Source organism: Ammospiza caudacuta, chromosome 7, assembly GCF_027887145.1.
Source record: "Ammospiza caudacuta isolate bAmmCau1 chromosome 7, bAmmCau1.pri, whole genome shotgun sequence".
Taxonomy (NCBI): Eukaryota; Metazoa; Chordata; class Aves; order Passeriformes; family Passerellidae; genus Ammospiza; species Ammospiza caudacuta.
The window spans coordinates 20,242,285-20,310,301 of record NC_080599.1 but is presented as its reverse complement, the minus strand read 5'-3'; the positions used below and the strand labels follow the sequence as shown (position 1 = coordinate 20,310,301).

At 47.4% G+C, this 68,017-nt stretch overlaps 6 protein-coding genes across 7 annotated transcripts in view; 3 read left to right on the top strand and 3 right to left on the bottom strand.

Annotated features, from left to right (window-relative positions):
* The window catches only part of UCK2 (uridine-cytidine kinase 2), a 21,635-nt gene extending 16,420 nt beyond the window's left edge, over positions 1–5,215 (bottom strand). The window contains exon 1 of the mRNA XM_058808647.1: positions 4,986–5,215. Within this exon, the coding sequence (XP_058664630.1) occupies positions 4,986–5,084 (99 nt within the window). The 5' untranslated portion in view covers positions 5,085–5,215. The remainder of the gene's footprint in view (positions 1–4,985) is intronic.
* Positions 5,216–10,353: 5,138 nt separating this feature from the next.
* TMCO1 (transmembrane and coiled-coil domains 1) lies at positions 10,354–28,986 on the top strand. Its single transcript, XM_058808158.1, has 7 exons — positions 10,354–10,486; positions 11,214–11,291; positions 14,698–14,757; positions 18,163–18,209; positions 18,808–18,875; positions 22,338–22,482; positions 28,670–28,986. The coding sequence occupies exons 1-7, from the start codon at positions 10,417–10,419 to the stop codon at positions 28,766–28,768; spliced, it is 567 nt and encodes a 188-aa protein (XP_058664141.1). The 5' UTR covers positions 10,354–10,416; the 3' UTR covers positions 28,769–28,986.
* ALDH9A1 (aldehyde dehydrogenase 9 family member A1) lies at positions 28,967–37,117 on the top strand. The gene is made up of 11 exons (XM_058808157.1): positions 28,967–29,346; positions 29,986–30,131; positions 31,198–31,327; positions 31,600–31,734; positions 32,190–32,386; positions 33,145–33,285; positions 33,942–34,130; positions 35,050–35,137; positions 35,447–35,588; positions 36,067–36,179; positions 36,280–37,117. Exons 1-11 carry the CDS (start codon positions 29,154–29,156, stop codon positions 36,372–36,374), a joined length of 1,569 nt encoding a protein of 522 aa, XP_058664140.1. The 5' UTR covers positions 28,967–29,153; the 3' UTR covers positions 36,375–37,117.
* A 218-nt stretch (positions 37,118–37,335) lies between these two features.
* On the bottom strand, positions 37,336–42,339 carry MGST3 (microsomal glutathione S-transferase 3). 2 transcript variants are annotated; one of them, XM_058808896.1, is made up of 6 exons: positions 42,277–42,339; positions 40,103–40,223; positions 39,252–39,325; positions 38,574–38,631; positions 37,831–37,903; positions 37,336–37,536 (listed from the first exon to the last, which is right to left on the bottom strand). In XM_058808896.1, the coding sequence occupies exons 2-6, from the start codon at positions 40,217–40,219 to the stop codon at positions 37,421–37,423; spliced, it is 438 nt and encodes a 145-aa protein (XP_058664879.1). In that variant the 5' UTR covers positions 40,220–40,223; positions 42,277–42,339; the 3' UTR covers positions 37,336–37,420. The 2 variants fall into 2 exon arrangements, with proteins under 2 accessions (XP_058664879.1, XP_058664878.1); XM_058808895.1 differs by having other exon boundaries at positions 40,103–40,226; positions 42,277–42,328.
* Positions 42,340–44,124: 1,785 nt separating this feature from the next.
* Positions 44,125–46,922, bottom strand: LRRC52 (leucine rich repeat containing 52). Its single transcript, XM_058808067.1, has 2 exons — positions 46,304–46,922; positions 44,125–44,387 (listed from the first exon to the last, which is right to left on the bottom strand). The coding sequence occupies exons 1-2, from the start codon at positions 46,920–46,922 to the stop codon at positions 44,125–44,127; spliced, it is 882 nt and encodes a 293-aa protein (XP_058664050.1).
* A 1,887-nt stretch (positions 46,923–48,809) lies between these two features.
* NUF2 (NUF2 component of NDC80 kinetochore complex) lies at positions 48,810–60,352 on the top strand. The gene is made up of 13 exons (XM_058808750.1): positions 48,810–48,986; positions 49,967–50,041; positions 50,772–50,848; positions 51,001–51,062; positions 51,882–51,979; positions 52,741–52,814; positions 54,028–54,124; positions 55,028–55,090; positions 55,752–55,889; positions 56,742–56,882; positions 57,651–57,826; positions 59,211–59,346; positions 59,547–60,352. The coding sequence occupies exons 1-13, from the start codon at positions 48,864–48,866 to the stop codon at positions 59,694–59,696; spliced, it is 1,410 nt and encodes a 469-aa protein (XP_058664733.1). The 5' UTR covers positions 48,810–48,863; the 3' UTR covers positions 59,697–60,352.
* The last annotated feature ends 7,665 nt before the right edge of the window (positions 60,353–68,017 follow it).

Genomic DNA, 68,017 nt, shown 5'->3' with positions numbered 1-68,017 from the left:
ATGAGACACCCAGCAAAAGTGACTTAGCCAGATCAAGTGATTCCAGCCCTAAAGAAACACTGGAGCTGCCAGATCCCTCAGGAGGAAGAAAAGGGTTGTGTCAAAAGTGTGGAAAGCAATGCACAGCCTCCTGCCACCACTGCAGGCTGCTGCTCATGAGGACAGTCCTCCCCAACAGAGCAATGCCCTTGGCCCAGAGCACAACCAGGAGACAGGACAGACTGCAGCAGTCCCATCCCAGCAGGGAGAGGTTATCTCCAGGGATATCAGTGCCATAACGCCCTTCCTGCAGGATCTGATTGGGAGCTGGCTTGGCAGGAGCTGGCCATGGCTCTGCAGCTGCAGCAGCCTGCTTGGGGTGTCCTCATCACACCTCTGTGGATAAAACAGTCTCCAGTTTTGCGCTCTGACAGGATTTTCCCTCAGATCAAACATAAGGAACCATTGTCATTATTTGTTTAATTTCTCTGCTGTCCTCTGTAGCATGCTGCCCTTATCTCCTGCAGCACACGAGTTACAGATGTTGGTCTCTTCCTGAAGGTTATGGTGATTATAAACTACCAGGAAGCGTTTGGACTGGGATGACACACAGAACAGACAGCAAACTGGGAAGGGTCCCAGAGCATCCATCAAATGCCTGTGACTGCAGACAGCCAGCTCATGACCCACTCCATCCTTTCCAGCCCTAATGGGAGCATGCACATGTGGCAACACCAGGACTGGAAACTTAGTATTATTCCTGAACCAAAAGCCTGTCCCTCCACCCAGAGCACTCCCAGGCAGGTTCACCACCCTGCCTTTCCCTTTGTGAGGCACAGGCCAAGCAGAGCAGGAGGGGAATAGCCAGGTTTCTATTCACTCACCCTGGGACACTGTGCATGTGATCAGCAATCCAGGGCTGGAGCATAAACAGGCACACACAGAGGCTCTAAACACAGATTACGTGCAGGGAGGAAAACAAGCCCTCTAACACAATCCCTCCCAATCCTCTGGTTTTAGGCACAGGATATTTTTCTCGAGCCCCTGCTGCAAACTCCATAGCCCAGAGCTGGCTGAGCCCACGGGACTGTGGTAAGCAGGCTCCATAATGAGCACATATTCCATCAGTAACAGGAAAGGGCTGACCCATCAAAACGCCCTGTGGATCAGTCTGATCAGGGCTGGCACACAACAACGTTCTGCTAGAAAGTTTGATGAGTCTCTAGCACACGTTGACACCAGTGTTTAACTAGTCAGACCTTGTGATGCAGGGCTCCTGCCAGCCACAAACCAACGTCACCAGGAAATGGTGCTGAACCGGCACAGGGCTGCTGCAATTCCTGTTAGTCCCCCTCCCGTGGGGGAGCCATTCCCGGATCTCCCCTGGCCTTCTGTGGCAGCCATCCGGGTGGTGACATTGTGCCAGTGACCCCAGGCTGTGTGGGGGACCTCTGCCCTTGGTGGGCTGAGTTGTCACAGAAGAGGCTCCACGAGGGATGGAGCTGCCCCTTGCAGCTCTGAGCACGCCTTCCCTGGGGGCCAACACTGCTGTGCCACCCTGGCAGGGCAATGCCAGCCTCCTGGCTGGCTCACTCCTGCAGCCTGAGCCAGCCCTGCCAGTGTGGTGGAGTCAGTGAAGAGCACACCTGGCTGATCACAAGGCTGTAATCTTGGTGCTCTGCAGGCTGGAAACTCTGAGGCTGCATGTTCAAACAGACATTGGGAACTTGACGTGCTAACTCAAGACCCAAATGATGTAACTACCTCCAAGGTGCAGTGGCACCCATGCTCAGCCCTCACTGCCATCTGAGCAATGAGCAGCCAACCAAAGCAATCTGTCATTTCTCACAAGCTCCTGTTGGAAGGCAGCAATCAGCACCTCACTTCACGTGGGGACAATTAATGCTTCAGCCTGAGCTCCAAGAGCTCTCCCCACCCCTGCAGCCACCCCAGCACCAGATGCTGCTGCTGGGAGCAAGCTGCTCCAGGCACTGCTGGCAGAGCTGCAAGGTCCCTAAGCTGAAGTGAGGACACAAAGAGCTTTAGGGGGTATCCCAGCAGTTCCCAGCTCATCTCAGCAGCCAGTTTGCTGAACTTTCCTCCAGCCTGCAGCCTGGCTGCCTGCCTTGTGCTCTGCAGAGTCCTTGCTGGTCAGGAATGTCCTGCAGGAGCTGCTGGCACAAAGGCCATGGGTGTAAGAGGGAACAAGAACTCCAGCAGAACACTTGAGAACAGACAGGGTGAAAGAAAATGTGACAACAAGCCTTGGGAATTGCTCTGAGGGAATGAGGCAGTTGCAGTGCTCTTCATGTTTGGAAGGATGGGGGTCTTAATGGCAAGTGATCTCCACCCCAGGAAAGCACAGACTGCACAGTGCTTGGGTTTCAGGGGACACCTCTTTTTTTTTTTGTGAAGAGCCTGTCCCAGCTGAGCTGACTCAAATCAACCACTGTGGAGCTTGCACTGCCCTCACAGGGGCTGTGATATCCCAGACTGCTCAGGGCCTCTGCAGCTCCCCAGTTTTGCTCCCAGCACAGTCCAGCTTTCTTCCCAGAGGCAAAAACCAGGTTCTACCCTTATTTGAGCGGGCAAAGTTGCTCAAGCCACTTTTACTCACTAGGGAAAGAGCACTCAGCCTTTGAATTTGAGTTCTCACAGATTTAAGGAACACTATCCAAACAATCCCAGCTTTTTGGGAAGGATGGTTGTTTCCAACACCAACTTCCCCAGGGTACCACGGCACACAAGTCATGGCCAGCTACAAACACATCCCATCCTTGCACAGCCTGACCCTGCTGCTGCACCAAGAGGGATGGAGGGGACTGTGGAGCCTATTGTCCCGATGTCAAACCCAAAAGCAGCAGTGGGAGGAGCTGCAGGGGGCCTTGGAAGGCAAATTCCCTCCGTTATCTTCGGGCTGGTGTGCTGCCAAAGGGGTGTGTTGGGACAACAACCCGCAATTGGTGTCGAGGCCAGTCGGATGGATCTGTCACTTTCCCACTGGGAAAGGTGCCTGCTTCACTCCTGCTAGCACTCACTTTTCACCCACAGCCAGCACATCAGCACGGCAGCCCCTGGGCTGGATTTTGGCTGCAGGCAAGCCCTTAGCTAAGCAAACCTCATCAGCCCCATTGCTGCTTTCCCAGAGCGTGCTGCAGCACCCGGCACAGGCCACTGTCACCAGGCAGGTGAGGGACAGCCCCCACATCCCTGCGTTGCAGCCACACCAAATGTGAATCTGAGGAGCTGCGGGCACAAGTCATTTTTTTCCTGTTTCTTGGAGTTTTTTGCCAGTACATTTCTTGTGGCCTTTTCCCACCAACTTTGTAGCGATCTGCTGGACTCCCTTCAACAGGCAACACTGCACAGAGATTTTCAGCAGTCACTGGAGGGGGGGAAATCAAAGCTGAGAGACAGGAAAAGCCAGTTAGTACATCTCCCTTGCTAGAAAAGGACCATTTCCCTATTTTTTTCCTAAGGCAGCCTGCTGCTCTTGAGCATTTTCACTTTAAAGTCGAGCACCACTGTGGTGCATTGTACTGTAATCACTGCTTTTACCTTGTGGGCCTGAGACACCGTGTTCAGAGACATAACAGTTCAGCAGCGCCAGACGCGATGTTATTGGGACAACTACAGAGAGGCAGACCCACGCATCAGAGAACAGACAAACCCAGCGTGTTTGAGTCACCAGAGCTGTGCTGCAAGAACAATCCAGCTTTCCTTCCCACCGGAGGAGATTGCATCCTCTCTCTCACCATCCCTCCCCTGTTACAGCTGGATTTTTCCCCCTTGCAGCAGCAACAGCAGTCCAAAAATCAATAGGGAACTCGGAGACACATGCTTAAAACACTGGGCTGAGATACAACAGTTGGGTTGTGCCTTCAAGAGAAGGAGGGATGCCCCGGAGATCAGCCCGCAGATCCCAGGCTCATCCTTCTGAATATGCCAGCCCACATACAGTTTCCTCAGCAATAAATATTTCACAGGTATAGAGCTACTTCCAAATCTATTCATCCTTTCCTAAATACAGCTAGAACGTGCTGCCCTGCATACGAGTGCTGATGAGCTGCGGAGCTGCTTTTACCGCTCTTAAATAAGAAGGAAAAAAAAAAAAAAAGGTATTTTCTTTTCCTATTAAGAAAGAAAGTGACCTAGCGAGGTAGCGAGGTTAAACAAATTCAGACGGGCACACTGCATGAAACAAGGAAAATAAAACGCTGAAAAGCTGCAAGGCTGCCGTGCACTGCAGTTTGGGTGTAGCAGCCTGCCGGCAACACCCGCATTGCCCCGGCGGGCGATGCCCCGGTCCGTGCCCGCAGCCCTCGGCCCGCTCCGCTCCCACCTGCCGCTGCCAAGGGCCAGCCCCTCCCGGCACGGCAGCCAGGAGGTCCTGCTGCCGCTGTGAGTCAGCATTTGCTGCAGAATCCCCGCTCCTGCCACCCTAAACTTGGGCAGAGAAGGGCACCCCCATGCACGACCGGCGGGGGTGGAAATTAAAGAATTGCATCGGCCCCGAGGTGCCCTGCGGGGCGGGCAGCGCCTGGGGTCGGTACGGGTGATGGGGAACGGGGGAAGCGCTGACTACAGGACCACAGAAGAGATTCTGAAGGGGAGGGAGATGCCGCCGCTGCCCCGGCCGAGCTGGGGCCACCCTTGCTCCGCACAGCGGCCCCCGGCTCTGCCCGCTGCCACAGAGGGACACAAGGTCCCAGCCGCAAAGAAGGAGCGAGTAAATCCCGCACCCACCCCGCACCCCCTCCACGTGTCCGCGGGGCTCCGTCCGCCGGCCGGGCAGAGGCCTCGGCGGCCGCGCTCCTTCCCCCGGACCGTCCTTCTCCGGGCAGCCGGCTCCATCCGCAGCCGCGGCCCCGGCTCCTCCATCAGCCCCAAGCCCGCGGCCGGGCCGCGGAGCAGCGCACGTGGCGGGGCGGCCGCTCGGAGCCGCCGCCGCTGCCATGTGGCCGCCGGCCCGGCCTGGCGGGCAGCTCCCCCGCCGACCCCCGCACCTTGCCGCTGGCCGTGCCGCCGCTGACCCCGATGAGGAAGGGCTCGCCGCCGCTGGGCTGCCCCTGCTCCTCCAGCCGCTGCTCGCTGTCCCCCGCCATCCTCCCCGGCTCACCGCCGCGCCTCCTCCGCCTTCGCTCAGCCGTGCGGGGCTGGATTTATCTGATGAGTCAAGGGCCTTCCTCCCCGCCTGGTTCACATCCCCGGCGCTGCGGCTCCTTGCCAGGTGCTGCCGCAGCTGCACATGCTCCGGCCCAGCCCGCCGGCGGGCGGCACTGCGGCCACATGGGCCCGCACCGCGCCGCCGCCCTCAGCCCGCCCGCCCGGCCGCGGACAAAAGCGGCGGGCCCCGCGCTGCTCCCGAACACCGTACTGCTCCTGAACCCGCTCCCTTCCTCTCTCCGGCCACTCCGCTTCACCCCACACCACGGTGGGCCCCGGCAGAACCTCCATTGTTTGTGTCCCACGCTGGCCAAGGAGGCCAAGGGCATCCTGGTTTGAATCAGCAATAGCGTGGTCACCAGGACCAGGGCAGTGACCGTGCCTCTGTGCTGGGCACTGCTGAGGTCGCATCTGGAAAACTGGATTCAGTTTTGGGCCCCTCACGACAAGAAAGAAAATGAGGGGCTGGAGTGTGTGTAGAGAAGGGAACAGAGATGGGGGAGGAAGGCCCGGGGGCTCAGCCTGGAGAAAAGGAGGCTCAGCAGGAGCTTTATTGCTCTGCACCTGAAAGGAGGTTGTGGCCAGGTGAGGGTCAGCACTTTTCCCCCGTGTAACAAGAGATAGGGCAAGAGGAAATATACTAAATTTTTTCCTAGGCTTGCGTGGGTAGGTTGGGTATTAGAAAAAATTTCTTCACCCAAAGGGTGGTCAGGCTTTGGAACAGAGTACCCAGAGAAATGGTGGAATAATCACCATTCCTGGAAATGTTCAAGAACCACACAGATGTGGCATTTGGGGACACTGTTTCATGGTGAACAATGCTGGGTCAATGGCTGGACTTGGTGATCTTGGAGGTCTTTCCCAACCATAACAACTTTCTGATTATCCCACCCCACCTGGGCCCTGGTCCTGCAAAGCATTCATAAATTATTATTATTATTAACAATTCAAATCTAGGAATAAAAGTTATGCTTATGTCTTTGGCAAATGGGATCCGTCTAGGAAGAGCCATGAGCGCTCTGGAGGCCAGGATTCAAAGTCAAAATGACCTCAACAAAATGGAAAAAGGATTGGAAATACGTAGGGTGCAAGTCCACGCAGACAAATGTGATATGATCCATGACAATGTGAGATAGGAGCCTGCTGGTTAGCCAGGCCTTTTACAGATAAAGATCTGGTGTAGAGTGGATCAAAGAATCAATTGGTGATGCCCTGTGAAGAAGGCAAACATCCCATTGGGGCATAGAAACATCCACAGGTGTCATGCTTAGAGAAAGGTGAGGCCTGGTGGGAACTCAGGAGCAGCCCAGGGTCTGGCTTTCTAGGACTGCAAAGAGAGACCTTCCCCATGTTTAGTCTGGGGAAGGTCTCTGCTGCAAACAACTATATAACTATTTAGAGCAATACAACATCTGCTGGGCTGTAAGGCTGTGTGGACATGATAACTGTTTCCAAATACATAAAAAAACTGCCACAAACAGAAAGGGAATAAGTTTCTTTTACCCTTAAGGACTAAAACAAAATGTTGCCAGCTGAACACTGCTGTTACAAGGACAATTCAGGCACATTTTCTAGGGTTGAAAATGGTTAAATCATAGAAAAGGTTGTTTAAGGAGACTAAGGACTTTAAAATCTGAGGACTAAAAAAAAATTAAAAAAGAAAAACCAGTAAACATGCTCCTGTATGGAAAGTGTTCAGTAGTGCTGATCCTGCTTTGGAGCAGGAGCAATGCCCCAAGGTTCCTCCCAGCCCTGTTCAGAGAGGATCAGAACTCTCAGTCAGGTTTCTAACTTCCCACTTCAACACAGCAAAGCAGATGTAGAGATGTTTCCAGACAGGTTCCATGTCCCCCATCCCACAGGATATGAGAGAGGATCTCCTCAGCAGCCCCATCACACAGGATGATGTCCCCCATCCCACAGGATGTGAGAGAGGATCCCCTCAGCAGCCCTGACCCCTCTGCCCACTGCTCCCCATTCCTCTCCAGCAGTGCCAGCATGGGAGACTGGCACAGCATGCAGCCCTGCCAGGGAAGGAAGTGCTATATATGGATGAGAACTTCCTGCAGGGATGAGTTCCCGTGGATTCCCATGGCCCCGGGCCAGTTTCCAAGCACTGGCCATGGGCACAGCTCCTGCACACCCCAGTGGGACCCAGGAGCTATTCACAGCTCTTCTTTCTTACCTCAACGCTGACACAGTTCTATGTGGATGGCAAAACCCCCTCAGGAGAGAGAACTCCAAGTTCTTGGGTTCTCCTCCTGCCTGCCATCACTGCTGCCCTGCTTGGGGACAGTGCTGTTTCAGACTGTGCTGCCCAGCTTGAGCTTTTCTGGAGGATGCCCATCATGGCATTTCAGCTCCAGGTGAAAATGGACTTGTCCTTCATGTGGCAGGAGCTGACACACACCTGCAGGGGAAGGAGAAGTAAATGCCTCTTGGAGGGGGTTGAGCTAAGGATACCCAAGGCTTATTTATACAGAGCACAAGGAGAACTTGAAAAGGTCAGGTTAATGGCTCTTTCAAAACCAGGCCAGGGCTGTGACCTAGAAGTGAACCAAATGCAAGTCCCAGTTAGTTTCAGATGGCACTTTTCCTCAAAACTGAGAATTTTACACACCCTTTTACTGGCTGCTGGTCACTAGCACACTGTGCAAAGCAACTGAACATTTGTTCAGTTTAAGCTTGGAGACCTCAGTATGTGAAACCTTCTGGGATTATGTGTCTCTCTAATCTGGTTTCAAGGTTGCCTCCATAAATATTACCACTTCTATATCTAGAATGTTTGTGGACTACACCAGCCCCTGACTCTTGAAACCAGAGCGATGTATTATGCAAATGCCTTTCTTTTTCTCATATCCCAGGCTGGTAGATCAAACCAGACTGCACCCAGCTCTCATCTGTCCTTTACACATTGATCAAAGCACAAGAATGCTGTTTTGAAAAGGAAATGCCATTGAGGGTAATGTGCTGTGTGTTGTCTGTAAAAAGGATCTGCTGATAAGGATCCCCGTGTGATTCAAAGTGACAGGATGAAATTACAAAGAGCCTGTTGTCACCTCTACCTCCAGTTCAAAGCATGGACCCTGCAGAGAAAAGAGGTTCATGGTTCACTGACCATCTCCTCCTGGCCTGCATCTGCCAAAAAAACCACACTCAGTATCAATAAGTGATACCATGTGAATAATTTCCCACAGCAGCATCTGAGAAACGATTTCAAAATACTGCTTTGATGCATCTCACAGCCAGGAAAGTCAGGGAGCTCTAAAGAGAGGGAGAGAGGGTAGAGGATGGCACACAGCACAGGGAACAGCATGAGGTGGCACAAAATAATATAGAATCACAGAATGCAGTGGGTTGGAAGGGGCCTTACAGCTTATCTCGTTCCAAGCCACCTTCCACTATCCCAGGGTGCTCCAAGCCCTGTCCAACCTGGCTTTGGCACTTCCAGGGATGTAGCAGCCACAGCTTCTCTGGACACCCTGTGCCAGGGCCTGCCCACCCTCACAGGGAAGAATTTCTTCTATATATCACAAATCCTTCTGCATCACCAGCTGTCAGCATTTTCCTGCTGCTCACCCCAAACAGAAACATCCACCCTCAGTTCCATCCCTGTCTCCCTGATGGCTCTGAGTCCCATTTTGCTGACATCCAGTTCTCAGGAGGTTCCCTGGACGTGGTGCTGGGACTTTTCCCACTTCCCTGTGACGTCTGACACAGCCACCTGCACACACACATGGCTCTCTGCTTTCCTTGTGTGCCTGTCCCCAGATTTGCAGAGGTTGTTTGCTGTCTGAGCTCACACCTCATTCGCTGTCTTCTCCTCTTTCTGCATGCTGTGTTTAATTTAAGGGTGGTAGATTTTTTCCTTTCCCTGTTTTTTACTCAGCTCTGCCCCTGTAATAATCTGTCACCAGCAGCAAACTCCTCTGTTACGTAAGGACAGGCACAAACCTGCCCTTCCCTGCTTGCCCTGTTTCCTTTTCTGTATTTCTGCTTTCTAGGTCTCCTCACCCCATTACAAACCCATGGGTTTGGTCTAGTTCTGCTGCTCCAGGTGTAATTGCTGGAGCCTCAATAAAAGTCAATTTGTCTGCCAAATCCTTGCTGCTGTTATTGCACTGGCCTCGTTAATGCACTGCATAGTGCCATCCCTTCCATGAATATTTTACACACACGAGCAATGGGAGATTTGAGTCCCTGTGAATCACAGAATGCTGTACTCCTCTGCTGGCTGTACAAGGGGCATGTGCGACAGCAACAGCACCTGGTAAAGGGCAGGCAGCAATATTCCTAAATATTTGATCCCAGAAAGTGCCTCCTGGTGAGATGCACTAACAGGCTGTTCACAGAATCCTAGAATGGTTTGGGTTGAAAGTGTGAAAAATGCGTATTTTATGATTGGCTTTTCTCACATATTCAAATGAATATTATATGTGTTATATTAGAAAGTGATGCTGTATTAATTTTTCAGTAGTGTGTTAAATAGAGTTTTAGGTTATAATGTTAAAATAGAAACATGCTATGTAAGATACTTTTTTTGAAGAAAGGACTCGGACTGAGATAGCAGCCACAGGACACCTGAATCTTTCAGAGAAAGAGAATTTATTGCTCCATTATCGGAAATGAACTTCTTCCTGCCTTGCTCAGCCATGATGACACCATTAGGATTCAGAGGAAGAAGCTGACACTGACCAGAGAGAATCCTGTGTTTGAGTGGAATTAATGCATCATGTATGAGGTGTATGAATATGCAACAGGCTGTTGCTTTTAAGGGTTAATCCTCTGTTAACGTGGGTCCGTTTTCGGGCTTATTTTGCCCAGAAAAAGGTACCCCAACTGTCCATAACTCTTTCTCTCTTTTGTCTCATATTGTCCTAATTCAAATTGTCCAAATTATCATTACTCTAATTATATTACTACTTTCATAACCATTTTATTACTATTAAACTTTGGAAATTTTAAAAACAATGATTGGTGTTTTTCACAATGGCATGACAACGAGCCTCCCACAGCGCCGCTGGGGGGGGGGGGGGGGCCACCGCCGCCACCGGCAGATTGACAGCCGCCTCGCCCAATCAGAGCAGCGCCCGCCGCGCATTCCCCGCCCTTCACCTTTCCCGCGGCTTCTCGCGGAGCCGGCGGCGCCAGCCGGAAGTGCAGGTGGTCGCTTCCGGGCGTTGCTAAGCAACGAGGGGCCGCAGCTTCCGGGTGGCGGGTGCACTTCCTGGTGCGCCGCGCCGTTACCGGGTCGGGGGCGGCGGCAGCACCATGAGCACCATGTTCGCCGACACCCTCCTCATCGTGTTCATCTCCGTCTGCACCGCGCTGCTGGCCGAGGGTGAGCCGGGCGGGGCAGGGCCGGCAGCTGCCGGCAGCGCGGCAAGGGGAGGGAGGCTGTGGAACGGGGCTCGGGGTCAGCCGGGGCTGGCGGGGAATGGCCCCGGTCAGCGCTGAGCTGCGGTGCGGAGCGCTGGGAGCTGGGGTTGCTCCCTGCAGGAGGGAGGGAGGGAGGGAGGCTGTTGGAAGGTGAAAAGGGACGGAATGGTTCCTCCATAGCTGTTATGGGAAGGGTGTGAGGGAATCGCCTGCCCTGGCAGTGATGGTGGCTTCAGCTGCTGGAAAAGGTTGTTTTTATGTCAGTGGCTGAAACAGGGGCAGATTTTTAGGGAAGTGCCGCGTAAGTGTCTTTTGGGGTAGTCACAAGTCCCAGGTCCCGTTTCTGGTGTTGTGCCGTATCCTTAAATTCCCCTTCTAACCCCTGTCCCTAAATTCATCCCACACCGCCAAAACAGGTTTATCAATACAAATAAAAACTCGTTTCTGTTTTACACCTACAGCTCCTTTCATGGTTTATTTCCCCATTCCATTTCACATAGCACTTGGAATGGGGATTTGAAGGGAAGGCATGGTGCAGTTTGCTGCTGCTTTGTGCTCCTTTATCTTGGTTCTGACAGCACAGGGGTTTTGTAAACATAAATTTAATTGCTGCAGGGTTTGCTCCTTGCCACCAGCGTTGCTGCAGGAGGTTTTTGCCTGCCTGGCTCCTGGCTGAGTGTTTGTTTCAGGTATAACCTGGGTGCTGGTCTATCGCACAGACAAATACAAGAGGTTAAAGGCTGAAGTGGAAAAGCAGAGCAAGAAATGTAAGTACTCACCAGGGGCTTGTTTCTGTCCTTAATTCTGGTTTGTTTTTTTTTTTTTTTTGCTGGAAGAAGCTCAGCCAAAGACCTTTTCCCTTGTGTAAATTGCCTCTCCTGTCAGTGGAGAACAGGAGGAAGTAAAAAATTGGTCCTGGTATCTTTTTTTATGCACATCAGCAGCCAGTGTCTGAAATAAATGTTTGAAATACATTCAAAATGTCTGAAATACATTCGCAATGTCTGAAATGTTCAAAAATGCAATTTCTGCCTTTCAGGGGCAAAGAGGAGAATCTGAGGTCTGTAGAAAGAAAAAAAATTAGGGTTGAATAATGAATACCATGAGGAAAAAGCATTTTATGTAAAGGTTAAAAGTGGTGATTGATGGTGGGGGATGAGTAAGGACAAAGCCATTGTAGAAAGGTCTGAGCAATCAGCTGATGGAAAACCAAATTATCCTAATGTAAACTGGAAGCAAATAGGTTAGGAAATATTAGGGAATAAGTTCATTCCACAGAGAGGAGGTAAACAAAGTGTGAGGGGAGAGGGGAGCTGAGGGTGAGCAGTCAGATCTGCATCAAATATTGAGAGAAATGGTGAATAGGAGCATGAAGTCTGTCTGTATCAGAAGCCAAGTTTCAGATTCAGAGAAATTCTGACCTTTTAGCCTCAGCTGTGTGCACCCTGCCCAAGTTGCAGCAGTGAGAGACAGCACAGGACAGCTGGGGCCAAAGCAGAGCTGGTTTTACCTTACAGATAAATCATGGTGGTGTCAGTGCTTTTAATGCTGGGAGAACAACATTATCCCACGTTGCTTTTGCAGCCCAGCTTGTTTCACATTCCCCTGGGCAGTTTGAACCCAGGAGTTGGAGTGCAGTCGTGTTTGTGTCACAGCTCCCACATTTTTGGGGGTTTTTGTCACCACAGCAGGAGCAGATGAGGATGGCATCCCTGCCTGCCTCACTTGAATCCCACTGCTCCTGTGTGTGGGATGGAATGAGCCCCAGAAGAGCAACTTAGAGAAGGAGTTGAAAGCCAGCTGCAGATTTAGTGTCCCCTTGTGTTTGTGCTGCTCAGCTCCAAAAGCAGTTAGCAGGGCTTAATCTCTGGGGTTTAATGAGTGCTGAAAGGGTTTAATGCTGTTTGCTTTTATAGCTCTCCTGGTGTCTAGGCTGTCATCTGTGAAGGGAGTGATGAAGGGTTCATGTGTCTCAATTAATTTCTGAGCTCCTTGTTTGATTCCCCACCCCCAACAACAACAACAACAACAAAAAAGATGAAGCTGAATCAGGAGTCAGTAAAAATTCAGCTTTGCTTTTTTCCCTTCCTCTCTTGTGCTGAGGACAGCTGGCTGACCTGAGGGTTTACAGCTTGCCAAGTGGACCACTTGAGCCACACCTTTCAGCTGTTATCTAACACATCTGAAACAGGAAAAAACACATTTGAGACCTTTAAGCTCTCCCGTGAGAGCCCTAGCAGATCCTTGGGATTTGCAAAAACAAAGGGGCTGGCCAGTGTGCTTGAGCAGACATTGTTACTCCTTAATTTCATCTCTTCCTGTCCTCTCCTTCCTCGGGAGAGGCTCAGCCCTGCCTGAGGCTGCTGCAGGGATGGTTCTGGGTGAATGTAGGGCTAAATGGACAGGGCTGAAAGCTGTCCCTGGAATTTCTGATTTGTTGGTGTGGATGTTCCCATGGGAATTGGGGCTGGGAGCTCCTGGGGCTTGGCATGAGTTTTAGCAGCACTGCCTAGGGTTTAGAGCTGGGGCTGTGGGGTGATGTGCACAGGGCAGGATGGGGTTCCCAGCTGGATTTGACACAGGGAAGGTTATGGACACACCATTCTGTGAGTGCATTGTGGCATCTGACACCTCTCCAGTATTCCCTGGGGACTCAAGCTCCCTGTTTGCCTCCCTGCCCACCAGAGCTCCTCTCGTTCCTTGGGAACAGCAATTGTTTCTCACTCTGTTGCCATGGAGGGATGATGTTGAGGTGGCTTGTCTGGGCTGCTGTGATTTTTTCAGCAGTTGTGACTGACTCACAGGCGTTCCTAAGGCAGCTCTGCACATCCTGGTGTGGCTTGGAAGGTTGGCTGGCTTCATTTCCCCTGGGCTGTGAAATCAGGGCTGTGCTGAGCTGGTACTCCATGAGGGAGGGCAGCCCCAGCACTCAGGTGTTTGTGAGCTCACACTGAGCCCAGGCTCTTGTTTGGGATATGCTGTTACAGTGTTCACAGGGGTTTTAGGGTGAGGGAAGAGATGAGGGTCTGACTCATGTTTCAGAAGGCTTCATTTATTATTTTATGATATGTATTATATTAAAACTATACTAAAAGAATAGAAGAAAAGGTTTGATCAGAAGGCTAGCTGAGAATAGAAAAAGAAAGAATGATAACAAAGGTTTGTGGCTCAGCTCTCTGTCTGAGCCAGCTGACTGTGGTTGGCCATTAATTAGAAACAACCACGAGACCAATCACAGATGCACCTGTTGCATTCCACAGCAGCAGATAACCAATGTTTACATGTTATTCCTGAGGCCTCTCTGCTTCTCAGGAGGAAATTTCCTAAGGAAAGGATTTTCCATAAAAGGTGTCTGTGACAGATATGGTACCTGCACTTTGCATAAATACACTGAGTTTAAAGTAAAAAAAGTTGTTAGAACATGGTCATGCTTCATCATCCTTGCATTCTGGAGTACTCTTATTATAGATCTTGAATAAAAGTATCTCTTTCTTCCTGGAAAAGCCCTTTTTGCTGTCCCAGAACCTCCTTTGCAGCACATTTGCTGTGTTCCATGTCTCTGTGCTGGCTCTGCTGGCCTGCCTTGCTGCAGTGGTGGTTGGTGCATGTCTCATGTGGGGTTTTAGTACCTTTGCCCTTAGGCTTCTGCTTTAAAATATTGGAAATGCTTCAGTGCTAATGAATTGAAGAATGGAGAGGCTGTGGCTGCCTGCTTGGACAGCATTTCCCCTGAGAATGCCTGCCTGTGAAGAAGGGATGTAGGAGAACACAGATTTTGCTGTATTCTGCTTCCCACTGCAGATAATCAGGAGCAGAGCTTGCCACAAAGCTCTTTTCATCCCACTTGCTGAATCAAAAGTACTGTCTGATGCTAATGACAAATCAGCAAGGGTGGCTTGAGCCAAATTTGTCCCCAGACTGCTCTGTCCACAGTGCCATGGGCTCTTGACAGAATTAAAAATTAACTCTTAAATATGTTTGTATCTTATCCAGGGTTTTGATTTTTTTTTTAAATTAAAAAGTGATTGGTGTAGGTAGTTGATAACTTCTTGATTCTGACCATGTTATCAGTCGTATTTAGCTGTTTTTTGTGCCCCTGTTCTGCAGAGGACTAAAATGTTCTGTTGGTGGTATCACTGTGCAGAAATGATGGAGGATCTTTTCATTTTGCAGTGGAAAAGAAGAAGGAAACCATAACTGAATCAGCAGGCCGACAGCAGAAAAAGAAGATAGGTAAGACTGGCACCTCAAGAATGGTGAAAAGTTGAGAAACTGATGGAAGTGATTATCCTTTCCTTCCTTTCAAGGCTGTTTATTCATTTGCCTTACTCTTGCAAGGCAGGAGAGAGCCAGCCAGCCTGCCTCCTGATGGTTTTGGTCAGATCACTGGGAGGAGCAGCACCTCTTGCTGAGCTCCCTGACTTTTCCTTCCATTTTAGCCTTGATATCTATGGCTGTTACTAACTTCAGCTGTCAAAGTCTTTGCTGCAGTGCTGTAGCTGTAGGACTCAAATTATGATTTCCCCCCCCCCCCATTTGTACATTTTAGAGCTGAAGATGGTCATGTTAACTATAACCATGCTTAGATTAATTTCAATCTTGATAAATCAGTTTTGCTCAATTTTAGGCAGTGATTTATTTTTCCATTCTTTTTCATTGTCAGTAAGCTGAATTCTTTCAGGGTTAGGGTAAGTATTGACCCAAGCAAGACCAGAGTGAAGAGATGTTGAAAGGTTTTAGGAGGATCTGCCGTCTGCAGGACTCGCAACGTGCAGCAAAGCTCAGTTCAGTTATTACAGAGATTGTGGCAGGAACACTTTTGAGAGCTCCTGGGAGTTGGTTTCCTCATTCCTCTGTAGCACCAGGTAGCTGGATTAGTCATTTGATCTGTACAAAGCTTGGGAATTATAAACACATCTTCAAACAGCTCTTCCTAGGTAGAAAACCTGTTGTCGTTAGATTCCTAAAGGGACAGGAGCCAAAATGCTTCCTCTTGTGCATTTCACTTCTTAATCTTGACTAATCCCTGCGTGGGATGAACACTGCTTGGTGGAAAAGGCAGCTTTGAAAGTGACCATGTGCAACAACTGCAGATAACATTAAATAAAGAAAGTGTGACAATGACTTTTTTGCAGGGCACCATCCAAGCTGTGTTCCTAGCAGACAATATTTGACTTGTGCTTGGCCTAAACCAATAAACAGTAGAATCGGAGGACTTCAGATGCTCCACCAGTTTTTATACACTGAAATAATCTTGTTTTGCAGATGGAAAACAAAGCACAAAGGGACAAAGATCAGAACTTAGGAAATGACCACTGATTTTGTTTGCTGTGATGCTTGCTGGCCAAGCCTAAGATTCTGACACTGATTTTTTTTTTCTCTTTTTTTTTTAACAAGTGTGCATAACTTCAGTATTTCATTTGTGTTCAGGCAAAGATGAATTCTTGGTGTTCCTGAAAAACCAGACCCTAAATGTCACACTGGACTTCCAGAAAATGACTCAGAGCTGTTAAGTTGAAATCTCTGATCTCAGTAACTTACTGGATGTCAAATCATTCTGCAAGATGGGGCATTGTTGTCACAGCAAATCTACTTGTGCTGGAGTTCTTCCAAGTTCTACCATTTTAGTTAACAAAAAGTAAATATTGAGCTGAGGCTTTATGGATAAGTAACAGCTGTGGTACAGACCTGCCTCAGTTGCCATCTGTTCTGCACACAGAATAAGACAGGAGGTGTGTGGATGATACTACTTGGTTTCATAAGGGATGAATCATGCCTGTGCACAAGGATGTAGGGGGAAAGTAGCTTGGGAAGGTTTCATTTGGTGTTTCCTACATAAAAACCTTTATTTTTAGCTAAAATGAATGCATTGTCACATTTTTGGGCACTGCTGGAACAGGACACCTTTTGCACTGGTTTTGCCTTCTGTCATTTGAGTTTAAAGGGATGATTTGTTAGCTTAAACCTTGCTACTGCTTTCTGTATCCATGTGCTTCTGGAAGAAAAGACAGAGATTCCCAGGAGTGCACACCAGTGCTGGATGGACAGCAAAACTAAAACAAAATAAAACAAAAATCCCCAGTCCTGGCAAATCTCTAGCCCTGTATCCTCATGGTTTGTGTTCCAATTAGCAGAGTAAGATGATTTTGGACTCCAGGGAGCTGCTGGTTAACCAGTCCTCTTTCTCTGTGCCTTTTCCCAACTGTAAACTACCCAGCAAAGTGCTGATGTGTGATTTGGGGAGGAACAGACCATTGATGTAAGTTGGTAGATCACCCAGAATGTGTTCACTTTGAATCTGTAGAAATAGGTGAGAGCCAGGTCAGGTATATTGAGCAATCAGAGCTGTGTTCTTTCCTCCCTGTAACCTTTAACCCACCTAAATAGATGGTTAATTATGCAGCAGAGGGGAAAAAACAAGTATTTGTGCCAAATGTGATTCCTGAAGAGCTGGCCTGTGCTTGCTGAAATGTCCAAGGACACAACTTTCTACCTTGCTCAGGAAACAGGTGTCTGAAAGGTTCCTGCCAGAGGGGGTGGTTTGTAGTTAGGAGCAAGTGGAAATAGCAAAGAGGCTTCTGAGGAGTTGGGTAGGGGTGCTACTGTTGCTTTTCATAACAGAATCTGTGAATCCCTGTGCTTGGCAGGGGCTTGGGAGAGAAATTTTGGAGTTTCTGAGGTGTGGTACTGAAAATTTCTGATACTGAAAGTTTCTGGTACTGAAACTTCAGTGAGGATCCCTCAAAATTCCCATGCTGGATAGGCCTTGGCAGTCCTGCATCCTCCCCTCTTCACTGATGCTGTTCTTTGGGTATTCCTTCATTATCCACATCCTTATTTCAGCTGGCTGTTGCTTCCCAGCTCCTCTGGATCCATCCAAGGCATGATGGAGACAAGGGACAGGAAAGGTGACAGATAGTGGATGATGCTGAAGGCCAGAGCAGCCCTCCAGTGAGGAACATGGAAAATGCTCTCTTGAAAATCTGAGTGTCTTTGAAGTCTGTGGTGATTTAAGGACAGACTAAATTTCCATAATATTTCCTGCAAAGCCCAGTAATACACTCATTACTGAATTTCATGTAGGAAATCTCTTTCCTCTTTGGAGAATCTCCTAGGTGTGAGAAGAGTGCAAAATTCATTACTAAGACCAGCAGGATTTTGGCATTGCTGAGGTGCAGCTCCCAGCTCTGTGCATGGTTTTCCCTTTGGAGACCTCCAGAAGGAAATCCTTATTTATTTGATGTATTTATGCTGGTGTGCAGCAAATTGATCACTGCTCCCTTTGGGAACTGTGCTAGAGGAGCACTGTTTTTGTTTCCTGGCAGCAGTGCTCATGCTCCTGAGTGAGTTGGTTGAGTTAGCAAATCTGACTTTGGGTGCATTTCTTTCAAAAATGCTGAATGTGTGATTCCAGCCACCTCCTCTCTTTGTGCCTGACTTGCTGCATGTTGCTGTGCTGGAGAAGCAGTTGGCTATGTGCAGTTTTTCACTTTCTACTGTCTGGCAAAGAGAGCTGGAGTTGATTTTGGAAGTGTTATTTGTTTGGAGAGCCAAAGAGGTTAAGTTTTCCTGGAAATGAAAACACTCTGGTTTCTAGGTTGACATAACTGATTATAACTGTTGGTTTTGTCTTTCCAGAGAGACAAGAAGAGAAACTGAAGAATAACAACAGGGACTTGTCAATGGTATGAACATTTAAAGCCAGTTCCCAACTGCTGGAGATTCAGTCAGTTTCCCAACAGAAAGATTTTGTTCAATTGGCAAAGAAAGCTGCTTTTCCTCTAGAAAGGTCCTTCTGGATTTTCTCTGATAACTAGAGATTTTATTTTGAGCCACAGAGTTAGTGCCTCATCTCAGGCCAAACCTTAGCTATTTCCATCTTTAGAAGTCTCCATGATGATTTTCAAAGTAGAATTAATTTTTGTGGCTTCCTAAAGCTTTGGTCCCTGTAATGATTCCTCTGCTGGGAGTCCCCTGGGAATCCCCCTGGTGAGTTTTATAGGCTTAAGGAAAAAATAAAACCAGCCTGGGGAAGATGACAGGACAATTCTTGAGCACTTGTTGGTTTTCTCTCCCTGCAGTAGCACCTCCCATCAGTGGCTGCCTTTGTACCAAGTCTCTTGAGGATTTCTCCAGTCATTTTCACAACCCCTCTGTGTCCTGGGCCATCCTTTTCCCCTGTTGATTTCAGTGATCTGTACAAAGCCTGTTTTTAAGGGTGTGATATCATAAGACCTCAGTGTGGGCCTGTTGTTTTGAATCTCTCTGAATTTTTACTCACAGGTTCGGATGAAATCCATGTTTGCCATTGGCTTCTGCTTCACTGCCTTGATGGGAATGTTCAACTCCATGTAAGTATCAGCTTCCTGCATTGTTTTCTGAAATTTTTATGGTGAACATATTTTCCACCTTCCCTTCATCACTTGAAATGTTAAGAGTGACATTGTCCAGCTAAGAACCACAAATAAATAAATGGATCCATATTTCATCTGGAGAAGTGGTGGTTTGGTCATCACACACATTTTCTGCTCTAAGGGGAACATTGAGTACTGAGCACAACCAAACTGAACAAATTGCCTTCAGTCTAGACACAGCTTTAATATCTTTTCTGCATGGGAACAACCTGATTAGGGCAAGTTTGGTGCATGTCAGGCAAACATCTTCAGTCTTCAGCTGCTTTGGCTTTGCTGTGATGGTGTGACCAAAGAGTGCTCTTGCAAACAAAACTGGGTCAGCTCCCTTGCCCTTAGAAATGAGCTGTAATTGCTGAGTTTGTTGTTGCCCTACTTGAGGAAGAGTCCAGATATAAACAGGTCCAGGCATGGGCTCCAAGCTTAATTTGTTTTAAAAGTGACCTGGGAAGGGTGTAGTTTAAAAAAAACAAACAGACAAGAAACCTCAAACTGGTTTGCACAGTTATAGACAGCTTTGTTTCAAATATGCAAATCTGAAAGGCTGTGCTTGGCTTTTAAACCTTGATTTACTTGAAATATGAACTGTTGGCTGTTAAATCTGAAGATGACATGAATATTGTTAGGATAACCTTTAGGAGACTGCTTGATATTTGGGAAATATCCTTGCCCTGCAAACAGGAATTTACATTCTTGGGCACCAAAGCCTTTGGCTTCTGTGCTGGCAGCCCCCAGGATACAGTCAATTGTTATTTTACTGGAGATCTGTGGGTGGATAAATTGCAAACATGGAGTAACATAATAACAGAAGTGCCACTGTGTGGATCCTTTATTTGTTCAGCTTAGTCAGACTTCAGCATTCTGAGCAGAGCAAAGCAGCCCAGCACTGGAGTATGTTAAAGTTTGGGCTCAGTCTTGAGTCAGTGATGTCTCATTTCACTGCAGGGCTGGAGGTGCATCATGAGCAATGAGGGGTCTGAGGGGGCATTTGTAGGGTTGCACTTGAGACTTCCAAGTGCTTGCCTTGCTCTTTGGGTACAATACAAACACCAACACCTGCCCCTAAAGCAGACTGAAAAACAAACTAAAAATGCTTTACCCCACTGTGCCCTCTTTCCTAGAGGGGGAAGAAGCAGTTCCTCTGAGTATTCTGTGGCTAACAAGTACTACAGAACTGTAAGTTTGTTAAGAACTTTAGGAAGGGGTTGATTTGGGTTAAATTCTATATTGTTCCTTCTTTCATAGATATTAAAAAAAAATAAACTTCTACCAAGTTTACTTGTCTTGTTCCTCTTTAGAGGATTCCTGCCCACATGCTGCTGAGCAGATGATGTCTGCCTTGGGGCCTATCTTTTATTTAACTGCCTCTTTCCTTAGAGGCAGTGTGGGCAGCAGGAGTATTCATGGAGGCACTTATGGGTGTGGGAGGAAAAGGAGGAAAAGGGTGGCTGACACCTGCAATGGCTGTGGCCACGTTTGCTGCTTTTCCTGTTCTTGAATGAGTTCATGGCTGCTGGGAAAAAAGGAGCAGGAATTGTGTGCAGGCAGCACCCTTTGGACAGGTACTGTGCAGATGCTGTGCTCTGTCTGAGCACCTCACCTCATTGCCAGGTGTCCCCTTAGCCAAACTGGAAATCACTGGGATGGTTTCCCCTGTCATTCCTGGAGTGGCAGCAGGTTGGAAATGTCAGCAGGGCTGGTTTAAACCCAAAGAGCAGAATGCTGTGCCCAAGACAAACAGCTGAGGGACTGTTGTTGTTTAAAAGGTTCATTATGTCACTGAGATCTGCAGCAGCAGTGGCCTCCAAGCTACCAGGGATTTCACCTGGGGCAGAAATTACCTTCTGTGTGTCTCAATTTTCTCTTGCCAGGAACTTTTTCATACAATCACTCCCCTGCCTTACTCTAAGAGTTGTGCATTCTGGTACCTCTTAATAACTGTGAAAACCTGCTGGAATTAAAAGCAGGTACCTGAGGGTGCTACTGCTGAAGTACTTGTCATTCTCCCAGCAGGAATAACGCAGAATTTTAAGCCACTGGGGGATGTTCCAGGGAGATAAACATCCGTTCTGAGCTCTTTTGCCAAACTGCCTGTGAGATGTAAACAAAGTTGGCGTGTGTTTGAGCTGTGGCTGTGTGAATGCATCTCCACAGGAAAGAAAGCTCATTTAGGATCTCTTGAAACAAGAAACACCTGTTCGAAAATCAGCACATGCAGAGAAAATAACATCCAAATGTGCACATGCTGATGAGGCATCATACACATCTACATCAAAAGATTGGGTTGACTGGTCTGGCTTGGGAGAAATCTTTGCTAACTGGCCAAAATTCACACTCTGCCTGATGCCCTGGAATGTGGGCCTGGAGGGATTCCAGGAGTAGGGTATGTGCTGGGAATATGCAGCATCATCCTGTCCCTGCACTGCCTTCATCTCCACAGCTAATGCAGACAAACTGGGGCTATCAAGTGCTCCTTGATGGCTCTCCTGTGCATCCTGAGGAGCACAGCTGCTCCAGGGAAGGAAAAGGTGTCTTTGATTTATGCTCTGGTTTAAAAAATGCTGTTTTGCTTGAAGCAGAGGGTCTGTCTTGTGGCAGTAACTGCAGTACAGCGGGGTGACAGTCATTCATCTTTTATTGAAGTGCTGACTGTGCTCTGGGAAGTGATCTGCTAAATCTGACTTGGAAATAAAATGCACCAGAAAACTGCAAAACACCAAGATTTCATGAAGCAGCAGCTTGTCCAGCTGATCACTTCAATCACTAGGAAACACTTTGATTATGGTAAAAGTGTTCCTGAGGGAATCCTACCCTGTGGAGGGCTTGGAGAGAGAGATGTCTTTATCCTCCTTGTGTGACGGTGGTCACAGGGGTCTCGGGTTGAGGGAAGAGACCAGGATCTGACTCCATGTTTCAGAAGGTTTGATTTATTATTTTGTGATATATATTACATTCAAACTATGCTAAAATAATAGAAGAAAGGTTTTTTTCAGAAGGCTGGCTAAGAATAGAATAGGCAAGGATGATAACAAAGGTTTGTGGCTCGGCTCTCTATCCGAGCCAGCTGGGCTGACTGGCCATTAATTAGAAACATCCAACATGGGCCAATCAAAAATCTACTTGTTGCATTCTACAGCAGCAGATAATCAATGTTCACATTTTGTTCTTGAGGCTTCTCAGCTTCTCAGGAGGAAAAATCTTAAAGAAAGGATTTTTCATAAAAGATGTCTGCGACACTCCTTGGTGCAGTGTATGGAGAGGGGCTGGAGAAGGCAGCAAAGCCTTTCAGCCTTCCCTGTTGCCTTACCTGCTCTGGTGGCCTGTTGAAGGTGCTCACTTGTTCTTCCCATATCCCAAAGCTCTTTGCTGTCTCCAGTGGTGATCCAGTGCTCTCTTTTCCAGATTTGATGGCCGAGTGGTGGCAAAGCTTCCATTTATCCCCCTGTCGTACATCCAAGGTCTCTCCCACCGCAACCTGCTGGGTGAGGATTACACCGACTGCTCCTTTATCTTCCTCTACATTCTCTGCACCATGTCAATCAGACAGGTGAGTACACTTTCCCTGGAGCAGGGAAGGCTTATCCCCATCCAGGAAGAGGAGTAGTGCACGTGTAATCTTGGATCTGCGTGTGGTTTCTGTGTTTGTTTTCATTCCTGTGCCTCATATTCCAAGCAGTTCTAGGTTGGGATCATTAAAATTGCTGTCCTGGATGGGCCTGGAAGATTGGCTGGAGACTTGCACCAGGGCTCTAGGACAGAGTTGGCAGAAATGAATTCCTGAGCTGTGTGATAACTTTGTGGATTGCCATACCAAGAGATTGTGTCCATCAGAAGCTGATCTAAATCCTGCTCCTTAGTAATTACAACTTTTACAGCAATATGTGCATCTTTACAAACAGCAGCATCTTTAGGGGGAACTTTCTAGGGGGCTTGCAGCTCTGTAAAAGTTTCAGCAGTCCATAAAGTTGCTAGAAAAGTGAGGAAAGAGTTAAAGCTGCTCTCTTGGGTTTGTCCTTCCTATTTTTGCTGGCTGCCTGATTTTTTTCAGAATTTTAAGAACTGTACCTTTGGTGTCAAGTCTCTCCCAGCATTAGGGACATGGCACAGACAGGGGTCAGGTATGGTAGCCAAGAGCAGGCTCCACAGAGCTCTCCAGCAAAGCTCCATAGTCCCACCTTTTGGAAGAGGATGAGGATAAGGGACCTGTTCAGGAGGGTTCACTGGCAGCTCAAGTGGCAGAATGGCTGGGGAGGACAGGAGGACCTTCTCAGTGCCACAGGAAGTCTGTTTTGTTTTCCACTTTCCCCACAGGGTGCTGGGGATAGGTTAATGTACTCTGGATGAATGCTGGTGCAAGTGGCTGCAAATCACCTTCACTTATGTATTCATATTTCCCTTTTCTTTGATTCACTTCCTGAATTCTTGCTGCTTTTCTCCTTAACCCCCTTGTTGTTTTTCCTCAGGGTGCCAAGGAAACTTAGACTAAGGGATTTAGACTTAGATGAGCAAAGGGAGGTGGTGTGTAATGCCAGGAGCTGGGCTGAGCTTGATGGAGCAGCTCCATAACTTTAGTTCCTTTAGTCACAAAGTGCATGCTGGTGGGTGGAATTCCCCATAGCCCTTTGTACTGGGTGTTTGTGCTGAAATGGATCCCAGATCCCTGTCCAAAAGCAGATAATGAATTGTAGCATCATTTCTGCTGAAAGGAACATCTGGGGGTTCACCCCTCACCCCAAGCAGGCCCAGCTTCACCAGAGGCCAGGCAGGGCCTTCCTCACTGTCTTTGCTGCAAGACAAACTTTCACTTCCCAGTGGTAGAGAAGGGTTTGCTGCTTTGAAAGCTCTTAAGATCACCTTCCAGAATTCTGGAATTCTGGTCTGATGCTGTTCCTTCAGGCAATCTTGGCTGGTGCTGCTCTGTGTTACCTGTTACATAGAAAGTCCTTTCTTTTCAGTGTTGCAGATTATGATTTGGGTTGACTGGGGAATTCTTTTGCTAAAAAATCCCTCATTTGTTTTGTCCAAAAATATAATTCCTGTGGTTAATTCTAATGCTGGGTATTTCCTGATGTTCTATATGGTGAAATTTGTGAGCACCATGAACTGAGGGGCAGAAATGCCAAGCTCTTTGCAGTGGGTTGTGCTTTCCATAAACTCCTGGAAAAAAATTGCCCTTGTGCTTGAGAGTTCCTTATGATGTCCCTGTGGAGGAAGAGAGTGAGTTTATTGCTCTGGAGAAGGGTGTGAGACTGCAATCTTCCCAGTGCTGCATTATCTACGTGATCATGGTTAACAATTCCTGCACTCCTCCAGCTGTCAGGCAGCTCAGCTCCTTCCTCCTTGCTGCTCCAGGGAAGGGCAGGGACACCTCAGTTTGCACAAGAGCTCAGAACTGAAGCTGTGATTGCTGCTGGCATCCTGCTCTTGGCTTTATTGCCACTTGAAAGCACCTAGGTGATAACAGCATTGGGAAGAGCAGAGCTGTGACAGCTGGGGGAGAGGGCAAGAAAGTAATTAAGGGCTTAAAATGGTGCCAGAGACTTGCACTTGGTGCTCTCAGTGACCTTGGTGGTGAAGGCTTTGTGAGCCTTTGTATTTCACTGTGTGCAGAAGGGGAAATCTTGCCAGGTTGGCTTTGAAACTGGTGCTGGCCCAGGGGAGGACAAGTGGTGTGGGAGTTGGTGTCTGGCTTGATGCAGCTGACACACAAGAGGAGGAGTGCAGATGTACCAAAAATCAGGGAAAAGGTTGTGAACAAAGCAAGGAGGCCACAGTGCCTCAGTTTTTCCTTAAATCCGGGAGCTGCCTGTGAAAGCATCAAAGACAGGGAAGAGAGATGTTCCTGTGGAGCTCAGAGGTAGAGCAGGAACTCGGCTTTGTGTGAAAAAACAGCAACCTGGTGGGAAATGCAGGGGAGGCTGCATGGGCGGTGATTAAAGTGACATTAGTGGGACAGGCAGGAGCAGCATCAGGGACTCTCTTCATGTGGGGGTGAGAAACTCTTCAAACACTGACTGGGAAGCTTTGCTGCCTGTGACCTGGCCAGCATCTCCCAAAATAGTCACCTCGCCGTGAGTAACTTCCTTTGCGCTGTTCCCAGCTCTCCCTGGCACGTAAATCCTGTCCCCCAGTTCCTCCTGCCTTCCTGTTTGGAGAGAGGGCTGCTGGGAGAGGCCTTCCAAGGGTCCTTGAGCTGCTGGGATTTCAGCTGGGAAAGTCTACTGCTGAGCTGGGTGGGAGCTGCAGTGTCAGGGTTACATCCTCTGTGGCTGCTCCTGGTTGTGAGCTCCCAGCCTTCACCTGTGCTGGTTGGGAACAGGGATGTGCTGCTGTTCCTGGGCTGTTTGCTGCTCCTCACTTCCTTTTCACACACATCTGAGCTGTAGATTAGGCTGCTTCTCACCAAAATGTATTCCCAGTGGGAAGGGGAGCCAGCAGTTATCCCTGCTGCCAGGACTGTGCTTTCCCACAGAGCCTGGTCTTAGGGCAGAGAGCCACTTGCTGCCTTGTCTGAGGTCCCTTCTGGGTTTGAAGACCAAAGCAGGAGCAGGAGCAGATCCCCAGGAGTAGCAGCATCTGCAAAGTACCTGTCCAAAGGGTGCTGCTTTGGGAATACATTTTGGTGAGAAGCAAAAAAAATCACCAGATGTGGGAAGGGGAGCCAGCAATCATCCCTGCTGCCAGGACTGTGCTTTCCCACAGAGCCTGGTCTTAGGGCAGGGAGCCACTTGTTGCCTTGTCTGAGGTCCCTTCTGGGTTTGAAGACCACAGCAGAGCAGCTCCTGTGCTTCCTTCAGTCATTTGAGCAAAGATCAGAAGAGCTCAGATGAGGGATTTGGATCCCTAAATATTTACTCTTCCCTCCCTGCTCCTCTGATGATCATGCTTGTGTTGGAAGCAGGCTCTGCAGATTTCCTTGTCCAGCGTGGCCCACAGCAGACGTGACAAGGTTTCTGCTGGCCCCTGCCCCATCTTTGGTGTTTGCAGGTGTAGATTTCAGGATTGCTGTGCAGCAAAACATGCTTTGGAGCTGGTGTGTGATGTTTTCTGCCTTCCAGAGCAGGGGGAGACTGTCCCTTCCTCTTCAAGCAGTTGGAATGAACTTTAGCACCACAGTTCTCCACTTTCTCCCTGCAGGGAGGAGGCAGTGCACGCTTCCTCGGTGCCCTGGATCCCTGCTGGATCTCTGCTCCGCGGGTGAGCCGCTGGAAGCTGACAGGACCCGGCTCCTCTCCTGCTGGCTCTGCAGCACCCTCTGCTGTGCTTACTCTGCCCCTTGGCTGCTCCTTTGTGTCCGTGCCTTGATCCAGGAAACACTGGGGGGAACCAGAGCAAGGAGTTAATGCTCTCGAGCACATTCAGTTGCTGAACATCAAGCAGGGGCTGGTTTATGTATGCCATGGGCTAAACGTGATGTAATTCTTCTTCTTGTGTTCCTTGTGTGTGGGTTGAAGCCTTCCTTTTCATCATCTCCAGCTGAAATGAATCCTGATTTTATCTTATTTTAGCTACTGTGGAATTGGAAAACTATCTGATTATTTCCCCCCCTTTTCTTCCCCCTTTTTGTTCCTCCTTTCCCTTTTCCCCCCTCCATTTTCCCCCCTTTTTTTCCTTTTTTCCCCTTGTTTTCTTCTTTAGTTTATTCTCCTTCCACGATAAAAAAAGTTCAAGAGCTCTGTGCCCTTGCTGTCTGACCTATCCTGACAGTTATTTTGGAGAGGACACTCAGGTTTGAAGAGAATCCTTCCTCTTTTTGTTGTCTTCATAGCCAGCACTCAGGTGGTGACACAAGGAGGACACAATTGTTTTATTCTTTCCCCAGGAGCAGCATCTTGAGCTGGACTCCCTTACAGTGAAGGATGAAACTGAAAGAACTGAGTTGCACTGTTGTGAAATTTAAGACATTTCACAAAAATCAAGCAAAACATTCACATTTAAATATTTTGCTGTGATTTTTTTTTTTTTTTTGGCTTATGCCTGGCTCTGCTAATTATCTCTTCCCCTGTTTGTTGTTTTCCACTGAAACACCCTGCTCAGATGCAGATGAGGTCATCCCAATAGTCAGGTTTTGGGGTTTGCTCCATATGTCCTGTTGTCCTGCATGTCTCCAGTGCCCCATTGATCTGTGTGCAGACCAATTAACAGGCATTCATGTTAATTCTGGGCCTAAGCTCCTGACTTGCACTTGGCACATGCTCTAGTTGCCATGCTGCTGTCCCAAATTCCAGCTGCATTAGGAGGCTCCAGCTGCCATGGGCCAGCACCAGCAGTGCTTTCTGGAATTTGGGAAAACCCAGGGCTGCCGAGTCTGCCCATGAGCACTGCTGGGAGCCTGCACTGCGGTTAAATTGCAGTGGGATTTTATGGAAATAGGGTGTGTGAAGACAGCTGACTGTGGGGTGCGTAGCTGGAAATGGGAAAGAATCATTGTCCAAAATACGGATTTGGTGTTGAGGGGCTTTTGTTGAGGTGGGGAGGAATGGCCCAGCCATTCTTGTCTGGCTCCATGCTGAGCTGTTTGAGCACATAGGGAGAGAGGGTCAGTATATGATGGATTAAGATTATGTGGGTGAGAACCTGAATCTGTTAAAACAAATGTGGAGGTTTTACTTGCGCTGCTGGAGAGAGTCCAGCACAGAGATGATTTGGGGTCTGGAACATCTCTAAAGATGAGAGACTACAGGAGCTGGGCCTGTTTAGTCCAAAGAGAAGACTGAGAGGGAATCTTATCATGTGAAAATCTCAAAGGTGGGTTTCAAGAGGATGGTGCCAAAACTCTTCAGTGGTGCCCAGCAACAGGATGAGGAGCAGTGGCCATGAATTAAAAAACAAATTCCACCTCAGCATGAGGAAGAAAATCTTTCAATGAGGGTGCAGAGCATGGAACAGCTGCCCAGGGAGGGCGTGGAGTCTCCTTTTCCAGAGACATTGGAAATCCATCTGGATGTGTTCCTGTGTCACCTGCTCCAGGTGACCCTGCCTTGGCTGGGAGGGTTGGACTGGATGGTCTCCAGAGGTTCCTTCCAACCCCAGATTTTCTGTGAGCAGAGTTGGGATTTCTTCCTCTTTGTTTCACTTGCTGTGAAAAATGCATATTTTATGATTGGCTTTTTGCAAATATTAAAATGAATATTATGTGTGTTGTGTTAGAAAGTAATGCTGTCTTAATTTTCTTAAGTAGTGTGTTAAATATAATTTTAGGTTATAACATAAGGTTAAAATAGAAACTATGTTATGTAGGATACTTTTTTTCTAAAGAAAGGACTTGCAGTGAGATAGCAGCCACAGGACACCTGAATCTTTCAGAGAAAGAGAATTTATTGCTCCATTATCAGAAGAAATGAACTTCTTCCCACCTTGCTCAGCCCTGAAGACTGAGAGGAAGAAGCTGACAGTGACCAGACAGAATCCTGTGTTTGAATGGAATTTATGCATCATGTATGAGGTGTATGAATATGCAACAGGCTGTTGCTTTTAAGGGTTAATCCTCTGTTAGCGTGGGTCCTTTTTCGGGCTTATTTTGCCCAGAAAAAGGTACCTGGATGTCCATAACTCTTTGTTTCTATTATCTCATATTGTCCTAATCCTAATTGTCCAAATTATTATGACTAATTATATTGCTATTTTCATAACCATTTTATTACTATTAAACTTTGGAAATTTTAAAAACAAACGATTGGCATTTTTCACGCTTGCCACACTCTGACCTGCCGTGCTCTTTGTTGTTCTTGCAGAACATCCAGAAGATGCTCGGCCTCGCTCCCTCCCGGGCTGCCACCAAGCAGGCAGGAGGCTTCCTTGGCCCCCCACCTCAGGCAGGGAAGTTCTCCTGAAGCAGAGCCCTCAGGGAAGCCTGGCCAGTGCCACCAGCCTGCCTTGGGGAGGTGACAGCAGGGATTCTGCAACAGGCATCGCCCGTCTGAACCCCGGCTATGCAGTGTTGACACCATCATCCATTCCGAGCGTTCCACCAGCAGTTGTTCGTTCATCCAACCAAGAAACTTCTCTCGGAAGATAGCGCGACCTTTGTTTCTGAGTAATAAACGGCATGGGCATGTTAATTTATGTTAAGAACGTCTCTTAATTGGGTGCTGGGGAGCGGGCTCGGCTGCCTGGCGGGCGGCACGCCCCGGGCGGGGCGGGCCCTGATGGTGAAAAAGCGTCTGAGGGAGAGGCGGCGCTTCCCGGCCGCGGCGCCTCACGGGATCCATCCCGCCGATGTTGGCACAGTCCCGGCTCCCCAGCCTCCTCCTCCAGCTCCCCCGGCTGCGCTCAGTCGCTCCCGGCCTCGCCACCATGAGCTCCGCCACCGGCACCCTCACCGTGCAGCAGCCCCTCAACTACCGCGCGGGAGCCCGCGTCCAGCCCGCCGACGGCGGGCAGCTGGAGGAGGTGTTCGAGCCGGCCACAGGTACCGACCGGGGAAAGCTCCGGGGGCTGGGAGAGCTCTGTGCCTGTAGGGCCCGGTGTCCTCGGCTTCCCCCAGCTCACCCGGGTGTCACATATGCGGTGTCCTGCTGCCCCTCGGCCACCGCTGCTGCAGTGGCGGAGCTCTGCCTCAGTGTTTGGCCATCATCGTTCTTCGTGCAGAAATCAGCTCTCGCTCTGTCACTGCCCGATTTTGGCAAACCTCCCCGATTTAAATATCTCTGTAGTTATGTAATTGTAGTTATCGGTGTGTAGCGTTCAGCAGAATCGTTTCTAAGCGTTTAACCCTCCTGGGGAAATGTGTAACGAGAGCCTTGAAGAGGGTGGTGGAAGTGTAACAAACTCATCTGGAAAAGCCAGAGATTTTGTAGCAACTGGAGGTAATTAGTAACCAGAACACGACTGTGGGCAATGTCAGCTCTTTTAATTGGAACCAGCTGAATTGCAGCACCTCTTCTCTGGCTGAATTTTGATTACAAATCAGTGGGTTTCAGTGGGAAATTCTGTGCCTGGTGTAATTGGCTTGACTGAAGTATCTGGGGTCTGGTGCAAGTAAACCACATTCTAGACCCCTTTTCTGAGATTTCCATCTCATTTATTCCCTGTTCAAAAATGTGCCCAGGTCGTGTGCTGTGCAAGCTGCCCTGCTCTGGGGAGAAGGAAGTTGATCTGGCTGTGCAGAGTGCAAAAGCTGCCTTTAAAATATGGAGTCAGATGTCAGGCATGGAGCGGTGCCGAGTGATGCTGGAGGCTGCCAGAATAATTCGGGTATGTTGGAAGGGACAGGGGTGGTTCTGTCTCTGAGCTTCCTTGTGGCTTATTGTGGCTCTTGGAGGCTTCAGCAGGACTTGCGGAGCTCCAGGAGTTGCTCAGGAGTTAAAACCCACCTTTGGCCAGAAGAGACAGGAGGCTGTCTCAGGCAGGGCTTTGCTCTTATCACTGGAGTCAGCATCCGTGCCTGCAGCTTTGGCCTTATCACTGGATTCAAGGCCACTGTGTGCTTTCTCAGCTGAATTCTGTTAGACAGCATAAAACTGAAGCAGCCCATTTGGCATCTTGCAGGCTTTGTGGTTCTTTTAACAGCTGCAAAGATTAAATTTCAGTGCACACAGTTTCAGAGCTGAAGTTGCATAACTGGCATGGCTGAACTTTTGGCTTGTCGGAGGCTGTTGTTACATGACTGGAATGTGTCCTAGCAATAAGAGAAAGTAGGAGTACTGGTTTTTTATCTGTCAGATAATACACATGGGAGGATGCACATAAGTGAGGTTTAACACAGACTCCATTCTAAGATAACAGGTCCTTGGGCTTCAGAGTTAATCTCCATCAAGTTCTTACACATCTGTAAGAACCCAGACCTTCCCCAGTGTGTATAAGTCATGAGAAAACTTTCCTTTATGCCAAACTTTTGCTTTTTCCAGACTTCCAGAGCAGGGTGACATTTCTGTTAAAGGATGTCTCCCAGCTGCATTGCTTTGTCCCTCTTCACTGGCCTCTGGTTCCATCCTGATCTTGCTGTTTGCTCTTCCCGGTTCAGTTCTGTGAATTCTATCATTGTTTGCCAGACGGCTTCTCTAAGTTCATGTTTGTTCATCTTTTAGATAAACAGGGATGTTAAACAAGACTGGACCAGCAGTGAACCCCTGCAGCTTTCCCTCTGACATTGCCCTGCACTCAGTCACCATGGGGACATTGATAAACAGCAGTTGGGAATGTCCCTTTTGGAGATGACCGTTCCTCATGGCAGGATCTCGTTTGGGATTTGTGTGCTGTCTCCTTGTGGTGTTCTGCTCAGCTTCTCTAACATGTTATCTCTGTCCTGTGCTGCTCACAGGAGCAGAGGGAGGAAATTGCCACCATGGAGACCATCAACAATGGGAAATCCATCTTTGAGGCCAGAGTGGACATCGACATATCCTGGCAGTGCCTGGAGTATTACGCAGGGCTGGCAGGATCTCTGGCGGGTGAGGAATTACTGCAGTTTGCTCTTTGCTCTCTGTCCCACCTTCCCTGCTAACTCCAGTGGCACAAAGCCATCTTTGCTGCTGATTTTCCTGAGAGATGGGCCATTCCTAAAGAGCTTGGAAGGGTTCTGAAAGCACTCACACACCTTCTGTGAGCTTGCGGGGGTAAAACTCTGTCTCTGCTCCCAGGCAAAGCCAGACCTGACCCCTGGGGCTCTGACCAGACAAGAAGGGACTTTGCTCTTTTCTACCCTCTGGCTGTTTCTTTGCAGGTGAACACATCCAGCTTCCAGGGGGATCCTTTGGGTACACTCGGAGAGAACCCCTTGGGGTGTGTGTTGGCATTGGAGCCTGGAATTACCCTTTCCAGATTGCCTGCTGGAAGTCTGGCCCCGCCTTGGCTTGTGGTAATGGAGCCTTTCTGCCCACCCCAGTGTCTCCTCAAAGCCAAGTGATCCTGTGGGGCACAGTGATCTCTGGGATGAAGTCTGTGATTGCCTTGAAGTGTTGAAGGATTAGCAGAATGTTCAGGCAGTTCCTCTGGCAGAAAGGGAAGGGAAATGCAAGGAGGAACATGTCAGATGTTGAGAGGTTAGGAGTGCATCCAGAAAAACACAATAGCTTGGCTTTGTACCAGATGGGGAAGGTCTCTGGGAGTGTCTGCAGGGCAAGACCAGCAGCGCCATCTCCCCCAGCCTCTCCCCAGCAGCAGTGATCAACTGAAAGTGTTTCCTCCTCTCCTGGGGGAAGCTTCTGGGCTCTGTTGAGACAAACTCAGAGTGTGGGGTGGGGATTGTTGTTGTTTCTTCCCTGAAGCAGTTTGGGTGTTAACCCCACCTCGCCTGTGTCTGGGTTCCCTTAGGCAATGCGATGGTCTTCAAGCCTTCACCCTTCACCCCTATTTCTGTGGTGAGGCTGGCAGAGATCTTCACAGAGGCTGGAGTGCCCAAGGGGCTCTTCAACGTGGTGCAGGGTGGGGCTGCCACGGGCCAGCTCCTCTGCCAGCACCCAGATGTGGCCAAAATCTCTTTCACTGGCAGTGTGCCAACTGGCATGAAGGTAAAGACACCTTGAGACAAGGGTTGTATCAACTACAATCAGTCTGTAGTTGATACCTCCTTGAGCTTTTCTGCATGGGGCTTGTGAGTGTGGCAGCATTTTTGGGGCTGGGCAAGGAGCTTGCAGCACATAGAGGGTCATGCTGGGGATCCAATTAACCTGCTGGGCATGAGCTTGGGGGAGAAACCCCTTGGACAGCTTCACTTGCTTAGCCCCTGTTTGCAGTGAAGTCTCTGAGCTGCTCAGGTGGGTGTTGATGTTGGGAGGAGAGTACTTGAAACAGCAGCACTAGAAAAATGTGGTTCTGGCTGCTATAAAGCACTAAAGCTGCATGCTACCTACTGTTTTTAAGCAAGGGAATAGTTTCTGTGAGTTTCTCACCCTCAGTTTATTATTCCAAAATAAAAGAAAGACTTTTGGGAATAAATTCTGAGTTGAAGGAGGGGAGATGTCCCATGAATGCTCCCTATGTGTGTATACCTGTGGGTTGCAGTGACAGATGGCAGCTAAAGCTGCCTGCAGCTTACACTGAGCATGAGACTTCCTGCAAATGCCTCTCCAGGTTTTGTTGGCTTTATCTGTACCCCCAGACCCTCTGTGGCTGTCCTCATTTGAACTCACCACATCTAGGGAGCCCATCTTGCCCTTTGTGCTGCTTCTCTTGTTGGTGATTAGCCCTTTGTGTCTCTCTTGCCTCTCCCCCCCAGCCTCCCCTTGGCCAGTGGATCACTTGTCTCTTGTGTCCTTGTTCCCCTCAGATCATGGAGATGGCAGCTAAAGGGATAAAGCCAGTCACCCTGGAGCTGGGGGGCAAATCCCCCCTCATCATCTTCTCAGATGCTGACCTGGAGAATGCTGTGAAGGGAGCCCTCATGGCCAACTTCCTGACTCAGGGCGAGGTGTGTGTGTCTGTGGGGCAGGGTGGGGCCACCCTGTGACCTCCTGTAAGTCAGGGGTGCCCTGGGGCTCCCATCCTGCCACACCTTTCCCTGGGCAGTGTCACAAAGCATGCCCTGGAAGGAGCCAGGGTGTCCCAGCAGAGCGTGCCTTAGCCACAGGGCACACTTAGCCAGTGTCCTGTCCTTCCCTGGCACCAAGCACCCAGCTCAGCACAGCTGCTCCTGTGCCCTGGGCACCAGTGTGGCACTCACAGCTCAGGAGAAGCTGTGCTGGTGTCCCCTGGAGGAGCAGCAGGTTCCAGCCTGGTGTGCTGAGCCTGAGGACAGGCTTCTGTCCTTCCCAAATTCGGGATATCCCCCTGTGCTGCAGGTTTTGTGTAATCCTGTTGGCAAATTTGCTCAGCAGGGTAATTTCTAGGAATTCAGGAGTCAGCTCAAGGTCTTTGCTGCTGGTGACCTGATGCGTTTTTGCCACCTGGTGGCATCAGAACCACGGTGTCCAGCAAGGACTGTTGAGTGCAGTCACAGCCCCAGGGTGATCTCCTTGTGTTCCTTGTCCCCAAAGGACAAGGAGCTTTTCCAACAGCCTCTTCCAAGCAGGGAAGGACTGTGGAGTGCTGTGTTTTCTATTCTGAGCTGCCTGTCCTGTGTCCCAGGTGTGCTGCAATGGCACCAGGGTGTTTGTGGAGAGGAAGATCCTGGATACCTTCACAAAGGAGGTGGTGAAACGCACCCAGAAAATCAAAATTGGGGACCCTCTTCTGGAGGACACGCGGATGGGAGCCCTCATCAACCGGCCCCACCTGAATCGTGTGCAGGGCTTCATCAAGCAGGCAAAGGAGCAGGTGAGGTTGTGATGCTGCCCTGAAATGTCTCTCCTGTTGGACAGACACACTGCCAGCTGCCCTCCTGCCCTGTGCCTTCCCAGTTAAGCTGGGTTATTTGGTTGTTTTTGGTTTACTCAGTGGGTGTGTTGGACCACTAGATACAGAAGTCTGTGGGATCTGCTGGGAGGCATCCCTGGGTCCTCAGAGAATTGGCTGATGTAGTTGCTGAGCCGTTTTCCATGATATTTGAGAAGTCACCTTTGAGATATAGGTGAAGTCCCAAGCAACCGGAGAAGGAAAAACACCCATTTTCTAAAAGGAGGGTGGACAAGAGCCTGGGAATTCCAGACCCATCAGCTTCACTGCTGTGACTGTGTAAAGATCATGGAACAGATCCTCCTGGAAGTTGTGTTAAGGCACATGGAAGACAGAGAGGTGATTTGAGCCCAGTACAGGGTGCTGCACCTGGGTCAAAGCAACCCCTGCTACCAATCTAGGCTGAGGGATGAGCAGATGGAGCAGGGAAGGACTTCCTGCAAGGAGGGACTGGTGGATGAGAGGCTGGACATGCCCCAGCCATGTGTGCTGTCACCCAGAAACCCCCAGTGCCCTGGGCTACATCCAAAGCAGTGTGGGCAGCAGATGAGGGGGAATTCTGCCCCTCTGACCTGCTCTGCTGAGACACCACTTCAAGCTCTGGAATCCTCAGTACAGGAAAAACAAGTAAGGAAAGGCTGAGAGCTGGGGTGGTTTAGCCTGGAGGGAAGAAGGGTCTGGGTACACCTGATTGCAGGATTTCAGTACATAACAGGCACTTAAAGAAAGATGGGGACAAATGTTTGAGCAGAGCCTGCTGGGATAGGCCAAGGGCCAGCCAGAGCTGGGCAGGATGCTCCTGGATGTGCCTGCATCCCTTCCTCTCTTGGCTCTTTTGCAGGGGGCAGAGGTGCTGTGTGGTGGGGACCTGTACGTGCCAGATGACCCGAAGCTGAAGAATGGCTACTACATGAGGCCCTGTGTGCTAGGTAGGCTCCATCTCAGCCATGGTACCATGGATGCTGTGGGATTTCTCCTGAGAAATGAGTTCAGCTTTGTAACCTGGTTCTGTGATGGCCCCAGTGTGGATGGACACTTGGATGGGGGTCCTAGAGAGAGCTGAGGCTTCCAAGAACTGCATGCAGGGAAATTTGTGCTGTTGGTGCTTTTGGGGTGCAGGGTGTGCCTTGCTGCTCTGCCATGCTGGGGGCTGTCTCCAAGGCTGTGTGGGTTGCTGAGTGCACAGGCTGTGCTGCTGCTCTTCCTCCTGAAGCCCTTGTGCTCTGCCATGCTTCCAGGGAACTGCAAGGATGACATGACGTGTGTGAAGGAAGAGATCTTTGGGCCTGTCATGGCCATCCTGCCCTTTGACACGGAGGAGGAGGTTCTGGAGAGAGCCAACGCCACTAAATTTGGCCTGGCAGGTGGTGTCTTCACCAGGTATGACTGGGCAGTGTTTGGAATCGTTCTGGGGACTGAAATACTGCAGTGATTTGCTGCTCCTCTTGCAGTGCCTGGGCTTCCAGAAAAGCTGAGGCAAGGGATTGCCAAAAAGGAAATCTGTAAATGACTGCACATCTCCCTTTTTTTCCTCAAGTGCTGGGTGGGCCCAGCTGTCCCTTGGGTTCCTCCCAGCCTGGCTTGGCCTGCTGCCTGCCTTCCTGCCCCTGCAGCATGCATCAGGAGCCTGCTGTGCTGCTGTTGGCTACTTGCCCCACTCTGTATTGCTGGTGTCCTTGTCCTGCCCTCTGGAACTGAATGCACTTGGAACATCCTTGGGAAGTGGTGCTGCCTCCTTTGAGCAGGCAAAGGCAGAGTAGGGCAGGCTGGACTCCAAAAATCCCTGCTGGCCTTTCTGCAGTGGGTGTTGCCTGGCAGGGAAGGAGGGGGTCCAGCTGAATTTGCCCTTTTCCTGCAGGGATATCCAGAAGGCTCACAGGGTAGTGGCTGCTCTCAAGGCTGGGATGTGCTTCATCAACAACTACAACGTCAGCCCAGTGGAGCTGCCTTTTGGGGGATACAAGTCCTCAGGTGAGCTCTGTGTGCCCTCCCCTGGTACCTGCCAGCTCCAGGGGCTGTGTGGCCACTGGCATTGCTGGAGCTGTGTCCTCACTGCAGCTCTTCCCTGCAGGATTTGGCAGGGAGAACGGCCGGGCAGCCATCGAGTACTACTCGCAGCTGAAGACTGTCTGTGTGGAGATGGGGGATGTGGAGTCGGTGTTTTAGTGCCTCTGGGGCCTGTCAGGGCAGCATCAGGCAGCTCCTTGCTGCCAGCCAGAGATGTGGATCATGTACACAGCAATAAAGTACCTACAGTTGTCAGTGTCCAGGGGGAAGCTGAGCTGGAGCAGCGTTTAACCACCCTGCTCCTGCAGGGGGGGTTGGACACACGGGGCTCAGCTCAGCTGGACAGAGGGAGGCTCAGAGCAGGAGGCACCAATCTGGCTTTGGGCAGCAGCTCCTGCAGCCACAGAGGTGTTACCAGAGGCTTGGCAGTGGCCAGACTTCCCAGGCTGTGTGCCTTGATTCCCACTGCCTTCCACCCTCTATCAGCTTCACTTCTGGCTTAGGACCCCACATCAATGCAGGTTTGAGCTCTAGGACACAATTATATCCTGTAGCTGTCCTGACTCTGTCTATTCTGTAACCCCATAAAAGCCTTAAATGCATCATTGTTTATTCCCTCTAAACCCTTGGTAACCTCAAGTTTTGATTTTTTCTATCTGTACCTTACTCACAAGTGGGACAAAACATTGTGGGGAGAGTTGGCTGATGCTGCCTGGGCCAGGCATGGCCTTGAGAATCACCTCCACACAAGACTGGGGGTGAGCTCCAGCATGGAATAGTGACAGCTATCTCGCTTCCTTCCTGTAAACTTACTGTTCTTTATACACATGATGAAGCAACAACTTCAATTGTTTTCTTATGTCTTTTTTTAGCAATCAAATAAATACTCACTCTGGAACAAATTCTCAGTGTGACATTAATTGAGGGGTCCAGAAATGGGGTTGTTGCTGTATGAGTTAAATGAGCTGCAAGGTGGCTTTTTGATCACTAAAATCATAAAAGCTAGAAGGAACATCTCTGCCTGACAGACAGATTTCTGTAGTCCCACAAAACCAGAGTAGTTCTAGCATTCTGCAGAGCTTCTTAAGAAAACCCTCTGTAACTACAGAATGAAACTAAAGAATGGACAACTTCCTTTTATTGAGAAAGAAAAGGAAAAAAACCACAGGAAGCCAAGTGTTCTAAAAGAAAACAGAAAAGTCCCTTTAGCATCTGCAGACGAACTGGCAGCCCAGCTGCTCATAGACTGCATAGACAGCTGTGCCCACCAGCCCAAGGAGTGCCACGGAAGCAAAGGACCCTCTCCTTCGGTTTTTGGGTTCTGGAAAAAAAAAAAAAAATTCAGAATTTGTCAGTTCACTAAAAGACTAGCCCAGCCTGGAGAGTGAAGAGGGAGCAGAACTAAAGGGAAACCCCAAGAGCAAAACAGCTCAGGCCTCTTAGGGTAGACATTCCTGCTGGAGGAGAGCTCTTCCCAGGAGCAGGAAGAGCATGTTGCAGTGCTGGCAGCCTGTAGATCTGCACCCTTTCCTCCACACCTGGCTGGGAGCAAAGTCCTGAGGTCACTGTAGGAGCCCTGAGTGCCAACAGTGTGTGCTGCAGGGCACAGTCCTACCTCCTGTGTAGTAGCCATAGGCATAGATGATTCTCCCAAGGACCCAGGTCATGCCAAGCCCTGTGGCCACTCGCTGCAGAGAAAGGAGAAGAATTAAAAGGCTTTGGAGGCTTGAGCAAAGTTGTGCAGGCAACCAGGTGCTCAATCTCATTTTACCCCTGGCTTCTTAGCCAAAGCAAGGAGCAGGATGGTGGAGGCAGCTGCTGCTCCACTGCCTCCAGCAGGTGTTCCAAACTTCAACCTTGACTCTTCATTTAGAGCTCACTCCAATGTGGCTCCCATTTGCCAGATGTGTTTACACTGCTTCCTTCCCTCTTGGAAAAGGAGTCTGTCTTCAGGAAAGACCTAATTTGTCTTTTGATGGCAAAGACAGAGCTACTGGATTTGGCCTATCTCCTCCCAAGTTGTCTGCATCTCTCAGTTAAAAATAATCCAGGCTTTTGTTGACTTCCTTTGGCAGGGCTTGGAAAAACTGGCCTGAAGGATTCTTCCCACTCAGTGACTGGAGGCTGCAAATGCTTTGCTTTGTCTAACGAGGCACCTTTAGGGAAAGGGCTCTAACAGCTGAAACAGCAGTAATGAGTTTATTACTTGTGATTCTCCTGCAGGAGACCTTCAACAATTACATTTTAAGAAGGGGCACTGCTGTTAAGTGTGATGTGCCGACTGAAGGGTCTGTCTTGGCCTCCTGCCCCCCACCTTACCCAGGTCAGGGAGCCAGAGCACAGTCCTGCATCACTTACCGGGTGGTAGATTCCACTAGTGCCTAAAAAGAACAGGAAGGCAGGGTAATCTTCCAATCTGAAAATAAAAGTGAGGGGAGGTTGTGATTGTGCTCAGGCTGCTTACAAAGACAAAACTCCAAGAGGGCAGAAACTGCAAACATTCCCTGCCAAGGGCATTTTGGGCTCATCACCAGTCTCTGTGCTCAGCACTGTGTCTGAGGAAAGAAGAGATCTGAGCAGACAATTTTAGGGGCTTCCTCCCAGCCTGTGCCTCTCTCCCAGGACACCCACCCACCCTTTCCATTTTGTTCTCTGAGCCACTCTAACCATTCCCCAGGAGTTGTGCTTCCCAGCACCCCTCTGATGTGCTGCTGCAACCTGTCTACAGCAGCTGGGTGGACTTGGGCCTCTCCCCAGGGAGACCTGGGCAGCACAACAAATCAGAACCTTCTGGAAACAAGATTCCTCACATCTTAACATCTACCCATGGAAGCGAACTGGTGGGAACTGGGGAAGAGGAGACAACTTCACAGCACGATCCCAAGGTTTAATGCATAGGAAGGAGCCAGCACAGCCTTCCTGCTGAGCTCTGCAGGCTGAGCCTGGATCAAAGCAGAGGCAGCAGCACCTCTGGGGCCATGGGCCCTGTCCCCAGCCCTGTGTGTTCCCAGGCCCCTGCTCAGAGGGGTCACTCACGTGTTCTGGTGTGCACGCTGGATGCAGTTGAACATCTGCCCGTTTTCAGGGTCCGTGCTGTACATGGTTGGGTACTGCCAAAAAATAAACCAGCAGCAAAGCTTCAGCAAGGGAGGCCTGCAGCTCCTCTCCCCAGGAGCCCAGAGCTGCCTGGGTGCTTGCAAGACCAGCCTGCAATGGCAGCTTAGAGCCTGTGCCTGCCCTGGGGCTCTGTTCAAGGTCACTGCCTTCCTGGAGCTGCTGCCTGGCTGCAGAGGCTTCCCCAGGCCTCAAATCCAGCCCTCTGTGCACTACACACACTGGCTACACGTGCTCCAATCCTGCCTTGATGCAGCAGGAATGGGATCTCCCCAACAGGCAGCTGGAGCTGCCCTCCTGTTCACTCTGCCTGTCACTTCCATGAGTGAAGTGGTGAAAGAGCAAAGGAGCAGTGGTTTGTGCTGAAGCCAAGTGGCACAGCAGCCACTGTATGCCATGGGCCTGACTCACAGCTGTCCCCACCCAGCCCACAGCTCTGCCTGCCACAATGGCTCCCCAACAGATGCTGAGGGAAGGTCACTTGAAAGACCTGTGACAGCACCCACATGTTCCCCCTGAGTTTGAGAAAGCCTCCTGTCACTTTTGTGCCACTACCACCCCTTTCCCCTAGTGCTGCATCAAGTCTCATTTGCAGGGAAAAAGGGCAGAGCAGTTTCTTGCCCATCAGTGCTGCCAAACTCTTTCAGCTTGGTGCCAGGCACCTGATGCCCCAAATCCCAAGGTGTGTTAAGCTTTCTGGAGAGCCATGTCAGCAAGTCACCCCAAACTCATGAAGGTGTCAGCAAGCTTGCCATGCCCCACAGAGCACTCACCTCCACACCGTACTTCTTGCGGGCGTTGCTCACATTGAGGGCGAGGTGTGTGACCATGACAAAGCTGGCAGCCCCAGTCAGAATGACGTAGCCATATTCCTTGGAGAGAACAGCCATGGTGCTGCTGCCAGAGAAAAGGAGACTGTGAATGCTTGGGGAAGTGGCAACACATGAAATATGTGCATGGAAGAGTTGCTGAGCTTGGACTCCAAGAGCTACCAGCACAGGGAACTGGCAGAAGGAATTTGTATCTTTTGTACCTTTCTGTACCTGCACAAAGCAAGAGTTCTCTGCATAGTTCCTGTCAAGCAAGGCTTAAAATCACCCCAGAGCTAGGGGCCACCACATGAAGTCAGTTTATTTCCAGCCTGTTCCCTAAAGAGAGATGTTTCTTCATGCACTGGGAACCACACCTGTGGAACTCCTTGCCAAGGGACATTGTGAGTGCAGGCACTTCTCACAAATTAAACAGGAAACTGGGCGAGTCCTGGGAGTAAAAGGTAAGTTGGGAGTTAGAACCTGGCTCAGAAATCCCCTGAGCTGGAAGGAGCTGGGCTACATCAGTGATTAATTACATTTATATTGTATTTATATGAGGTCATCCTCATATAAAATACTAACAAAACCCAGCACCTCAGCAATGATAACTGAACTTTTGGGTAGAGCCACTGGCCAGATGACTGATGCTCAGCCCTGCAGCTCCCAGGAAGCCTCTCAGAGTCACAAACTGGTGAACAGCTCCAACAACACACAGCTCCTGGCATTTACAGACATCTGCACCAGCGGCCAGGGGACACCAGGGCCTGTGTGGCTTTTGTTTAATGGTTCTGTGCTCCCTCATGCAGGCCTGGGACAGAAGCATGGGGCAGAAGGTGCAGCCTGCAGCCTCTGCCATGGTGCCCCACATTCCACACTCTCACTCTTCCCCGCTCAGCAGCCCCCACAAGCCTGCCCTGCTTCACTCCAGCTCCCTCTCTGCTGCCAGAGAACACAAGGGCCCTTCCCCACAACCATCCTGCACAACCCCAAACCTCAGTCTGGGTCACTCTGGAGGGTGCTGCATGACACAGCCCAGCAAAAGACAGCAGAGAGCTCCCTCCAGCACGGAGATAATTCTCCCAATCAAACCCCAGTTGGTGCCTCCACGATGTTTGTAATGAGGTTTTGGTGCCTGCCTGCACTGATCCACCAGCACAATCTGTCAGTGTGGGGAAAAACAGGCCACCTCAGGGAACTGCTGCAAAGTCTTCCTCTTGCACCCCTCACAAGGGATCTTTGGGGACCACAGGGTTTTATTTCTCATTTGCAAAGGATTATCATTGATGGAGCAAGGTGAAGACAGCAGCTGGCTCTGTCCATGGCAAGTGAGGTAAACAATTATCAGTAAGAATATTAAAACCCTGAAGTAATGAAGAAAAGCCAACTGCATGCACCTGTAATTGAGGTTGGCACCTGACAGGTGACATACTGAAAATAAAACATGTAGAGCAGGTTGGTGGTCACATTTCCCCCTTCAAATTACAAGGTTGCTGGAGAACCGGGCATTTTGTCTTCCAGCAGGAAATTATAATCTGGGGGTTTATCTTGGGAGCAAAGAGCACGGCAAAGCATTAAACCGGGTGTGTCATAAAACTCCTACTCTTACACGACTGATATCAAAGTGTACCTCAAGCCTTTGCCCTGGTAATTTAGTGCGATATAAATCACTCCAAAGTCACCAGGACTCCCACGGTCCTTTCCGGATTGTGGTGCCCGGAGCGTTTCAACAACTTTTGCCCGCAGCCGCAAGGCCTTTGCTGTCACGGTGCACAAAACTCAATTTCTCCCTTTTTACCCTGCGATGTTTCCATCGGGAGCCACAGACACGAGATTTGGGAGCGGGAGGAAAAGGGTCCTTCCCAACTCTGCCACAACACTGCAGCTGCTGTGAGTCAGCAAAGCGTCTTAAGGCTCCTCGAGCAGCCCCACGCGTGGATTCGGACTGGATTAGCCCATCTAAGCTCAGCCCTTCGAGCCGGCAGAGCGACAAAAAGGGGCCGGGCCGAGCCCTGCCCGGCCTGCTCGTCCCGCATCCCCTTCCCCCGCAGCCTCCCCCGGCGGGGAGCTGTCCACGGCGTTTTCCATGAGGACAAGCTGCTCCTGGGCGCACCCGCTGCCCCCCGGCCCGCACTCACCCTCAGCGCGGCTCGGAGCGGCGGCGGGACGGAGCCGGGATGAGGAGGGAGCCGGGGCGGGGGCGGTGCCGGGCCCGTCCCCTCAGCAGCAGCGCCCGCAGGCGGGGCCCGCGCTCGGCCCGGCGCGCTCGGCCTCGTGCTGCCGGGGCAGAGGGGGTGGGGATTGCTGAGGCGTTCGCTGTATCCTCGGCCTTTCCCCCGTACCCTTGCTGCCATATTACCCATTCGCAGTTTACAGTTTAATGGCTCAGGGTTTGGTAATTCACCCCGTGCTTGCTGAAATCTCCTGGTTTCCCCTGTTAGCTCAGCAGACCCTGCAGAGTGTTTCACACGTGGAGTTGCTGTGCTGGATCACTGTGAAAAATGCGTATTTTATGATTGGCTTTCAACAATATTAAAATGAATATTGTATGTGTTATGTTAGAAATTGATGCTGTATTAATTTTCTTAAGTAGTGTGTGAAATATAGCTATAGGTTATAACAAAATGTTAACATAGAAACTATGCTATGTAAGATTTTTTTTAAAGAAAGGACTCGCAGCGAGGTAGCAGCCACAGGACACCTGAATCTTTCAGAGAAAGAGAATTTATTGCTCCATTAGCAGAAGAAATGAACTTCTTCCCGCCTCACTCAGCCCTGAAGACGCCGTCAGGATTAAGAGGAAGAAGCTGACACTGACCGGATAGAATCCTGTGTTTGAATGGAATTTATGCATCATGGATGAGGTGTATGAATATGCAACAGGCTGTTGCTTTTAAGGGTTAATCCTCTGTTAACGTGGGTCCTTTTTTTGGGCTTATTTTACCCAGAAAGAGGTACCTGGACCGTCCGTAACTCTTTGTTTCTATTGTCTCATATTACCCTAATCCAAATTATCCAAATTGTTATTACTCTAATTAAATTACTATTTTATAACCATTTTATTACTAATACATTTTAAAAAATTTAAAGACAAGTGATTGACATTTTTCACAGTCATGTAAGCAGATACTTCCCTTGGCAATTCCCAATGCTGGTGGTAACAAGGATTTTACATCTCCCTGTGGATGCAACTCTGACACTTTGGTATGGACATACAGCCCATTTCCAAGAACATTTGGAGAGCATGTAAGCAATATTTTTACTTTATAAAACATTCCAGTTTTAGGGTTGTGTGACACAAAAGCATAGCTGGACTTTCCAGTTCATACAACAGTGGAGGCACAGGCAGTCTGGCTGCACTGCAGGAGCACAGAGGGTTCTTTTGCTGTCACCAGTGTAATGGGAAAAAAAGGAAAAAGCAGTGGGATTCTGGGCTCCTAAAAGTGCTGATTTTAATCTCTTTGCCTTTCCAAAGCAGGAAGTTCTTGGATTCTCTGGGGCTCTAGCAATCCAGTAATTCCCTGGGGCCCCAGCTGTGTAGGCTGATCCCTGTAAGCCCTGCTGGCTTTTTTGGCCAGGAAGGACCTGGTGACCTCCTTGGCTTCAGCAGAGTGCCAGGACCTCTCCTGTATTTCAGTACCTTTTCAAGCCAGTCCTTATGTCCCTACTGTTCTCAAGGTAGGGTGGAAGTGGAAATGCCTGGCACTGTGCACACCTCTCACACCTGCCCAAAATGAACATTTTGCCAATATCCTGAGTCCCAGTGGCAGAAGACTGGGTAGAGAACAGCAAGTGAAACTGGAGCACAGCAAGTGAAACTGGAGCACAGATACTTCCTTCTCTTGCAGTTTTATTTCACTTCCCCCCCAAAAAAAAAAAAAAAAAAAAAATCCCGGGTGGGACAACATGGGAAATCAGGCAGGAAGGTAGGAAGGTAGGAAGGTCCTGCCTTTGGTTCCCACAATGGGAGTTCAGGAGGACTGATTCTAAATGGCTGTGTCTTCCTCCTCCTCCTCCTCCTCCTCTTCCTCTCCCTTTGAGGCATGGGCCTCGGAGATGACAGCACAGACACCGGCCAGCCAGGCTGCCATGGTGCCAGCAAGGAAGATGCAGAAGCCAACGAGGCCCAGAAAGACATAATCCTGCTTGTGCAGCTGGGTCAGGCAGCTGAGGTGGAGCTGTGCCTCTGCTGCTGGCATCCTCAGAGCACGCAGCCCTGCTGGGGTGTAGCAGGTGATGTTGTCAGCATCTGCAGAGAGATGAGCAGAAGCAGGACTCTCTAGCCTGTATCATCATTTAATGAATAGGAGTGCTGGTAGAAAAATGATGGGAGGCTTGCTAAAGGCCTGAAAAATAGCTGCAGACTTCATGCCCTCCTCCCCATGGCTTGGGTAAAATCTGACAGCCAAACTCATGCCAAACCTGTGCTAAACCCTTGCCAAACCACAATTCCCAGGCTGCCAGAATATTTTTTGCTGTGTTGGCTCCATAGGATTATATTGCCCACTGGATTATGCCACTGTGGCAAACTGCTGTCCCTGCCCTCCTCATCTCTGCTGATTGAGCACTTTCATCTTCACATAAGAGCACATGTGTTTGCTGTTTTTTTTTTTTTTTTTTTAATCTCAAACACCTTCTGAAGTGATACAGCCTAAATGATGCTGGAATAATGAGGCTGCTCTGGGTTTGACAAGGTTTGCAGTCGTGCACAGCCTTACCTGCTCTGTGAGGCAACTCATCAATGATTCAGTTCCACTGAAATAACAACCATTCCCTGTCATATTGCAATATCTGCAGTGATAAAGCAGATGCTGCCTGCTCCCTTTCAAGTTAGTGAAGGATCAGTGTGGTGCAGGGTGTGCCCCCAGCCATCCTCTGCAGGTTTTGAGCCCCACAGACACGGTCACTGTGGTGGGGACATCCTGGGTGGACAGGATGGAAGAGCCTGAGGGAAAGGGAGCGCTGCTCCATGCATGGGATGGAATGGGAGTGGTGGAGGGGGATTTTTATTGCATTACACTGTATTGTATATGGCTGAGTGATGTTGTTCATGCTGATCTTGACACTGGCCCTGAGTAAAACTGAAGAGCTTTTATCTCTCTGTCACCCAAGTGCAGCCAGACTTGGGCAGCTTTGTGTCAAAACTCTGATGCACAAACATTTCTGAAGGTCAGGAGACTTGCTAAAGGCCAGGCTGGGGTCTGCTTGCAGCAGATTCCAGAGCTCTGTCCCAGTATCCCTTTGGCCTGGAACAACCCTCAGTTTAAGGCTGCCTTTCCTACTCCTCCCCTCCCCAGCAGCCTGCAATGAGCTTTATTCTCCTGTTGCAGGGTTCAGTGGGTTATCTCCAATCTCACTGCTGAGAGCTGTACTTTATTCCACTGTCCCGTAATTGTCTGTATGTGGAAAAAGAAACCCTTTATTGTCTATAAGGAGCTTACTACATCTAATAAAGACACTGAGACATCTTTAATTCAGTTCTGTCCTAACACCAGCTTCCAGCTGCCCTTCCCTTTTTTCCCCTTGGGCTCTTTTGTAGCCCTTTCTTATTCAGTGGACAGACTTTCTCATCCAATTGTCTCTTGCAGCTCTCTCTCACCATTGTGCCCTGCATTACTGAAACCAAAGCTTTTCTTGTTCATGTTTGCTGTGCTGCGTCTCTTTCCAGTCTGGAAAAGCTAAGTCCATGTGCTGCAGCTGCAAAGCAAAATATCACCCTTGGGACCAGTGTTTTTATGGGAAAGGGAACTGGTGATTGCCCTGCCTCAGCCTCTCCAAGACCCAGTTATAGAATCTCTCAATATGAAGGGCAGCTGCTGACTTTGGGGTGGAGACAAGGCAGGAAATTCACAGCAATGATTTTCCCAGTGCACATCTCCCTAGAGCTGTGTGAGAATCCTCATTCTTGGTGCTGCAGCCTTGGGGTGCTGTGCCCCCAGGGACACCTGAGGCTGGATCCAGGTATTTTTGGGAAGCAGCATTGTCCCAGCTGCACACTACACCTTTGGGGTGTGAACAAGAGGGATTTTTCATGTGTGTAACCCAGCTGCTCCCATCCCTGGTTTGTGTGACAGCAGAAAATGGCATGCAGTGAACTGAACTTTTGGGAAGGAGAACAGAGGGCTCTCTCTGTTCCACACACATCTGTGTTCACACAACCCTCACCTGGAAAATGCACATCGCTCTCCATCATCCAGGTGATGAAGTCCAAAAAGGAACAGTTGCAGTGCCACAGGTTGTCACTGAGCCCCAGGAGCCTCAGGTTTGGCAGGTCCCGGACGGTGCTGGTGTCCAGGAAGGTCAAGCCAGTCCGGCTCACATCCAGGTGCCTCAGCCAGGTGTTGTTGGCAAAAGCATCTTTCTCGATGGCCACAAGGTTGGGATTGTCCGAGATCTTCAGTACCACCAGGCTGAGGAGGTGGGAGAAGGTGCTGAAGGTGACCTGGGAGAGGTTGTTGAAGCTGAGGTCGAGATAGACAAGCCTGGCCACGCCAATGAAAGTGAAATCCAGGTCATCCCCCAAGAGGTTCTTTCTGCAGTCCAGATAGACCAAATCAGCCAGGAAGCTCAATTCCACTGGTGGCAGGTACGAGACGTTGTTTGCTGCCAGAATCAGCTGCCTGGTGTCCAGAGGGATGTCCACAGGGAACTCCTGCAGCTGCTGCCCGGTGCAGTTCACCTCCAGGTACTGACAGCTACACCTGCTCGGACAGCTGATCCCCTGGGATGCCATCCCCAGAAGAAACACGAGGCTCAGGGACCGTGGGCTACCTGAAGGAAACATGGTTTGAGACCTTCCAGGCTGCTTAGCCCTTCATGGAGTGCAGGCAGCCCTATGGCAGCTGCAGTGCCCTCCCAGCCATGCCGAGGAGGTGCCCAGCTGCAAGGCTGTCGGGAAGCACTCTGTGGCTCACCTGAACCCTTGGCAGAGTGCCCAGCTGGAAACCGAGCCTGGCTTTTACATGGGCAAGTGCAGAACGGTGGCTGGAGCGTCTCTGTCTCACACTCGGTGCCAGGTGACACCTCCGTGATGTCAGTGGCTTGCAGGAGCTGCCTGCTTTTGGGGACACTGCTGTGACCTTGCTGGCCTGCTTCCAGCTGGGTGGAGGTGTGGGAAGCTGTGCGTGGTGTGGGAGCATCGGAACTTTGTGGGGAGAGTGTGAACAGCCCAAATTTTGTCAGAAATGATATTGTGAAAAATGCATATTTTATGATTGGCTTTTCACAAGTATTCAAATATTGTATGTGCTATGTTAGAAAGTTATGCTGTGTTAATTTTCTTAAGTAGTGTGGTAGATATAGTTTTAGGTTATAATATAAGGTTAAAATAGAAACTATGCTATGTAAGGTATTTTTTTTTCTAAAGAAAGGACTTGTAGCAAGATAGCAACCACAGGACACCTGAATCTTTCAGAGAAAGAGAATTTATTGCTCCATTATCAGAAGAAATGAACTTCTTCCTGCCTTGCTCAGCCCTGGAGACACCATCAGGATTAAGAGGAAGAAGCTGACTCTGACCAGACAGAATCCTGTGTTTGAATGGAATTTATATATCATGGATGAGGTGTATGAATATGCAACAGGCTGTTGGTTTTAAGGGTTAATCCTCTGTTAGCGTGGGTCCTTTTTGGGGCTTATTTTACCCAGAAAAAGGTTCCTGGATGTTCGTAACTCTTTATTGCCTCATATTGTCCCAATCCAAATTGTCCAAATTATTATTACTCTAATTATATTACTATTTTCATAACCATTTTACTACTATTAAACTTTGGAAATTTTAAAAACAAGTGGTTGGCGTTTTTCACAGTGTCACACTGCAAGGGGTGGTACTGGTTAGGCGAGAGTCCTGTGCAATGTTGGGCTGGCATCCCATCCACATGGAATAAAACCTCCTTCCAGGAGCCAGGAGGTTTTATCCCATGTGGAGTAGGTGTCCAGGTCTGGGGATCTCAGCACAAGATGTGGAGATGTTGGAGAAGGTCCAGACAGGCCATGAAGATGCTCAGAGGGCTAGAGTAACTCTGGTATGGGGACAGGCTGAGCTGGGGCTGTGCAGCCTGGAGAGGATTATGGTGAGACCTCATCCAAAGGGTTTTTGGAAAGGAGGAAGAGTGACTTATTACACGGGCAGGTAATGAAAGAACAAGGGGAATGGCTTTAGACTGAAAGAGGGCAGGTTTGGAGTGGATGTTAGGGAGAAATTCTCCCCTGGGAAAGTGATGAGACACAGGGTGACCAGAGACGCTGTGGCTGCCCCATCCCCTGGAAGTGTCAAAGGCCAGGCTGGACAGGGCTTGGAGCAACCTGGGATAGTGGAAGGTGCCCCTGCTCATATCAGACGGAAAACGAGGTGAACTTTAACGCTCCTTCCAGGGATTTTATGACTCTTGCAGAGGCCGTGCCAGCCCCGCTTGACAGCGCCTCAGGGACAGCGCCGCCTCACCTCGCCCTTCCCCTCACGGCCGACGGCCGCGCCGGGGCGGGGCCTGCCAAGCCACGCCCACCACGACACCGCGGCCGCTGATAGGTTAGAAGAGGGCGGGAACGCGCTGAGCCCCGCCTCCCGATGACGATACGATCTTTGATAGGTCAGCGAGGGTGCGGGGGCGGGGCGTGAAGGATTCAAGCAGCGGGCGCGCAGCGGTGCCGCCGTTGTGTCCCTGCCGTGTCTTCGCCACCGCTACTGCCGTGTCCCTGCCACGTCCCTGCCGCCGCCACCGCCGCCATGGAGACCATGACCTTCCCTCGCTACAGCCCCGACGACATCATCAGCTACCTGCGCTCGCACATCCTGGAGGGCGCCGAGGCCCGCAACCTGGTCAAGGGCGACGTGTTCGGCAACCCCAGGGTGCGTGAGGGGGGCGCGGGGCGGCTCCGGGCCCCGCCGGCTCCCGTGTGGGACGGGCACGCTGGGCCGCCCCGAGAGACCGCGGGGTTGGGTGGAACGGGCTGGGGTGGGCTCGGGGCTCTCCTCGGGCCTCGCTGGGAAGCTCAGTGCTGTCAGCTTTGTGAACTTAAAGAATTCCGGCGTGAGGTCTACTTGGAGCTACAACAGAGCTATGTAAGATTAGGTGCTGTTTTAATCCAGATGCTTATAAAAGTATAAGTGATGTTAACCTAGAATTAGCAGCGTGAAGGTTGTGCTTTAACTTCAGGTTTAAGCAGCGCATGGCCTGTCTTCCCCAGGAGCTCAAAATAGTTCAAACATCTTTCGGATCCATTTAGTGCTTTTAAACCCCTCCCTGCTTCACCCCCTTTCATCACTCTGAGCGTTTAGTGTTAGTGAGTGAAGAAAAGTGGCTTTAAAGCAGAGTTGATGCCTCTTGAGTGATGTTGTTGCCTGTTTATGAGCCTGCGGTGAGAGGGGTCTGGCCCTGTTTGTTTAGATGGTTTTTAAGAAGCAAAATTGATCACTGATTAGTGCTATTAATGAGTAATTGTATGGCTTGTAGGTGATTTTTTTTTCATCTTAATTTTAGTAATTAACGAAGGGCACTCGTTGCTACAGGATTATCATTTCTGTGACCTTTTTTAAGTTTTTTGGCATTGTTTGGTTTGGATACTGCTCAGCAAGCAGCAGTGTAGTGGAAACCAATGCCAGAAACACACAGTCAGGGCTGTAATTGCCTGAGCTGACTGCTGCCCCTTAAAACTGAATTATCAGCAAATAATGCTTGAACTGCAAAATGTTGAAAGGGAAACTTGGTTGCCTTGGTTGGTCAGTGAATTCAGCCTTCATGTGTTAAAAGCTGAATGCTTTCATGGCCTGGCCTGGCAGCCCTGAGTAATCAAACATGGAATCCTGATTCACGTCCTCTCTTCCTGCAGCTTGAAGTTTTACACCTGATTTACCTGAGAATCCTGCAGAAAGTGTGTGGGATCCGACTGGAGCACGCCTATGTGGTAGGGCTGCCTGTGGCAGGGGTGGTGGGATGTGAAAGGAAAAAAATATTTGATTTACCTGTTCTTTGGGATGCCAAGGATGCCAGAAATGTTTGTAAGGTCCAGGAAGGAGTGGACAAGCTTTTGGAGGGACACCTTGCCTTGAAAATCCATACTGGACTCCTGACAGAGGAGGTTGGACTGATCTGAAAAGAATGTAAATATTGTTTTTTATATTTTATCATCTCTACTCCTCCATTAACTGAGAGGAAAGTGAGGAGAGGCTGATACCTAAATTGACCAACAGTTAATTTACCTACTGTCTCTGGTAGACAAGAACTGATCCTTGAATGTGAGACTAAATAGTTTTGTCTCATGGCTTTTCTGGATAAACTGAAAGGGAGCAGTATTATGTGCACAAGATAACTCTGTTCTTCCCAGGCAGTGCCAGCAGCTGCCATGCTGTGCTGTGAGGAAGAAAATAAAACAGAGTTTAGATTAAGTTCCTGAGTTTGTAATGCTGCTGCTTTAGTTATTATTGTATTTTTTTGTCTTTTCCAGCCAAAGTTGACCCTTAAAATAGTGTGCTATTTACTTTGTTGACATTTTCAGCCTTTAATATCCTTTTCCTGTAGGTGGGAAGATCATCCTCAGTGTTCTTAATCTATTGGGATTATTTTATGCTGTGGAAAATGCTGCATAATTTTTAAGTATTCTCTACTTATGCACTGACTCTCTTTTTACTCTTTAGATGCCCCTCAACGTTGACATAATGTACCCACAGATCCATGAAGGCTTTCTGCCTGTCTGTAACTTGTATATCCACATGTAAGTAGAAGATGCTTGCCTTGTGCTTGCTGGGCAGATGCTCTGGGAGGAGAGGACAAGATCTATTTTGCAGCAAATGGTTACAGGACAAGAACAGAGCCATGGTCACCAAAAATCACTGCAGCTGAGGTTGTGTTTTGTTCTCTTTGCAGGGAACGCTTGCTGCCCATGTGCCGGATCAATGACTTCCAAATTGCTGATGTTTTAAGCCCAAGTAAGCAAGTGCCTTGTAATCCTTGTGTTTCCTGGGTGCTTTTTCTCCTTGGGCGTAGCCAGATGGGTGTCTAGTGTGGAGAAATGTCCTTCTGGCTGCTCTTCTGGCCCTTAAACAAGCTGCTTCTAGTAGACAGCTCTTATTCCTTATGTGGGCTGGTGCAGTCAGTAACTCAGGGCAGCTTTGAATGCTGTGAATCTGTTGAGCTGCTGGTCTGGAGATGGGCTGTGACAGTGTAATAATAGATGGGGATGAAAATTACCCTGGAATGCTTTGGGATATCTTATGCCTGTGCTCCACTCCTTTCAATACCCAATTGTGATTCTGCCACAACACAGACAGCTTGGAAAATGCTGCTCTGAAGAAATCTTTCACTTCTGAATCTGTCTTGTCTAAGACATTCAAAGCTTTTGTAATCCTCTTTCAGAAAGTTTGCTTGGAATAAAGACAGAAAGTCCCTGCAGTTCAAATTGCTGCCTTCAGTTTGGCTGATAGCTACAGAGAGGTTCTCTCTTCAGAGCTGCAGTTCAAGATTGACACTCTTTCTCTCTGGCTTTTCTTGGAATGGGAGGCTGGTGTGTTAACAGCCTTTTCTCCCAGGTGCCACTATTCATTTGTTAAATTACACAGAATTGCTAAGTGCTGGTAACCAGCTTGGTGCTGGTTTTGTGTAGTCTGAAATCTTTGCAAGCTGAGTGGGGGAAGAACTAATTTGGACTGTGTTTTGTAATTTCTGTCTCCTTGAATTACACTTGGCCCAACTTTTTGGAAGCAATTGCAATGCTTTTGGAAACCAGCTCAGTGCAATTCCTGTTTCAGAGACCAAGAGGACAGTTCGCTTCTTGAGTGGCATCCTCAACTTTGTGAACTTCAGGGAATTCCGGCGTGAGGCCTACTTGGAGCTGCAACAGAGCTATGTAAGATTAGATGCTGATTTATTTCAAACACCTATAAAAGTATAACTGATATTAACCTAGAACCAAGAGCATGAAGATTGTGCTTTAACTTCAGGCTTTTGTAGCATGTTGGGATGTTAAATGTAGCCAAGTAATTCAGGAAGGTACTGATTATTACTTTGGGTATTTCTGAAAGGGATTTTTTTCCCCTCCAATATATTGGGGAGAAAAAGAAATACTACATATGTATATAAATGATATATATTATATAATATATATTTTTATATTATATACATTATTATTACTATATATCGTAACAATCATGCATAATATAAAATATTATATATAATGTAGATATTTTATCTATTATACATTATTTATGTATAATATAAAATATAGTGAATATAACATGATATGTATATTGTATGTATTATGTATTATATATTATATATATATATGTATGTATGTATATATATGTGTATATATATACATATATGTGTGTGTATATATATATATACATACACATATATATGTGTGTATATATATATATACATATATATATATCTTTCCCCTTGCAATAAATTATTGAATACTTCAGCCTGGTAAGTGAAGGATTGACTCCTTGTACCATTTTGAGAAAAGTTGGGTTGTAGGTGGCTTCTGTTCTGAACATCTCAGTAGTTGAGAGATGGCGCATTTCATGTGAAATAACAATGAGCAAGGCTCTAATAGAAGCCCAGAGAGAAAGCACACTTCTCTAAAATTAAATATTTAACTTGCAGAAATTAGCTATGGAGAAAAAACAACACCTGGAGGCTGTGAATCAGGAGGCAACACTGAAGCTGGAGAAACTGAAGTGAGTGTGTGGAGTGAGCACTGTGAAATGCTCTGCTTGCCTTTCCTGCTCAGGCTGGATCAGTGGGCCAGTTGTGTGGGGCTCAACAAGTCTGAGTGCAGAGCCCCATTCCTGGGTCATAATAACTTGGTTCAATGCTACAGGCTTGGGGAAGAGGGGCTGGAATGTGGCTCAGCAGAAAAGGACCTGGGGGTGCTGGCTGATAGCAGCTGAACAAGATCCAGCAGTGTGGCCAAGGAGGCCAATGGCACCTGGCCACATCAGCAGGTGTGGCCAGCAGCACGGGGCAGTGTCCATCCCCCTGTGGCGCTTCCTGAGTGCTGCATCCAGTTCTGGGCCCCTCACTGCAACAAGGACATTGAGTGTGTCCACAAAAGGGCAATGAAGCTGGCAACGGTCTGGAGTACAAGTCTGATGAGAGGGAGCTGAGGGGGTTTATTCCCTGCTGGCAGAAAAAAAAAACAAAACACCCCAAAAACATTTACAGTGTATGGTTGCATTGAGGGAATCCTGTATTTGTGTGTGGAGAACTAGGTTGAAACTTTTTGCTCTTACTTAGCTTTTTAGTGATGTGTCTTTATCCCTTCAACAGCTGGAGGAAGCTCATCTTTAACTTAATACATGAGTAAAGTTGTCTTCCTTAGTTATTTGACATGTTTGCCACAGTCTCTGTTTTTCGGGCCATTTAGCCCTACTGCCTGTGTCTTTGCACCATTAAGTTTTGGTTTTGCTTGTGGATAATAGGATGAAGAAATGGCTGGTTTCCAAGAGAGCTTTCAAAACAAAGTGGTTTTTTTTTTTTTTTTTCTGACAGCTGCTTTTGGTGTGTGCTACACAGGGGGTTCCCTAGCTGGGATAGGTCTGCATTAATATAAATTATTTGTATGACAGATAATATGCAAATTTCATAAATGAAAGTCACCACCAAAATTGGTAGGAGTGTTGTACTTCCTCATGCTTTGCTTAACATGATATTTAAACTTAGTCCTTTATGTTTTTGTCACTTCTTGCCAAAATATCTCTTTAGATTATGCTTCAACTGCAAAATCTTACAAGCAAAGCAAAATAAGATATATTCACTTGAGACTGTCTTGCACTGATTACTGAAGTTGCTGGCTGTAAACTCTGTGGAGGCAGTGATTGTTTTATCTGCTGTACTCTGACTGGCCTATAATGATGCTGAAACTGCCCAATATCTTTGTTTTTCCCTCAGAACAGTCCCAGCTGAACATGAGGCAGAGATCAAGCAGCTCACAGAGAGCATTCGGGAGCTGGAGCAGCAGCTGAGGCAGGACTATCGTCGCAAACAAGTAGGACCTTGTTCTGTATTTCTCTGAAAACCTGCTGTGGGTCCCTCACTTCTCTTTATTTTATTCTCTTCCATCTAACTCAGTGGATAAAAGAGACTTTTTTGATTTAAAACAATGGTAATTTTAGCAAAATGCTGTTGGGCCCCTCATTGTTTCACTGTGAGGAATGTGAAATGTGCTTTAAATCAGACTTGGGGAATACAAAAGTATAGTTGACTCTTTTTTTGAAATGCATTTCTGCAATGACTAGGGAGATGCACATCACACTTCCAAACAGGAACACAGGGATGTTCCTCTTTGTTTTCTATTTCAATTCCAAGAATTGAAACTGGAGGTGGGCCATGGCAAGAAATGAAACCCAAGGGAATGCCTGGCAAAAAGAATGGGGTTAACTGCAGGGGTAACTTTTCAGCGGTGCAAACTTTCCTCTCAGGTCTCATGGATAACTTTTTTAGCTCCTTTGGGAGAAAGAAAATAATCTATGGTTAGGATTTTTTTGTTTTGTCAACTCATGTCTCTGTTATTAGCATTATTAACCTTGTGTTAGACCATTATTTGGGACTTTGTGTTAAATCATATTTTTCCCTGAAGAAGAGAGCCCCTGGCAAAAAAAGTTGTGGAGGTACAATATCTGCCAGGGTCAATAAGAATAGGGATGGCCAATTTCTTATCCCTATTCCTAGTTACCCACTGCTGGCTGCCTCCCCAGTGCTTCCAATGGTTTTGGTGACAATATTCTCCTTTCCAAATCTTACAGATTGCATTTTTTTCTGCTGGTTAGGACATTCCAAAGGACCCATAAATAGGATTTCTCCTATGGACAGATCTATGATAAAAAAGGATAAGGCAGGTAGCAGCTCTAGAGATGCTTGTTGAAAGCTTGGTGCTTTTTTATTTTTTCAGACAGCTTTGCAAGAAGAGACTTTTCAAAAGAAGGCAGATATTGCTGAGAGAAACCAAAAACTGGTGAGTACACCTCTGTGTGGCTGCTGGCTGCAGATCAACTGAGAAATCATCTCTCTTTCTAGGATCAGATTATTCTTGGAATTAAGTCACTAGAAATCTGGAACTCTGAGGTGCTGTGGGTTTACCTTGCATGCATAGAGTGGGCTAATGAGGCACAACAGGAGGTTTTGAACTTGTTGCTGTTCTCCCAGGGTGACAGAGCTGGCTCTGGAATGCTGCAGTCACTGCCTCAGTATCTCTAGGTCAGGAGTTCTGAGGGAGAGAGCTTGTGGCAGTATTCCAGGCTGGATGGGGCTTGGAGCAGCTTGGTCTGGTGGGAGGTGTCTCTGCCCATGGAAGAGGGTTGGAATGAGATGATCTTGGAGGTCTTTTCCAACTCAAACCATTCTAGGATTAGCTAGCAGGCTTTTGGTGGAAAACACCAGTTAGCTGCTGTTCTTCTGCACCCCTTTAAGCAAATGTGGGAAGCAAAATTGGCTGTTGATTGCTTTGATTTGGGATGTTAATGGTGTTTAGAGGAATTTATTTTTAGAACTTCCTAATGAGGAATGACTACACAACAAATAACCTGTCTAGTCATAAAATCATGGCAAACCTTGCTAAACAATTCCTCTTTGTTCACCTAATCACTAATAGTGAAAGTGTTTGTGTCATTAACTAGAATGAGTGCAAAGTGTCTCTGGCTGCTTTGAAAGAAGAACAAGAGCAGCTGAAATCCAAAATTGTAGAGAGTCCAGAAGAACGGAAAAGTTACAATGAGATGATGAAAGAGAAGATTAAGAAATTGAAGAAAGAGAAGGTGAGGTTTTCTCCTCTGTCCACACAAGGAGGTATTCTGTTAGAAAAAGCATGTTTTACTGGACTGTCATCATCTAGAGCTGCTTCTTGAGTGATGGTGAAACACCAGCAGGACAGGTGTTGGTCTGAAATGAAATCACAGCCTCAGAAAATTGAAGGTTGGTGTATTTTTGATGGGCTGTTTTTTCCTTTTGAAAAGCAAGATTGCAGTCACTTGTAAAATCAGGTGTTGAACTCTTGAATCTGTTTGGCTGTTTGCTCTCCAGAGGAGACAATATTTTGTCAGCTCCCAAATATCCTTGGATTTAGAACATGTGTTTCATAATGCTTCTGTTGTTATTCACTGTTTCTGGAATCAATAGCTGTCTTCACTAATATGCTGAACACTGACTTCCCTCCTAGATTTATTTATTCTTTTTTAAATTATAATCTCCACTCATTTTTGTGGTTTGAGATTGCTCACACTTCAGTGGTTGGCACTTTGCCTCTGAAGGGTTTTTTTGTTCCAAAGGTGTAAATTCAATTGCTGTAATTTTAGGTATGAAGCTTTACATAACTCTTGTTTTACCAGTGTAGAATTTCTTCACTGCACAGCTTTTTTCTTCCTTTTTTTTTTTTTCCCTAAAAGTTGATTACTGATTAATTCAGTATAAAACACTTGTATGTCACCTTTATTTCTGTGCTTCCAAATAAATGCCTTTTATTTTTTTATGAAGAGCTCATTTCACCATCTCTTAAATATTACTTCTAGTGTCTTTAAACAATGAGGGGAGGGTTCAAAGTTCAAAATGCTTTAATTCTATGTAAAAGAACTCTAAAGCTGTTTATTGATAGTCTTTTTCTCTCTTTAAAGCAAGAAGCTACTGAGGGATATGAACGTTATAGAGATTTAGTAGATGTTCTGCCATCATGCCAAGTGGAGTTGCAGTTATACCAAAAGAAGATGGAAATGCAGGGAGAAAATGTGGAGAGACTGGCCAGTGTATTATCAGAGGTCTGTATTATCCAAATTATATCCTGTTAGGGAAAATTTGATGTCTAAGCAATGTTCCCCTCTTTCCTTTTCGCTGTAAAGAATGACATTTTGAAGTTTCCAAATTCTTTCTTAAAAATGTCAGTAAAACATTGCTGCTGCTTTGCTGGGTGGCACTAGCTAATGTACTATGCACTAGCTATTGACCACTTTGAATAGTCAAAGGCTTTGTTGCCATAGAAACCTGACCTAAAATAGTTGGAGCTGTCTTGGGGTTGTTGGTAGGAAATGATGGGAAAAGAAAAGTGAAATCGAGTTTCTTCTGCCTTGAGAGTGAAAACTAAGAATAAAAAATGGTTACTTCAGGAAGAGTCATGTCTTAAGTGCCTTTAAATTTATTAATATTGCTAAGCCAGACATTCTCTGATGAAATGTTTGTCACAATACAGTCCTTTGCTGTTTGCCACTAGGTTTTGGGATAATGGAGTTGTTAGGAGCAATTGAAAAATGTTATGGAGTCTTTTGGGGTATTTGTATAGCATGTGTTCAAATGAGGCTTGGCAAAAAGCTAGAGCAGAAGTCACAGTCACTTCTGAAAGCCATCCTGGGGGAGGGGGTTTTGTCCAGTTGGATGTATTTATAATCAGAGAAAGACCAGGGAACTGGCAATCAAATCTTCAAAAAGCTACTTGTAATCTTAGCACATTTACAGGCTATGCTGTCTTGATAATTTCCTGCCCCCATTTAATTTATTTCTATTTCAGTTATTTCTATACTTCTGTACTCTAGATCAGAAACCTGGAGGACCAACTTGAGAGTTCTCAGGTAGAGCTGAAAAAGGCCAACACAGATGAAATGTCCCTGAAGAGAGTGGTGACTGCAAAACGTGAGAAGCTGGCTACAGCTGAGATCCAGCTCAAAAAGATGCATGAAGATATTGAGCTGCACAAGTGCGCCGTGCTCGAGTATGGAGGGGCTGATGTTTCTGCCTGCTGCTGCTTTATGTCTTTGTTATGTGCTGCCAAAGTCCATGGCTGCTGCAAACACACAGCTTAGCACTGAGGGGAAGACGAGCAGTGTGGGACAGCTCTGTATGAGGACCAGGAATATGCTGCAGGCAGGGATTTGGGGTCTCAAATCAATAATTGCAATGTGACTTGACAGCAATTCTTTTATTGGAGCACTAATTTAATTTATAATGCTTATTCTTGATTCTTTTATCTTCTTAAAGAGAATGTCACATTGGGATAATTTTCCAACTTATCAGACTTCAACAAAGCCCCATTTGCCTTTCATGAATTTTTCATAATTTCCCTTGCCACTTTTGCTCATTAGCAAAGATGTTCAAGACCCATGGGGAAATGGGGCTCGCATCTCAGAGGAGCATTATCCTGACATGATGCTTCTAAAACAAAAGGAAAAGTGTCATTTGATCAAAGCCTCTCAGCCCCTCTTCCTTCCTCCCATATGCTGAAGGCAGCACCAAACTGCAGCCCTGGAAGGTCCTGGCTTCACTGTGAGCTTAGTGCTGAGCTTTTAGGGAGAAAATTGATTTTTAAACAATTTTCATCTACACAGATAGAGAGGAAAGGGAGTATGGAACATTATTGGCTGTGATGGAAGGGAGCTGCTTGCACATGGATGGGAAAATCAAGTAAGATTTAGTCAGGCTTGAGGTTGCTGTGCAGAGTGGCACTTATTGTATTGTGCCAGCTAAAATAAATTATTTGGGAGGAAAATAGGTTGGGCATTGGGAGGAATTTCTGGACAGAAAGGTGATTAGACCTTGGAATGGGCTGCACAGGGTGGTGTGGAGTCACTGCCTCTGCAGGTGTTCAAGGAAAGACCAAGCCATGGTCAAAGTGACAAGGGGGTGTTCATAGGTTGATCTAAGAGGTCTTTCCCAACTTAAATGATTCTGTGAGAAGCAGCTTTTAATTTAGCAATGAAAGCAACATAATTTTATGCTCCTTTTCATCAAAAGTTGCTGCCTGTTTTTAATGTGTCAGGTATTTCCCTTGAGTGATAAAATTAAATGCTTTGATAAGGAAGAGGGGAAGGGAGGTAACCTTGGTTGAAGAAAAGAGTTTTTGCTGGTGAATAAAAGAAATGTCCTGACTGTTCCCTTGAGGTGGGAAGGTGCATATGGGCTCCTGCTAAGTAGGAGTTTCACTTCTTGTACCTAAGTTGTTCTAGGTTAAAAATCACATTAATTTCTGAGAAAGTCAATTCTATTTATCATTGCTGGTTTTATGCTCATAAAATGCAAGGTTTGCTTGTGGTGGGCTTCAGTTCCATCTGGAATGAGTCAAAAGGCTCAATACTAACTTTTTTTTCTGTCACTTTTAGACATTTCAACAAAGTCCAGGAGAAGAGGGGTGCTGTGTGTGACAAAGTTATGGCCATTCGCAAGGAAATCAAACAGAAAAAGGACCAAATTGAGCAGCTGAAGGAAGATGCTGAAGAAAAAGCAAAAAAAGCCAAGGTGAGGTTTTTTTTTTTTTTACCCCTCCAAAATCTTCTTACATTCCTGTTGTAGTGTCTTCTGTGAATGCTGCTTTTTAAGCCATGGATGAGACACCCTTGAAATCATTTGAGTCCACCAGACTACTTACTTGACATTGTGCTTGATAAAGATTTAACTTTGCTGATGGATTTTTTTTCCCTTTTATTTTCTCTTTCCAGGAAATACACCTAATTTTGAAGGCTGTAGTGGACAAGTGTCATGAATCTCTCCTTAAGGCAGTAAAGGCTTCTGCAGCCTCAAGAGCAGAAAAAATTGATGAAATAAGGGAAGGGCTGTTCAGCATTCAATCTTCTCTAAATGATTCTTAAGCCTGTCTGAACTTGTGTTCTACTTTCATTGTGTTTGTGTTCATACCTGAACTCAAGAGCTCCTGCTTTGCATGGGAGGGATAATAATTCCAGGCAAATCCAGTTTTCTCCAAAACTATGTCAGAACATGTTTAGCTTTCCTGGTTGATCCTGATGTCATGAGCTTGCTGATGTGGATAAGAAAACACTCAGTTTCTGGTGTTTCAGTCTGCACTTGGTTTTAGTGGTAATATTGCAGGTGTTGCTATCACCAAACTGCTCAACATTTTGGACAGAACCCTGCATTTGTAGAAACTGTTCTGCAGATTTTGGTCTGGGAACACCTGGTGCCTTGAATGTTCAAGAAAAGTCAGTACCTGGTGATGCTCCACCACCATTATTCAATTAAGATGAAATCCTGACAGAGCAGTAGCATCCATCTAAATGCCAAGTTACTCTCGTCATAAATATTTGTAACTGTAAATACTCAGAAGTATAATTTTAATATCATTTTAGTTAACAGTACACTCTCTATGCTTGAATTGTGTCTGCTTTGTGGGGTATTGAAACCTCATCTGTGTTCATCAGTCTGTGTTAGGATGCTCTTAAATATAGATTGATGTTTTGTACGTAATTTGTGAGTGGTTTTCATTATTTGGAAAAAAATAAAATAAAGATATTTAACCCTTTTTCTCTTGTGTCTTTCCATTCCCCTAACTGACTTGGCATAAGGTTTCAGCTGAAAAATGTTGCTTTGTGCATTTGTAGGAATGTGTGCTATGAGCAGCCTTTTGTGATGAAAGGAGGAGGATGATTCAAGCCATCTTTAAAATTTTAATTCATCTCTAGAAGTGCTAGCAAGTCAGTTAGGAAGGGCAGGTGCTTGTTCCTTCTAAAACTCTTATGGAGGCATCAGACTCTTCTAAAGTTTTGCTTTAAGCTTTTTTTTTTTTTTTTTTTTTTTTTTCCCATTGTAACAGAATTGTTTAGGTTGGAAAAGCCCTGTAAGATGATATGCAGCCATTAACCCAACACTGCCCCTTCCACCACTGAACCCTGTCCCCAAGTGCCACCAGTGCACTCTGAAATATTGCAGTAGCATCTCCTTCCTTATAAAAACTGTTTGGGGAATGAGATATTCCCAAAAACTTCCAACAGATACTGCAGGGGATTATTCCAATCAGCAGATCAAGATCCTTAGGGTAGAGAGATGATACTTGTGTATCCCACTGATGAGGAATTTGCAGGACAAAGAAAAAGCTGGAGTCTGGTTCCTGCTCTCAGAGATTTTGGGTAAAATAAAATGCTGCAATTCATGAAGAAACAAAAACCTGGAAATCAAGTGTTTTTCTATTTCCAATAGGTTCTTGTGCTTTCAATGTTGCTTATTTGTACCTAGAATACTTGTAAATCATAACTAAGGTATGATGTATCTAGAGATAATTGATTTTTAGGTGTGAATTGATTCCTACTGCTGCTTGTCAAATACTTCTACCCACCTTGAGCCATATGGCAGGGCAGTGGGGGAAGTTTAGTGTGGCCTGGAGAGCAGAGAAGGGAGAAGGGTTTTGCTGAGGCAATACAGCTCCCTTTTCCTCAAGAGGGCAGTGTTTGTCAAAATTTTCTTATTTGTTTTTTTTTTTTTTTTTTTTCTTTTCCTAATCTTTCTGCTTTAGCTACTGTTTAAAAGTGTAGTTAATTTTTTTTAATGTACTTTAGTATTTCATATAACACATAAAGCTTGCAGGAAGTTGGGCTGGCCACACTTGTTTGAAATGTGTGGAGTTATTAACAGTAATCTATCTGTACACAAGCTTTTAAATTCTGCAAGCAGAAAAAATAACAGTGGCTAAGGTGGGAAATGGGTTAACAGGACACCTTTTAAGGGATGGAAGGAAATCTTTTTATCACTCCTCTCTTGCCTTTACACCAGACTATGGAAGGATCTTCAGAGCTGTCTCAAAAGTCAGATTTTGTAGGTTTTGGGTGAGAGCAGGCAAGCCAGGTTTGTATTTTCACATTTTCAGCTGCTGGGACAGAGGGATGAGCTGGGAGCTGGCCACTTGGTGGGGATGTTGGCACGGAGAGTGGCCCTGGATTCACGTTCCATTCCTGCCACAGCTCTGCTGAGGAAGCCAAAGGAAAACCTGCTGAATCTTCAGCTTCAGGATAACAGCTTTTCAGCTTCCATAAATCCTAGGACCAGCCAGCACCAGGTAAGCTACAAGTTCAAACTCACTGACATATATTTCCATCCAAGGATATCACCCTTGATGCTGCCAAAGTAGGAGCTGCTCTGGAGGAAGGAGCCTGCACTTGGGAGTCTGTTCCCTGTTATTTGTGCAGGGGAAGTAGGAAGGAGTGTGAAAATCATGAGGATGTGAGATGCAGAGTAAAGAAATCTGGCAGATAAAGGCACTTGTGTGCTGAGGTCTCTTGTATGTATCATCTTGCATGTTTTAGAAAGATTCTCTTGATGTTTCCATCAGGCTCATTAAAGGCAATCCTTATTATGATACAGTAAAATAAATGTATCATTATATACATTTCTTTTATATATATATACATTTATTTTATATATATATTATATACAAATAGGCTGGAGATACCTGGGAATAAGACCAAGGAGAAAACTTGGAGCTGAACATCCAAATTCTTGTTGCCTGCAAAATTCCTTTTTCCAAAGGAAATGCTGTTTCTTGAGATGCTGGAAATGGAGAAACTGTGTGACAAGATAAACTTCCCATGTGGTTTTGCACTGAAAAGTTTTATTACCATGAGGATTTTGTCCCTTTTTCCCTATGAAGAAATGACAGCAAGGTGTTCAGGAGCTGAGTTTCGAATGGGCAGCACATTAACCAGTCCTTACTGCAAAGAGAGAGTCTGCAGGCTGGGACAGTGATATTGAGAAAGGCAATCACTGAAAAATGTACTTGCAAAGAGAAATGGGCATTAGAAGGAAAAAAAAAAAAAATCACTGTTTTTGCAAGCTGCAAGTCCACCTGGGGAGGACTGGGAGAGGCCAGTGTTTGTAGAAAATGAACAAACAAAAGGAGGGAAAACCCAGGTTATGTTGGGGTTTCCATAGCAACACAATGCTTTTCCTGGAAAACTCAGCTGATGAGATCTAATCTATCTGCTGTTTAACTCTTGCATGCAGAGCCCATTTCTTGCCTTACCTGTCTCCTCCAGAGCACATCCCTGCTGATGGCTGTGCTGTCACTCCACCACGGTGGTCCCCATGGGGAACGATGTTCCTGAGCCCAGGCTGCCCCTGTTCTGTTCCAAAGCACTCAGAAAAGGAAGAATTTATGAGGCAGAGACACCTTTTTGTGTGTAGGGAGGATTTACCAGGTGTGCTGATCCTGGGCAGCCTGCTGAGATCTGTGGAAGACTTTGTGGGACTGTTTGGAGAGTTTATCAAAGCATCCTGACTCCAATTTGTCCCTGACTCCAATTTGTACCTGATTAATTTGTGCCTGGTGTTCTGCCCTTTGAAAAGCCCCAGCTGTGGGGATTGGGAATCCTTGGTGGCCAGGGGAGTTTCTTGTGGAGGAAGGTGGAAGGGTGGCAGCTTTTGCCTGACAAACAGGACAACTGGGAGAGTGGGCAGCACCACAAATGTTCATGAGATGGCTCCTGGTCTCAAAAATGTAGAATCAAAAAATGTAGAATCCACTTTCTCCTCGAAAAAGGGAGCATCTGTTTTAGGGAGAAAGTGGATGTGAGACCCCATCCTGGTACAGCAGGGAGGAAATGGATTCTGCTCCCTGCCTTCTGAGCAGGCTTTGCAAGAGCGGCTGCCCTTGGAGGGGTAAAATGGGATGGAAGAGGCAGAATTTTTTCAGTTTTGGGTCCCTTGCATGGTGAGCAGTTACAAAGAAAGGGTGGTAAGAGAAGGCAGGGATCCCAAAGGATGCTGAGTATATTGTCATAGAATCAGGGAATGGTTTGGCTTGGAAGGGACCTAAAAGCTCATTTTGTTCCAACACCTCTACCATGAGCAGAGACACCTTCCACTGTCCCAGGCTGCTCCAAGCCCTGTCCAGCCTGGCCTTGGACACTTCCAGGGATCCAGGGGCAGCCACAGCCTTGTGGGCAACCTTACCACCCTCACAGGAAAGAATTTCTCCTGTCTGATGTGTTTGTTGCAGCCCTGTTAGGGGCCTGGCAGTGGCCAACCCCTGCAATATTCAGCAAAAGCAATATTCTGTTTAATTGGTGGGCTTTATGTTTGGTTTTTTTTTCCCCTCTCTGACTGTTGTTCTGTTATTAACCTGTTACTGCTTATTGAGCCCTGAAGATTTGTGAGTAGAAAACAACCATCATTACAATATTTAAAAGAAAACCAATTCAGAGGGATTCAAAGACCAGTAATCCAGGTATGTGCCAATAAATAGGAAGCAGTGCTTTATAATCTCTTCACAAACCTTCCCCTATCTTTAAACATTTATTATATTCCCTGTTATTTCTCCTGACAGCCACCTGTTCAACTTGTGACCTGTTTGTAAAAATCTGCACACCATCTATCAGAGGGATGCACTCCCTTACAAACTTCTGTTCTGTGGGCATTGAGTAAATTATTTCTTTAAGATCATATGGCAGATCTATAATTAATTAAACCCTCCATGATATTAGTGCAAAATAATTTCTCCTTTCTAAAAAGGTAAATGTAATTTGCCGATCTGGTATTTGGAAGAATGCTTTCCCCAAAATCAATTCCTTTAGTTTCCAGAGAATAGAAATGAGAAGCAATCTCATTTTAATTATATCTCTTTATTGCTAACAAAGGAATGATTTATGCAATTAAATTAACTGGCTAGAAAATTATTCTCAGCTGGGCTGTCCTAATTCTTTGCTTTCTGAATTGCAGGCTCTTACACTTCTCTATGTAGATTAATTTTTCTGATATGCAAACAATGCTCCTTGTGTTCATTTTTAACATTTTTTATTCACAGCTCCCCTTTTCTTAGTGTCAATGACATGAGTAATATTTGTGCACTGCTGGGCTCTGATTCAGGCCTTTTTTAATGTAGAAAGATTGGGAAAAAAAAATCTTTTCTTTTGAATCTCATTATTGCAGAGCAAGGTTTTGAAGTTTTCTTATCTATTGCTCAGAAACAGCAGCAGGAACATGGAGGGACTGCAAAGATGTCAAAGGATGCAAACTTTTGAAGGAAAATGTATCAGCACTGAGGAGACAGGTGAATTTGTGGCTGGTGTTAAGAAAGCATTTTTTAATGTATTCCTCTTATACCGCTGTCTCCTTGCAGCCAGGCAAAAAGCTGAAACACAAGGGGGAAAAAAATGAGACAGATTTATGTTGTACACAGACTCAATAGGGAACGAATTTGGGATTTTTTTTTCCTCTTTCTGCCTGGGATTACCTTGCAGAGGCTGGCCAGAATGTGAGCTAGAGAGATATTTGGGCTGAGGGGAAAATTACCATGTAACAACACATTGTGACCATGTGCCAACGCAGCCTGACATCTTCTGAATGGGGCATTGGTGTAATGTGGCTGCTCTAAACCAGCAGTGAACATATTGCAGAGCACGTGTCGGCTCCGTCTGAGCTGTCCTGCCCTGTATCAGTGGAGATGTGTCAGCTGGTCAGGCTTTGCTGTGCTGGCATTCCGTGCTGCTGTCAGATGGCTCTGAACTCAGGGAAAGGAGCTTTGGATTGGATGGTAGGAAGGAATTCTTCCCTGTGAGGGTGGGGAGGCTCTGGCACGGGGAAGATGTGGCTGCTCCATCCCTGGCCAGGCTGGACATGGCTTGGAGCAGCCTGGGATGGCGGAAGGTGTCCTTGCCATGGATGATTTTCAGGTCCCTTCCAACCCAAACCAGGCTGTGATGTGTGAAATAAAGTTTAGAAACCAGAGTTTTTGTCTGGGTTGGGGTGTGGAAAGCTCTGCACCATTGTGTCGCCATCATATTTTCTGGAAAAATCCTCTTTGCCCAGGATTCTTCTCCTGGGAAGCCGAGAAGCCTCAGAGAAAAAGGAAAACAATAATTATCTCATTTGCTTCTCCTGTGTTTTGCTGCATTGGAATGTGATTTGGAGATTGTTTATCCAACATGTGAATTGTTTTGACTTAATGATCAATCGGGGTCAGGCTGTGTCAGGACTCTGGACAGAGTCATGAGTTTTCATTATCATTCTTTGTAACCTTCTGTCTGTATCCTTTCTCTATTCTTTAGTACAATATAATATAATATAATATAATATAATATAATATAATATAATATAATATAATATAATATAATATAATATAATGTAACTAATATAATATAATATAATATAATATAATATAATATAATATAATATAATAATAAATTAGCCTTCAAAGAACATGGAGTCAGCTTCTCAATTCCTCCTCCGTCTGGGGAACTCAGAAAATACCACACCATTTGGATTCTGAAGGCTTGTGAAATTCCAGAGAGGAAGGATCGAGTTGTTATCATTTGGGTGGGATAAGGAAGAATTTTGAGCCTCTCTCCCTGGACTGGGGATCATCCAAAGGGAATCTTTCCTCTGGGCTGCTGGGTGGGAGAGGGAAGGGGCAGTTGCTGCAATGCCTCTATTGACTGCAGTGGTTCTCCTTGAGGACACCACTGTAAAATCAGCATAAACTGAATTTGCTTAGCAAGTGGGATCACACTTATTTATTGGAAGAACATTTCTCAAAGAACAGTTGCCCTTGGCTCACTGTCAAGAAGTGATTTTTAAAATTTTTTTTTAATTAAAAAAAAATTTCCCCTAGTTCTGCAAATTCCCTGCACTGAGTTCAGTTCTCCTGCATGAATATCTTGGCTCATACAGGAAATAATCCTTTGCAATGCCTCAGGAAGATGCTGTGAGGGGTGAGTTTACCAGCAGTCTGCAGAGAGAAGGTTTTGAGTTCAATATTATCTATACAGCAGGAATGGTTAGAAATCAATAAGATGAAATTCATGACAAATGCTACCTTTAGGGAGGAAACATCTGATTAAAAAAATGAGAAACAGCTGCCTAGGCAAGCAGTACTGCAGGGAAGGGTTCGGCTTCAGAGTGAATCACAGACAAGTGAGTCAGTGATGTGCCTTTAAACAGAAATCTCGTTCCTGGAAGCATTAATAGGAGTGTCAGGAGCAAGTTGTGGGGTCGGGGGAGAGATATGACTGCTCTGTGCTGCTTGCTGAAGGCTGGCAGAACATATCCAGCCTTGCAGCCTGCATTTCAAAAGGCAAGAATGGGGAAAGAGCTGGGAAATCATGATCTGGGGGATAAGTAATGACAAGCCTTACAGAGGGAGAAAATTAAACTTCACTTGCAGCAGGAGAGAATTAAGCTGATACCAGGAAAACCTCCAGCAGAACCTTCAATTCTCACCTATCAGCCCACCTGGAACCCTCTGGATGTGCCCTTTGTGCCCCCCAGCCCCACCTGCTTTTACTCTCCCCTCCTGCTGTCTTTTTCATTCTGGCTTAGCTGCAGATTCCAGTGGGGGCTGGCACTGAGAGCTGCTCCTGCTGATGGCCAGGGGAAGGGTTTGATTTCTCAGGGCCAGGAATCCTCCAGTTCTTTTGGAACAAGCAATGCGTGTGAGGAGCAGTGCAAATAAAAGATGTACTCGTAGTGGAAGGGAATGAAAGATGAGGAAGGAAAAGAAACTAAAGTAAGTAAAAAACCTCCAACAACAAACAACCACAACAAGGGGGGGGGGAACCCAAAAAAAGCCAACTCAAACCCCAGTGAAACCAGAAAATGTCTCCCTTCATGGAGTTGATGATAAGGTGAGGCTTCCTTGCCATCTGGGACCTCCAGAACAGTTTAAATGGTGGGCAGTGTAGGTTGGCAGTGACAATTTCAAGAATCTGCCCTGTTGCAGTCTGAATTCTGAACTCCTGTTGTGTTCCTTAACAAAGGAAATAAGAATGAGTTCCCTTCACATCCTCTAATAGAATTAATCACCTCTCCATGGACCATTTCCCAAATGTGCCAGGATTTAATTTCACAGCGAGTGCTATCCAGATGAAAAGCTGCCTTTGCTAACGTGGGGGATCTCTCCTCTGCAAACCCCATCACTATCACAGGTGGCTCTTCTCCCTCTGAGCAGATCCCTGTGCCTTGCTTGCTGGTTTATCCTGCCTGGGAATGCCCTTCCTCTCTGGGATAAGGTTTATGCCTTGTGAAGCTCCTCTGGATGTGTTCTCTGCAGGTGCTTTTCTTCCAGATGAGATGCTGCTGAGACAGCAGGAAAAGTAAACTGGGTGGAATTTAGGAGCCTTGTGCATTTCATTAAAACAGCAGAAAATCACCAGAAAGCCCCATTTTGCTGTTGATTCATTCTTTTGTCTTT

Bases quoted from the DNA above. Each gene is read 5' to 3' on its own strand.
- TMCO1 (XM_058808158.1), top strand. From the start codon at position 10,417: ATGAGCACCATGTTCGCCGACACCCTCCTCATCGTGTTCATCTCCGTC. The intron at 11,292-14,697 runs GTAAGTACTCAC...TTCATTTTGCAG, and splicing joins GGAAAAGCAGAGCAAGAAAT to TGGAAAAGAAGAAGGAAACC. The intron at 22,483-28,669 runs GTGAGTACACTT...TTGTTCTTGCAG, and splicing joins GCACCATGTCAATCAGACAG to AACATCCAGAAGATGCTCGG.
- ALDH9A1 (XM_058808157.1), top strand. From the start codon at position 29,154: ATGTTGGCACAGTCCCGGCTCCCCAGCCTCCTCCTCCAGCTCCCCCGG. The intron at 32,387-33,144 runs GTAAAGACACCT...TGTTCCCCTCAG, and splicing joins GTGTGCCAACTGGCATGAAG to ATCATGGAGATGGCAGCTAA. The intron at 33,286-33,941 runs GTGTGTGTGTCT...CCTGTGTCCCAG, and splicing joins ACTTCCTGACTCAGGGCGAG to GTGTGCTGCAATGGCACCAG.
- MGST3 (XM_058808896.1), bottom strand. From the start codon at position 40,219: ATGGCTGTTCTCTCCAAGGAATATGGCTACGTCATTCTGACTGGGGCT. The intron at 37,904-38,573 runs GTAAGTGATGCA...CTTTCTCTGCAG, and splicing joins CTAGTGGAATCTACCACCCG to CGAGTGGCCACAGGGCTTGG. The intron at 37,537-37,830 runs GTAGGACTGTGC...TTTTTTTTCCAG, and splicing joins CTATGGCTACTACACAGGAG to AACCCAAAAACCGAAGGAGA.
- LRRC52 (XM_058808067.1), bottom strand. From the start codon at position 46,922: ATGTTTCCTTCAGGTAGCCCACGGTCCCTGAGCCTCGTGTTTCTTCTG. The intron at 44,388-46,303 runs GTGAGGGTTGTG...ATCTCTCTGCAG, and splicing joins GAGCGATGTGCATTTTCCAG to ATGCTGACAACATCACCTGC.
- NUF2 (XM_058808750.1), top strand. From the start codon at position 48,864: ATGGAGACCATGACCTTCCCTCGCTACAGCCCCGACGACATCATCAGC. The intron at 51,980-52,740 runs GTAAGATTAGAT...TTTAACTTGCAG, and splicing joins TGGAGCTGCAACAGAGCTAT to AAATTAGCTATGGAGAAAAA. The intron at 55,091-55,751 runs GTGAGTACACCT...GTCATTAACTAG, and splicing joins CTGAGAGAAACCAAAAACTG to AATGAGTGCAAAGTGTCTCT.